The sequence below is a fragment of the Ovis canadensis genome, chromosome 8 (assembly GCF_042477335.2).
Source record: "Ovis canadensis isolate MfBH-ARS-UI-01 breed Bighorn chromosome 8, ARS-UI_OviCan_v2, whole genome shotgun sequence".
Taxonomy (NCBI): Eukaryota; Metazoa; Chordata; class Mammalia; order Artiodactyla; family Bovidae; genus Ovis; species Ovis canadensis.
In genome coordinates this window covers 960,495-1,030,327 of record NC_091252.1, presented here as the reverse complement: position 1 = coordinate 1,030,327, position 69,833 = coordinate 960,495, and the positions used below count along the sequence as shown (strand labels likewise).

Sequence of the window (69,833 nt, the reverse complement as noted above, 5' to 3'; positions counted from 1 at the left end):
AAGAAAAAGTCCTATGCTAATTAAGACTCTCAAAATACTCCAAAACTCTGCTGTTTATGGTTGAGAGGTAGTAAACAATCATGTGGCAGGAGTATGGATAATCCTCTCACACAAGCTAGTCTGTCAGCAGAGAGGTTTGACCTGAGACATCCTTGTCCCACCCAGAGCAGGGAATTAGTGGCAATTATTGACACAACAAATGAAAAACCCTTCACCAATATAATTCTTAACCAACACACTATACTAATAATTTCCAACTCCCCAAAAGAATTCGCCATTAATAAGTCTAAAACATCTCGTGCCTCTCAGGTTAGGAGGCTGCAGACAATCACATGTAGCCGGACAAACCTATACAGGTGGGCTAGATAACCTTCAGAGGAGTCCGTATGCTGAAACACTCTTATCACGCCCAGGAATTTTTGTTGCCTTGGAGCTGCACGTTTACTCCTTCTCCGAGAGAAACGGTTATGGGGGAGAGCCCCCCGTAAAGCCAGAGGTGTAGGAGAGAGCATAAAACAGACTCTGGTTTTGGGGTTAGATGCTCGGGAACACGGGGTTTCCAGAGGATTGATCACGCCTTTGCGTATGCAAGCCTCCTTCCTCATGAACTTGCCATGGGCGGAATTCCTCAGGCTGGCCCCCGGCACTTCACTTCCCTCTGACAGGGCTCTCCCTGCTGGAACCCTTGGCAGTGTGCACGACACCGGCCCCTGAGGCCTCCCCAAGGACGCCTGGGGCCTAGGTGCAAAGGCAAGGAAGAAGCGGAGCTGAGGCCAGGAAGGCGCCAGTGGCGTCTCCCAGCCTCGAGCACCCTGCTCCTTCCTGAGCAGGAAGCCTAGCAGTGAGGCAAGTCTGGGCAAGGCTTGCCCAGGGCAGAGCAGCCTCTCGCCTGCAACTCTGCCAGATCGGGCCTGTGAGAAGAGCTGGAGCTCTGCCGTCCTGGAGGCGCACTCGGCTCCAGCCAAGTAGGGCTTGCCTTGTCCCACCCAGAGCAGGGAATTAGTGGCAATTATTGACACAACAAATGAAAAACCCTTCACCAATATAATTCTTAACCAACACACTATACTAATAATTTCCAACTCCCCAAAAGAATTCGCCGCTTGGCTGCCTCTTCTTCCCTCGAGGAGGCTCGCCTCCCCGCCGGCTGTTCACTCGGCTTCCAGGCGGGGGCGTTCTGCTCCTCCTGCAGGTCTTGGTTCAGGGGCTGCTTGCACTGAGCTGGAGCTGTGGGCGGGAGCCCAGGCACGCAGGGGCAGGCCCCAAACAGCTGCACACGTCTCTGCTGGGGAGGAGAGGGCTAGGGAAGCAACGTGTGTGAGGCAGCTGCTGGGCGCCCAGGGAGACAGCCTCCGGGTGTGCGGGACTGCAGACCCCAGCCAGGGGACCTGGGAGGCTGGTGCACTCCGTGCGGTACTGAGTCTGGGCGGCCAAGCAACCGCTGGAGGAGCCCTGCACTTGCCCTTCCCTTCCCTTTCACAGAGCTCTCCCTGCCTGAGCCCATGGCAGTGTGCAAGCCACCGGCCCCTAAGCCCTCCACAACGACGCCTGGGGCCTAGGTGTAAAGGCAAGGCAGGAGCGGAGCTGATGCCTGGAAGGCGCCAGTGGCGTCTCCCAGCCTCGCGCAGCCTGCCTCTTCCTGGGCCGGAAGCCTAGCAGTGAGGCGAGTCTGGGCAAGGCTCGCCCAGAGCAGAGCAGCCTCACGCCAGCAACTCGGCCACATCGGGCCTCTGAGCAGAGCTGGAGCTCTGCCGTACTGGAGGCGCACTCGGCTCCAGCCAAGCAGGGCTTGAGCCGCACGCGGCTCGACTGCCTCTTCTTCCCTCGAGGAGGCTCGCCTACCCGCCGGCTGTTCACTCGGCTTCCAGGCGGGGGAGCACTACGCCTCCTGCAGGTCTTGTCTCAGGGGCTGCTTGCCCTGAGCTGGGGCTGTGGGAGGAAGCCCAGGCACACAGGGGCAGGCCCCAACCACCTGAACACGTCTCTGCTGGGGAGGAGAGCGCTAGAGAAGCAACGTGTGTGAGGCAGCTGCTGGGCACCCAGGGAGACAACCTCCGGGTGTGCGGGGCTGCAGACCCCAGCCAGGGGCCCATGGGGCCTGGTGCACTCCGCGCGGTACTGAGTCTGGGCGGCCAAGCAACCGCTGGAGGAGCCCTGCACTTGCCCTTCCCTTCCCTCTCACAGAGCTCTCCCTGCTGGAGCCCTTGGCAGTGTGCAAGCCACCGGCCCCTAAGCCCTTCACAAGGAGGCCTGGGGCCTAGGTGCAAAGGCAAGGCAGGAGCGGAGCTGATGCCTGGAAGGCGCCAGGGGCGAATCCCAGCCTCGCGCACCCTGCTCCTTCCTGGGCAGGAAGCCTAGCAGCAAGGCAAGTCTGGGCAAGGCTCGCTCAAGGCAGAGCAGCCTCGCGCCAGCAACTCTGCCACATGGAGCCTCTGAGCAGAGCTGGAGCTCTGCCATACAGGATGCGCGCTCGGTTCCAGCCAAGCAGGGCTTGAGCCGCACGCGGCTCGACTGCCTCTTCTTCCCTCGAGGAGGCTCGCCTCCCCGCCGGCTGTTCACTCGGCTTCCAGGCGGGGGCGCACTGCGCCTCCTGCAGGTCTTGGCTCAGGGGCTGCTTGACCTGAGCTGGGGCTGTGGGAGGAAGCCCAGGCACGCAGGGGCAGGCCCCAACCAGCTGCACACGTCTCTGCTGGGGAGGAGAGCGCTAGGGAAACTACGTGTTTGAGGCAGCTGCTGGGCGCCCAGGGAGACAGCCTCCGGGTGTGCGGGGCTTCAGACCCCAGCCAGGGGCCCTGGGAGGCTGGTGCACTCCATGCGGTACCTAGTCTGGGCGGCCAAGCAACCGCTGGAGGAGCCCTGCACTAGCCCTTCCCTTCCCTCTGACAGAGCTTTCACTGCCGGCGCCCTTGGCAGTGTGCAACCCACAAGCCCCTACGCCCTCCCCTAGGACCCCTGGGGCCTAGGTGCAAAGGCAAGGCAGGAGCGGAGCTGAGGCCAGGAAGGCGCCAGTGGCATCTCCCAGCCTCGCACAGGCGGCTCCTTCCTGGGGAGGGAGTCTAAAGTCAAGGCAAGTCTGGGCAAGCTTCGCCCACGACAGTGCAGCCTCGCGCCAGGAACTCTGCCATATGGGTCCTCTGAGCAGAGCTAGGGCTCTGCCTTACTGGAGGCGCACTTGGCTCCGGGCAAGCAAGGCTTTCAGCTTCACGGGGCTGGGCTGCCTCCTCTTCCCCGAGGAGGCTCGCTTCCCTGTTGGCTGTGCACTCGCCGATCAGGCTGGGGCACAGGGCTCCTCCAGCAGGTCTTGCCTCGGGGGCTGTTTCCACTGAGTTGGGGCTATGGGCTGGAACCCAGACAGGCAGTATCAGTCCCCAACCAACTGCACATGTCTCTGCTGGGGAGGAGGGTGCTAGGGAACCTACGTCTGTCATGCACTTGCTGGGCGCCCACGAAGTCAGCCTCCGGGTGTGCGGGGCTGCAGACCCCAGCCAGGGTCCCTGGGAACCTGGTGCTCTCCGTGCGGCGCTGAGTCTGGCAGGCCAAGCTAACGCTGGAGGAGCCCTGCAGGTGCCCGTCCCATCCGTCTGACAGAGTTCTCACTGCTGGAGCCCTTGGCAGTGTGCAAGGCACCGGCCCCTAAGCCCTCCCCTAGGACGCCTGGGGCCTAGGTGCAAAGGCAAGGCAGGAGCGGAGCTGACGCCAGAAAGGCGCCAGTGGCATCTCCCAACCTCGTGCAGCCTGCTCCTTCCTGGGCAGGAAGCCTAGCAGCGAGGCAAGTCTGGGCAAGGCGCGCCCAGAGCAGAGCAGCTTCGTGCCAGCAACTATGCCAGATCGGGCCTCTGAGCAGAGCTGGAGCTCTGCCGTCCTGGAGGCGCACTCGGGCCCAGCTAAGTAGGGCTAGAGCCGCACGCGGCTGGGCTGCCTCTTCTTCCCTCAAGGAGGCTCGCCTCCCGCCTGCTGTTCAGTCGGCTTCCAGGCGGGGGCGCTCTGCGCCTCCTGCAGGTCTTGGCTCAGGGGCTGCTTGCCCTGAGCTGGGGCTGGGGGCGGGAGCCCAGGCACGCAGGTGCAGGCCCCAACCAGCTGCACACGTCTCTGCTGGGGAGGAGAGCGCTAGGGAATCTACGTGTGTGAGGCAGCTGCTGGGCGCCCAGAGAGTCAGCCTCCGGGTGTGCGGGGCTGCAGACCCCAGCCAGGGGCCCTAGGAGCCTTGTGCACTCCGTGCGGCGCTGAATCTGGGCGGCCCAGCAACCGCTCGAGGATCCCTGCACTTGCCTTTCCCTTCCCTCTCACAGAGCTCTCCCTGCTGGAGCCCTGGCAGTGTGCATGTGACCGGCCCCTAAGCCCTCCCCAAGGACGCCTGGGGCCTAGGTGCAAAGGCAAGGCAGGAGCGGAGCTGAGGACATTAAGGCGCCAGTGGCGTCTCCCAGCCTCGCGCAGCCTGCTCCTTCCTGGGCAGGAAGCCTAGCAGCGAGGCAATTCTGTGCAAGGCTCGCCCATGGCAGAGAAGCCTTGCGCCAGGAACTCTGCCAGATCGGGCCTCTGAGCAGAGCTCGAGCTCTGCTGTACTGGAGGCTCACTTAGCTCCAGGCAAGCAGGGCTTTCAGCTTGACGGGGCTGGGCTGCCTATTCTTCCCCCGAGGGGCTCGCTTCCCTGCTTGCTGTGCACTCGCCGATCAGGTGGGAGCGCAGGGCTCCTCCAGCAGGTCTTGCCTCATGGGCTGCTTCCCCTGAGTTGGGGCTGTGGGCGGGAACCCAGACATGCAGTATCAGTCCCCAACCAACTGCACATGTCTCTGCTGGGGAGGAGAGTGCTAGGGAAGCTACGTCTGTCATGCACTTGCTGGGCGCCCACGGAGTCAGCCTCCGGTGTGGGAGTCTGCAGACCCCAGCCAGGGGCCCTGGGAGCCTGGTGCTCTCCGTGTGGCGATGAGTCTGGGCGGCCAAGCAACCGCTGGAGGAGCCCTGCAGGTGCCCTTCACTTCCGTCTGACAGAGCTCTCACTGCTGGAGCCCTTGGCAGTGTGCAACCCACAAGCCCCTAAGCACTCCCCAAGGAAGCCTGGGGCCTAGGTCCAAAGGCAAGGCAGGAGCGGAGCTGAGGCCAGGAAGGCGCCAGTGGCATCTCCCAGCCTTGCGCAGCCGGCTCCTTCCTGAGGAGGGAGCATAAAAGCAAGGCAAGTCTGGGCAAGGCTCGCCCATGGCAGAGAAGCCTCGCGCAAGGAACTCTGCCAGATAGGGCCTCTGAGCAGAGCTGGAGCTCTGCTGTACTGGAGGCACACTAGGCTCCAGCAAGCACGGCTTTCAGCTTGACGGGGCTGGGCTGCCTCCTCTTCCCCCTAGGAGGCTCGCTTCCCTGCTGGCTGTGCACTCGCCAATCAGACGGGGGAGCAGGGCTCCTCCAGCAGGTCTTGCCTCAGGGGCTGCTTCCCCTGAGTTGGGGCTGTGGGCGGGAACCCAGACACGCAGGATCAGGCCCGAACCACCGGCACATGTCTGTGCTGGGGAGGAGAGTGCTAGGGAACCTACGTCTGTCATGCACTTGCTGGGCGCCCAGGGAGTCAGCCTCCGGGTGTGCGGGGCTGCAGACCCCAGCCAGGGGCCCTGGGATCCTGGTTCTGTCCATGCTGCGCTGAGCCTTGGCGGCAAAGGAACCGCTGAAGGATCCCTGCACTTGCCCTTCCATTCCCTCTCACAGAGCTCTCCCTGCTGGAGCCCTGGCAGTGTGCATGTCCCCGGCCCCTAAGCCCTCCCCAAGGACGCCTGGGGCCTAGGTGCAAAGGCAAGGAAGGAGCGGAGCTGAGGCTAGGAAGGCGCCAGGGGTGTCACCCAGCCTCGCGCAGCCTGCTCCTTCCTGCGCAAGAAGCCTAGCAGAGAGGCAATTCTGGGCAAGGCTCGCCCATGGCAGAGAAGCCTTGCGCCAGGAACTCTGCCAGATCGGGCCTCTGAGCAGAGCTCGAGCTCTGCTGTACTGGAGGCACACTTGGCTAGGGCAAGAGGACTTTCAGCTTGAAGGGGCTGGGCTGCCTCCTCTTCCCCCGAGGAGGCTCGCTTCCCTGCTGGCTGTGCACTCGCCAATCAGACGGGGGAGCAGGGCTCCTCCAGCAGGTCTTGCCTCAGGGGCTGCTTCCCCTGAGTTGGGGCTGTGGGCGGGAACCCAGACACGCAGGATCAGGCCCAAACCACCGGCACATGTCTGTGCTGGGGAGGAGAGTGCTAGGGAACCTACGTCTGTCATGCACTTGCTGGGCGCCGAGGGAGTCAGCCTCCTGGTGTGCGGGGCTGCAGACCCCAGCCAGGGGCCCTGGGATCCTGGTTCTGTCCATGCGGCGCTGAGCCTTGGCGGCAAAGGAACCGCTGGAGGAGCCCTGCACTTGCTCTTCCCTACCCTCTGACAGAGCTCTCACTGCCTGGGCCATTGGCAGTGTGCAACCCACCAGCCCCTAAGCCCTGCCCAGGACGCCTGGGGCCTAGGTGCAAAGGAAAAGCAGGAGCGGAGCTGAGGCCAGGAAGGCGCCAGTGGCATCTCCCAGCCTCGCGCAGCCTGCTCCTTCCTGGGGAGGGTGCCTAAAAGCAAGGCAAGTCTGGGCAAGGCTCGCCCAGGGCAGAGCAGCCTCGCGCCAGGAACTCTGCCAGATCGGGCCTCTGAGCAGAGCTGGAGCCTGCTCTACTGGAGGCACACTTGGCTCGGGCAAGCAGGGCTTTCAGCTTGAAGGGGCTGGGCGGCCTCCTCTTCCCCCAAGGAGGCTCGCTTCCCTGCTGGCTGTGCACTCACCAATCAGGCGGGGTAGCAGGGCTCCTCCAGCAGGTCTTGCCTCAGGGGCTGCTTCCCTGAGTTGGGGCTGTGGGCGGGACCCAGACTTGCAGGATCAGGCCCCAACCACTGGCACATGTCTGTGCTGGGGAGGAGAGTGCTAGGGAACCTACGTCTGTCATGCACTTGCTGGGCGCCCACGGAGTCAGCCTCCAGGTGTGCGGGGCTGCAGACCCCAGCCAGGGGCCCTGGGAGCCTGGTGCTCTTCGTGAGGCGCTGAGTCTTGGCTGCCAAGCAACCACTGGAGGAGCCATGCAGGTGCCCTTCCCTTCCCTCTGACAGAGCTCTCACTGCCGGCGCCCTTGGCAGTGTGCAACCCACCAACCCCTAAGCCCTGCCCTAGGACCCCTGGGGCCTAGGTGCAAAGGCAAGGCAGGAGCGGAGCTGAGGCCAGGAAGGCGCCAGTGGCATCTCCCAGCCTCGCGCAGCCTGCTCCTTCCTGGGGAGGGTGCCTAAAAGCAAGGCAAGTCTGGGCAAGTCTCGCCCAGGGCAGAGCAGCCTCGCGACAGGAACTCTGCCAGATCGGGCCTCTTAGCAGAGCTAGAGCTCTGCCTTACAGGCGGCTCACTTGGCTCCGGGCAAGCAGGGCTTTCCGCTTGACGGGGCTGGGCTGCCTCCTCTTCCCCCGAGGGGGCTCGGTTCCCTGCTGGCTGTGCACTCGCCAATCAGACGGGGGAGCAGGGCTCCTCCAGCAGGTTTTGACTCAGGGGCTGAGTTCCCAGAGTTGGGGCTGTGGGCGGGAACCCAGACACGCAGGATCAGGCCGGAACCACCGGCACATGTCTCTGCTGGGCAGGAGAGTGCTAGGGAACCTACGTCTGTCATGCACTTGCTGGGCGCCCACGGAGTCAGCCTCAGGGTGTGCGGGGCTGCAGACCCCAGCCAGGGGCCCTGGCAGCTTGGTGCTCTCCGTGGGGCCCTGAGTCTGGGCGGCCAAGCAACCGCTGGAGGAGCCTTGCAGGTGCCCTTCCCTTCCCTCTGACAGAGCTCTCACTGCCGGCGCCCTTGGCAGTGTGCAACCCACAAGCCCCTACGCCCTCCCCTAGGACGCCTGGGGCCTAGGTGCAAAGGCAAGGCAGGAGCGGAGCTGAGGCCAGGAAGGCGCCAGTGGCATCTCCCAGCCTCGCGCAGCCGGCTCCTTCCTGAGGAGGGAGCATAAAAGCAAGGCAAGTCTGGGCAAGGCTCCCCCATGGCAGAGAAGCCTCGCGTCAGGAACTCTGCCAGATCGGGCCTCTGAGCAGAGCTGGAGCTCTGCTGTACTGGAGGCACACTTGGCTCCGGCAAGCAGGGCTTTCAGCTTGACGGGGCTGGGCTGCCTCCTCTTCCCCCTAGGAGGCTCGCTTCCATGCTGGCTGTGCACTCGCCAATCAGACGGGGGAGCAGGGCTCCTCCAGCAGGTCTTGCCTCAGGGGCTGCTTCCCCTGAGTTGGGGCTGTGGGCGGGAACCCAGACACGCAGAATCAGGCCCGAACCACCAGCACATGTCTGTGCTGGGGAGGAGAGTGCTAGGGAACCTACGTCTGTCATGCACTTGCTGGGCGCCGAGGGAGTCAGCCTCCAGGTGTGCGGGGCTGCAGACCCCAGCCAGGGGCCCTGGGAACCTGGTGCTCTTCGTGAGGCCCTGAGTCTGGGCGGCCAAGCACCCGCTGGAGGAGCCCTGCAGGTGCCCTTCCCTTCCCTCTGACAGAGCTCTCACTGCCTGCGCCCGTGGCAGTGTGCAACCCACCAGCCCCTAAGCCCTCCCCTAGGACGCCTGGGGCCTAGGTGCAAAGGCAATGCAGGAGCGGAGCTGAGGCCAGGAAGCCGCCAGTGGCATCTCCCAGCCTCGCCCAGCATGCCCCTTCCTGGGTAGGGTGCCTAAAAGCAAGGCAAGTATGGGCAAGTCTCGCCCAGGGCAGAGCAGCCTCGCACCAGGAACTCTGCCAGATCGGGCCTCTGAGCAGAGCTGGAGCCTGCTCTACTGGAGGCACACTTGGCTCGGGCAAGCAGGGCTTTCAGCTTGAAGGGTCTGGGAGGCCTCCTCTTCCCCTGAGGAGGCTCGCTTCCCTGCTGGCTCTGCACTCGCCAATCAGACGGGGGAGCAGGGCTCCTCCAGCAGGTCTTGCCTCAGGGGCTGCTTCCCTGAGTTGGGGCTGTGGGCGCGACCCAGACTTGCAGGATCAGGCCCCAACCACCCTCACATGTCTGTGCTGGGGAGGAGAGTGCTAGGGAACCTTCGTCTGTCATGCACTTGCTGGGCGCCCACGGAGTCAGCCTCCAGGTGTGCGGGGCTGCAGACCCCAGCCAGGGGCCCTGGGAGCCTGAGCTCTCCGTGTGGCGATGAGTCTGGGCGGCCCAGCAACCGCTCGAGGATCCCTGCACTTGCCCTTCCCTTCCCTCTCACAGAGCTCTCCCTGCTGGAGCCCTGGCAGTGTGCATGTCACCGGCCCCTAAGTCCTCCGCAAGGACGCCTGGGGCCTAGGTGCAAAGGCAAGGCAGGAGCAGAGCTGAGGACATTAAGGCGCCAGTGGCGTCTCCCAGCCTCGCGCAGCCTGCTCCTTCCTGGGGAGGGTGCCTAAAAGCAAGGCAAGTCTGGGCAAGTCTCGCCCATGGCAGAGCAGCCTCGCGACAGGAACTCTGCCAGATGGGGCTTCTGAGAAGACCTAGAGCTCTGCTGTACTGGAGGCTCACGTAGACCCTGGCAAGCAGAGCTTTCAGCTTGATGGAGCTGTGCTGCCTCCTCTTCCCCGAGGAGCCTCACTTCCCTGCTGGCTGTACACTCGCTGTTCAGGCGGGGGCACAGGGCTCCTCCAGCAGGTTTTGACTCAGGGGCTGTTTCCACTGAGTTGGTGTTGTGGGCGGGTACCCAGACATGCAGGAACAAGCCCGAACCACCTGCACATGTCTCTGCTGGGGAGGAAAGTGCTAGGGAACCTACGTCTGTCATGCACTTGCTGGGCGCCCACGGAGTCAGCCTCCGGATGTGCGCGGCTGCAGACCCCAGCCAGGGGCCCTGGGAGCCTGGTGCTCTTCGTGAGGCGCTGAGTCTGGGCGGCCAACAACCGCTGGAGGAGCCCTGCAGGTTTCCTTCACTTCTGTCTGACAGAGCTCTCACTGCTGGAGCCCTTGGCAGTGTGCAACCCACAAGCCCCTAAGCACTCCCCAAGGAAGCCTGGGGCCTAGGTGCAAAGGCAAGGCAGGAGTGGATCTGAGGCCAGGAATGCGCCAGTGGCATCTCCCAGCCTCGCGCAGCCTGCTCCTTCCTGGGGAGGGTGCCTAAAAGCAAGGGAAGTCTGGGCAAGGCTCGCCCATGGCAGAGAAGCCTTGCGCCAGGAACTCTGCCAGATCGGGCCTCTGAGCAGAGCTGGAGCTCTGCTGTTCTGGAGGCCCACTTGGCTCCGGCGAGCACGGCTTTCAGCTTGACGGGGCTGGGCTGCCTCCTCTTCCCCCGAGGAGGCTCGCTTCCCTGCTGGCTGTGCACTCGCCAATCAGACGGGGGAGCAGGGCTCCTCCAGCAGGTCTTGCCTCAGGGGCTGCTTCCCCTGAGTTGGGGCTGTGGGCGGGAACCCAGACACGCAGGATCAGGCCCGAACCACCGGCACATGTCTGTGCTGGGGAGGAGAGTGCTAGGGAACCTACGTCTGTCATGCACTTGCTGGGCGCCCACGGAATCAGCCTCCGGGTGTGAGGGGCTGCAGACCCCAGCCAGGGGCCCTGGGAGCCTGGTGGTCTCCGTGAGGCGCTGAGTCTGGTCGGCCAAGGAACCGCTGGAGGAGCGCTGCACTTGCCCTTCCCTTCCCTCTCACAGAGCTCTCACTGCTGGAGCCCTTGGCAGTGTGCAAGCCACCGGCCCCTAAGCCCTTGCCAAGGACTCCTGGGGCCAAGGTGCAAAGGCAAGGCAGGAGCGGAGCTGACACCAGGAAGGCGCCAGCGGCATCTCCCAGCCTCGTGCAGCCTGCTCCTTCCTGGGCAGGAAGCCTATCAGCGAGCCAAGTCTGGGCAAGGCTCGCCCAGAGCAGAGCATCCTCGTGCCAGCAACTATGCCAGATCGGGCCTCTGAGCAGAGCTGGAGCTCTGCCGTACTGGAGGCGCACTGGGGCCCAGCCAAGTAGGGCTAGAGCCACACGCGGCTGGGCTGCCTCTTCTTCCCTGGAGGAGGCTGGCCTCCCCCTGCTGTTCACTCGGCTTCCAGGCGGGGGCGCTCTGCCCCTCCTGCAGGTCTTGGCTCAGGGGCTGCTTGCCCTGAGCTGGGGCTGGGGGCGGGAGCCCAGGCAGAGGCACACTTCGCTCGGGCAAGCAGGGCTTTCAGCCTGAAGGGGCTGGGCAGCCTCCTCTTCCCCCGAGGAGGCTCGCTTCCCTGCTGGCTGTGCACTCGCCAATCAGGCGAGGTAGCTGGGCTCCTCCAGCAGGTCTTGCCTCAGGGGCTGCTTCCCTGAGTTGGGGCTGTGGGCGGGACCCAGACTTGCAGGATCAGGCCCGAACCACCGGCACATGTCTGTGCTGGGGAGGAGAGTGCTAGGGAATCTACGTCTGTCATGCACTTGCTGGGCGCCCACGGAGTCAGCCTCCAGGTGTGCGGGGCTGCAGACCCCAGCCAGGGGCCCTGGGAGCCTGGTGCTCTTCGTGAGCCGCTGAGTCTTGGCTGCCAAGCAACCGCTCGAGGATTCCTGCACTTACCTTTCCCTTCCCTCTCACAGAGCTCTCACTGCTGGAGCCCTTGGCAGTGTGCAATCCACCAGGCCCTAAGCAATCCCCAAGGACCCCTGGGGCCTAGGTTCAAAGGCAAGGGAGGAGCGGAGCTGAGCCCAGGAAGGCTCCAGTGGCTTCTCCCAGCCTTGCGCAGCATGCTCCTTCCTGGGGAGGTAGCGTAAAAGCAAGGCAAGTCTGGGCAAGGCTCGCCCATGGCAGAGAAGCCTCGCGCCAGGAACTCTGCCAGATCGGGCCGCTGATCAGAGCTGGAACTCTGCTGTACTGGAGGCACACTTGGCCTGGGCAAGCAGGGATTTCAGCTTGACGGGGCTGGGCTGCCTCCTCTTTCCCCGAGGTGGCTCGCTTCCCTCTTGGCTGTGCACTCGCCGATCAGGCGGGGGCGCAGGGCTCCTCCAGCAGGTCTTGCCTCAGGGGCTGCTTCCCCTGAGTTGGTGCTGTGGGTGGGAACCCAGACAGGCAGGATCAGACCCCAACCACTTGCAGATGTCTCTGCTGGGGAGGAGAGTGCTAGGGAACCTACGTCTGTCATGCACTTGCTGGGCGCCCACGGAGTCAGCCTCCGGGTGTGAGGGGCTGCAGACCCCAGCCAGGGGCCCTGGGAGCCTGGTGCTCTCCGTTAGGCGCTGAGCCTGGGCGGCCAAGCAACCGCTGGAGGAGCCCTGCACCTGCCCTTCCCTTCCGTCTGACAGAGCTCACACTGCTGGAGCCCTTGGCAGTGTGCAACCCACTGGCATCTAAGCCCTCCCCAAGGAGGCCTGGGGCTTTGGTGCAAAGGCAAGGCAGAAGAGGAACTGAGGCCAGGAAGGCGCCAGTGGCGTCTCCCAGCCTCGCGCAGCATGCTCCTTCCTGGGCAGGAAGCCTAGCAGCGATGCAAGTCTGGGCAAGGCTTGCCCAGGGCAGAGCAACCTCCCGCCAGTAACTCTGCTAGATCGGGCCCCTAACGAGAGCTGAATCTCTGTGGTACTGAAGTCGCACTGGGCTCCGCCCAAGCAGGGCTTGCAGCTGCTCGCGGCTGGGCTTCCTCACGCGGCTGGGCTGCCTTTCTTCCCTGGAGTAGGCTCTTTTCCCCGCATGCTGTTCACTTGGCTTCCGGGGGGGGGGGGGCACGCTCTGTTCCTGCTGCAGGTCTTGGCTCAGGGGCTGCTCCCCCTGAGCTGGGGCTGTGGGCGGGAGCCCAGACAGGCAGGGGCAGGCCCCAACCAGCTGCACACCCCCCTGCTGGGGAGCAGAGGGCTAGGGAAGCTACGTGTGTGAGGCAGCTGCTGGGCGCCCACGAGTCAGCCTCCCAGGCATTCTTCAAGCCTCAGCCCACCAGGGCAGGCTAATAAAGAACTATGGACCCTCTTAGCCCTCACTTTAACCTATAACCCTAATGGTAACGCCCCGAACTCTAAGAAGAGGGGGGTCCCCGAATTCTAACCTGAACCCGAACCCTAACAAGTGGGGGGGGGTTGCCCGAACCCTAACCCTAAGCTTAACAATAAACCTCTAAAATAAAAAAATTTTCTGGTCTAAGCCCTGGCTCTTGCAGTCCCCTGCCCCTTAAAAGCGAAAAGGTCAGACTAGAGACTTGAACTCCTGATTTAGAGGCCATAGTCTGCCTGCCTACTGGCCCGCCTAACCCCTATGCTACAGAGGCTTACTGCTTTCAGCAGGGCTCCCGAACCCTCTTCAAGCCTCGGCCCGCCAGGGCAGGCTAATAAAGAACTATGGGCCCTATTAGGGCTCACTTTAAGCTGTAACCCCAACACTAATGCTAACCCTAACCGTAACCCGAACCCTGACCCTGACATGAACCCTAACCCAAACCCGAACTCTTAGAAGAGGGGGGATCCCCAAATTCTAACCCTAACCCTGAACCCGAACCTGAACAAGTTGGGGGGTTGCCCGAACCCTAACCCTAAGCTAAACAATAAACCTCTAAAATAAAAATAAACGTTTCTGGTCTAAGTCCCGCCTGTTGCTGTCCCCCGCCCCCTAAGAGCAAAAGAGTTAAGCTGCAGACTTGAACTCCTGACTTACAGACCATCGTCTGCCTGCTCACCAGCGTACCCAACCGCTACGCTACAGAGGCTTGCTGTTCTGACAGAGCTCCCGGACCCTCTTCAAGCCTCTGCCCGCCAGGGTCTGGCTCTATAGACTATCATGGCTGTCCTAGGTCATCTTTGCTTTCTATAGTCATAGTTTTATCCCTAAATCATAGACAGATCAGCTGAGAAAAAGCTTGGATTGTCTCGGTGGGGTGGATTTGCTTGTCCTTGTGTTTCACCTGGAGGCAGTCGCGGTCCCGCGGGCCTGTCCTGGAAGGGGGCGTGGGGGTGGGGCGCACCGTGAGCGCGTCGGGGGCGGGGCGAGCCTGGGCGGCTGGTCAGGAGCGCGGCTCACGTGAGCGGGTCTGGGGCGGGATGAACATGGCGGCGCGTCGGGGGCCAGGCTTCCCAGTTGTGCTCTCAGGGCTCGCCATTGCAGCTGGGAATGCTCGTTTCGTGGGCTCCTGGGTCCCCGTCGATTGGCATCCAGCGAGTAGAGCGCAGGGCTGTGGGCCACAGGTAAGGGAACTCGGACTGGGTGGAGCAGGGAACCATGTATTCTGCCCTCTTTGTTTGCAGTCTCGGAGCCGACTAAAATGGCGGTCGCAGAAAAGCCTCGCCTTTGGGGCCAAGGGTTTTGCCGCTTTACCCCTTTGCATAAAGCTCAGACCCGCGCGGTTTTCCCAAGCAGCCTAGTGTGTTGCTTCCTACAGGCCTGGAGAGGATAACAGGCAGGAAGGCCAGGGGTCTCCAGCCAGAGAAAATAGACTGCAAGTGTCAGACGTTTTTTTCTCTGTCTTAAGAGGCAGGAGGAGACAAAAGAGTGCTGCATTTTTTTTTCTCCATCTTGATACAAATTTAAAAGGAGGTTTCTCTGAAAATTCTGTGTTGCCATGACCACTCCTGGCTCCACCTGAATTTAACTTTTCTCAAACCTGGAACTAAGCAATGCATTTTTCTTATGGAAATGTTTGTCTTAAGGTATGCTAATGTGCTATGTATTTACCCAAGGCTCTGTCTTCAGGTCACTTCCCCCTAAAGGCTCAGAAACGACTTGACAAACCAGTATGTTTTACTCATACCTTGTTCTCTTAATCTATGTGAATGAAACTATATATTTGCTTGGAAATCTGCCTTTCTTCAAGATTCATGTCCATCATTTTATGGCCTGGGATGACTCATCTGCTGCCAATGTTATCTCAATGCTTGCTGTGGGTGAGGGGCCTGGTGCCACTCTCTGAGACATTGTCTTTCTTTCATTAGCAGACTGCTAGTGGCTCTATAACATCTGGCTAAAGACTAGCAGGGGGTACTCTTTCTTCCCCCTTTTAATGTCTATGTCAGCAGCTCTCTCGATCTCTTTTATACTTTAATAAAACTTTTAAACAGAAAACCTCTGAGCCATCAAGCTTCTTCACTTGCCCTGGATTGAATTCTCTGGAGGCCGAGAATGCTGGCATCTTTTGTGGTTTAGCAGCCACGTTTCAGCCTTTTGTAATTCATATTGAATCTTCATTTCAGATTGAAGATGCCTTCCACGGTATTGCCAACTGAAGCCTTTTCATCACTATGGAGTATCTGTCCATGTCTTTAGGGTATTTTTCAGCAATCATGTATCATTTCCAGTGTGCCAGTCTTGTCATCCTCATTCTGTCCATAGCAAAGTCTTTTATTACTGTTGATATGATTGAAAGGGAATTGTTTGTTTAAATTCCCTTTCAGATTGTTATTTGCTGGTGTATACAGATAACACTGTGTCATCATTCATTTGTATCAGTTTGGACAGCTTGATAGTTGTCTTTAGTTTCTTTAATTTCTCATAATTTAAGATGACCCTGGCTCATATATTTACAGTCTCACCCCTAGTCTCAGTCATTTCTTCAAAGAACTGTCCCTTTATTAACATTACATTATTTTTGACTGTGCTGGGTCTTTATTGCTCGTTTGTCTAGTTGTAGTGAGCAGAGGCTACCCTCTAGTTGCTGTGCCATGGCTTCTCATTGCAGTGCTTTCTCTGTTTGCAGAACTTGGGCTCTGGAGCATGCAAACTTCAAGAGTTGTTCAAGGGCTTCGTTGTCCCTGGGTGTGTGGAATCTTCTACACAGGGATTGAACCCGTGTTCCCTGCATCGGTAGGCAGATTCTTTACCACTGGGCCATCAGAGATGTTTCCTGTTCCCTTTTATTAGAGAATGATATTTAAAACATACATGTAGGAGCTCAATATGCTCACCTTTGAACATATTCAGTTAAAGGTAATTTGTGATGTCTCCAACCTGATCCACCACGACATGGACATTGTAACGTTTCCTTTTGTTTATCTGTAACTTTGCCTTCCAATGGTAAGATACCTGGCTTCCACCGCTTGTCATACACAGAATTCAGTGCTTGTCCCATGTGGTTACTGAAAAAAAAAAACCTGTCAGATTGTCTTTCAAAGGGGGCTCTGCATGCATTGCACCAGTATCTTGAGTATGTTTTTCTATGATAGTTTACTATCAGTATACCCTCAGTGGCCTATTTCAGTCACTACCAATTATGAATGGGCTTGTTTGCTCTAGTGTTCTTGGACAATTTGAGTACAGTTTCTTTGTCAGATATGCATTTTTTTAGGAAAACAGTTTTATTGATTGTTGGCTGTGTTGCATCTTTGTGTGTGGGCTTTTCTCTAGTTTTGGTGAGCATGGGCCATAACTAGTGGTTTGCAGGCTTCTCACTGCAGTGTCTCCTCTTGTTGAGGGGCACAGGCTCACGGGCTTCAGTGGCTGCAGCATGTGAACTCGGCATCGTGGCTTCCAGGATCTAGAGCACAGGTTCGGCTGTTGTGGCACACAGACTCCATAGGATGTGGGATCTTCCCATCGTAGGGATCGCACATGCATCTCCAGCACTGGCAGGTGGATTCTTTACTATGGAACCACCAGGGCATATTTTAGATTCTAGTTTTCCACACATGTATCTAGTGAAAGAGGCCAGGATCAAGAGGCATGGCAGCTGGGAATCCTCAGCCCCAGCTCTGGTGTGCTATCCAAAGCTCTGGGGCCTTTGGTGAGCAGCTCAGCTTCCCTGGGACTGTTTCCTCCCATCAGAAATGCCCTGCTTTTGGACTGTAGCCCACCAAGCTCCTCTATCCCTGGGATTTCTGAGACCAGAGTACTGTAGGTGGTGCCATTTCCTTCTCTGCTGCTGCTGCTGCTGCTGCTGCGGCTGCGTCGCTTCAGTCGTGCCTGACTCTGCGCGACCCCATAGACAGCAGCCTACCAGGCTCCTCTGTCCCTGGGATTCTCCAGGCAAGAACACTGGAGTGGGTTGCCATGTCCTTCTCCAGTGCATGAAAGTGAAAAGTGAAAGTGAAGTCACTCAGTGAAGTCGTGTCCGTCTCTTAGTGACCCCGGGGTTGCAGCCTACCAGGCTTCTCTGTCCATGGGATTCTCCAGGCAATGGTACTGGAGCGGGCTGCCATTGCCATTTCCTTCTCTACAAGATAACGTTTTGAAGATATTTTCTCCTGGATATTGCTTTTGATGAAGGAAGGGGGATCCCTTCCCAGGGCTTGAGAGTGAGTTCTTGTCTGACACTGGGCAATGAGTTGTCTGAGGAGAGGAGTGCTGTCCAAGCGAGAGGCTTTATTGGGAAGGGCTGCCGGGGTGGAGGGCAGGAGGGTGAGGGAAACGGAGAGAACCACTCTGTCACGTGGCTCACAGTCTCAGGTTTTATGGTCATTGGGTTAATTTCTGGTTTGTCTCTTGCCAGGCATTCTGAATTGGGATCTCTCTTGGGGGCACACGCATCACTCAGCTGAGATGGATTCCAGCAATGTGGATCCTGGGAGGTTGGTAGGACCTCTGAACTGGAGCCTCCCATCACCTGACCTCTCCAGAATTCTGGTTGGTGGTAGCTTGTTCGTTCCTTGTTCCTTCCCAGGGCCTCCTGTTGTAAGATGACTCCTGCAAGTGTTTTCTTTTCTCTGTTGCCTGGCCAGGGTGGGTGGTCCGTGGTTCATTTAACAGTTTGTTTTTGGTTCTCTTGAGTAAGGTCCTCCACGGGGTAAATGTATGAAATGATAAAAGGCAATGTTTTAACTAATTTATATTCATAATTTGGTAAGTTGGCTTGTTTTGTGTATGTTAGACCTGATTACCAGACCAAAGGTCATGTAGAACTTTAGTAGTTTTCTAAAATTCTATAGTTTTTAAAAAGGAGTTACCTTGTTGCAAAGTTTGTGTTTATGTTCAGATTTTTTAAAAGTTATTTCTTTTTAGTTGATTGATCATTGCTTTACAATATTGGTTTGATTTGTCATACATCCACATTAGGTGTACCTATGTCCTCTTGCTCTTGAATCTCCCTCCCACCTCGCACGCATTCCCACCTCTCCAGGTTACTACTGAGCCCCAGTTTGAGTTCCCTGAATCATACAGCAAATTCCCATTGGTTGTCTATTTACAAATGTAGGTGTACCTGCATCCATGCTGCTCTCTCCATTCATCTCACCCTCTCCCTCTTGTTCCCCACCCTCGTCTGTAAGTCTGTTCTCTATGTCTGCACCTCCATTGCTGCTCTGTGAACAGACTCGTCAGTACCATCCTTCTAGATTCCATGTTTTTCTCTCTTTGACTGACTTCCCTCCCCTTTATTAGAACAAACTCAAATGTGTTCCTTTTTATGGCTGCATTCCATGCAGGCTCTGATTGTTCCTTAGCCATGTTTTGCGGAGGGTCATGGAGCTATTCTGCTCCATTTCAGTTTGGGCTTCCAGTCTGAGTGCTCGCAGCAGAGCTGCTTCTGGGTGAGCCCTCTGAGGTCTGTGAGCACCGGGCTGCCCGCTCTTCTCTTGTGGCCCGCAGGGGGCGCCAAAGGCCCCTCTGACCCGCGGGCGCAGGACGCTTTGCCTTTAGACTCTGCTCCGTGAGCAGCTGGCGGGAGCTTTGTCTCCTCAGGACCATCGGGGCTCAGGCTTCTGGATAACAGGGCTGCATCCAGGCTGAGAGGAGCAGGGTTGCCTCAGTGCCCACCAGCAGGGAGGCGCTGCAAGAGCGAAAAATGAGGATGGAGTAGACGTTTCCTGTGTCCAGCTGAGGGCTGACTGGAGGTCCATCTCAGAGGACTCAGGGGGAAAGAGCTCCGTGTGCAAAGCGGTGGGTTTTCAGTTAGATTTGCCTTAGATGATGTAGAGGATGAACACTGATGTTCTTCCGTGTAGGTGGCCATTTTCCTGTCACTGTTTCTTGAGAAGACTGTCCTTTCCTCTTCGCTCGTTCCTGGTTTGATTTTCAGGAACTGACCATGTACAGGTGGGTTCGTTTCTGGGCTCTCTATTCTCTCCTGGAGTCCATGTGTCTGTGTTCCTGCCAGTTCCTCACTGTGGTGGTCACTACAGCTCCGTGATGTAGTTTGAAGAGGGATAGGAAGATGCCTCCAGCTGTGTTCCTCTTTCTCAGAGTCTTTTTGGCCGTTTAAGGTCCTGTTCAACAGTAGCAGCCTAATATTAGGAATATTTCTATTTCTGTGAAAAATGCCATTGAATATTATTTTGTGATTGCAGTCCGTGTATTTGTTGATGACTTTGGTTGGAATGGACCTTTTAATTCCTCATTGTTCCAGTGCATGAGCGTGGAATAATTTTCTGTGTGTTTGTATTTTCTTTGGTTTCTTTATCAGTGCCTTCTAGTTTTCTGACTACTGGTTTTTTATGTTCTTGATTAAGTTTGTTGCTAGATGTTTTATTTAAGTGGGATTTTCTTAATATTTTTTTCTGATTGTTATTAGTGTATAGAAATGCAAGTGATTTTTGGACTGTAAAGGGTAGTATTTTATGATTGTAAATTAATCCAAAATGATTCAGCTTTACTGAATGTAGTCTAACAACTTTTTGTGAAGTGATGTGGAACATTTTATCTGTAAGATCTGTTTCTCCTGCAGTAGGTCATCCAGAGGACCCAAGACATGGTGGTTACTAATAGACTTCCCACACTACTTCTTCATTCCACGTGGACTCCTTCACGGGCAGTGAGCATCGCAGCTTCCCTTGAACTTCATCTGGGTAAGTCTTGGCCTGTATCAGAAAGTTTCCTGCCTGTCTGCTCTAAATTTCTTTTGTGGTATTGACATGGTTGTTTTGAAACCTAGTATACTTTCCAGTCATTTAAAATGTACAGAAAATGCCTAGCAATGGGAACAAGTGCTAGCATTTGCCACATCATCTAAAATACTCTATGTGTTTTATCCAAAATGGGTACCTTCTGCAGAACCAGCACATAATCTCCAAAATCAGGAAATCATATGGTACCTACATTATAATGTAATCCACTGCCCCACTTCCACTTTTAGCAATTGTTCAAGTGTATGAATATATCTTTTGTTTCCATCGTCATCCTTTTTTCTTTATTTAGAGTGTTACTGAGATTTTCAGTTATTTGGACAAACTTGATGGATTGAAAGCAGACATGGTGAATAAGGGTTCTGGGTGGCCTTTTCTATGTGGATTTCTTTTTCACTGAAGATGGTTTTAATATTTATTCATGTGGTAACATGTATGAATCCTGCATTCTTTCTCCCCCCCCCCATAGTAATTAAAAATAAATAATATGCCATTTACCATTTAGATATTTGTAAGCATACAGTGTTGTAGCAGACAACCTTTTCTTGTTTTGCAAACCAGTTTAATAATGTGCACCTTGTGCGTGCTTTGGAGAAACTCAGGAAACTGAGTCAGTGACTGAAATGGCCCAAGATATCACCTTAGATTCCATCTTCATCTGAAAACAAAACAGGCACTTTCTGGTGGTCCAGTGGCTGAGACTGGACACTCCCAAAGAAGGAGGCCCAGGTTCATTCCCTGATCCAAGAGCTAGATCTCCCATGCCACAAAGGAGAATTTGCATGTTGTAGCTAAATATCTGGCTTACCTCAATGAAGGTTGACCTGGCGCAGCCAAATTAAAAAAGAAACAAATATTTTACAGATACAACCAAAGGAAAGGAAGGGTATGGTTGTTGTGCAGATTTACGGCTTAGCTTTCCCTATCGATAGAAAAGAAAAAAGAGTTTCAAAAGACTGTGTCTCATCCTTCTATCTGGCATATAGAGAGGATTCCTTTGAAATGAGATTTCTCTGGTAAATGTGACTCACAGAAGAGCTGTCTTGAACTTGGGTTTCAGAGATGATCATGTGTCCTCTAAAAAAAAAAGTTAATTGGGTCCCACTAATTCTCATGCTGAGGTGGTATATTTTGTGGTAGCATTTGCTCCCCTTCACTTTGGATGTATCCCCATTTGTTTACACTGTCATCTACTGAAGACATCCTGATATTTGAAAGTTTTTAGTTATTACAAGTAGAGCTGTTGTATATAATCATGTGATACTTTTTGTCTGGACGTTTTCAAAGCTGTTTAGTAAGTGCTAGCCATATAGTATTCAGGTCACAGGTGAGCTTTGTTTAGCTGTGGAAAAATCCAGCTATGTTTCTCTGTGGCATGTGGGATCTTCTGGGGTAAGGGATCAAACTAGAGTGTCTTGCATTGTCAGGCAGATTCTTTACCACTGAGCCACCGGAGAAGTTGTGCCCTACCCCCGTTTTTTTTTTTTGAGTTTACTGGATCTAATAGGTGTGCAGTGCTACCTCACTGTTATTTTAGTTTGTAATTTCCTAATGATATGTGATTTTGAGTCTTTTTGATAGGCTTATTTGCTATCTTTATATTTTTGTAGGCCAGGTGTTTAGGTGTATACATTTTTTATGAGATTGTTCTAGATTTTTTGGTATATTTGGAGTACAATCCTTTATCAGATATGTATTTTATAAATATATTTTCCTGTGGCTTGTGTTTAAGTTTTGTGAATAAGGTTTTTCACAGTTTAAATGTCTAATTCTTTAAAGTTAATGTTATATATGTTTTATATCCTTTTTTGGATAGACTTTAGTGTGTTGTTGTTGTTGTTGTTAAATTTTATAAGCAGAAGTGAGGTACTGTAGATACAGTTTTAAGCTAAGCTGAGGTACCATAGATACAGTTTTGCCTTTTGTCTGTTAAGAAGTTTGAGTGAGTTTGGTGTACACTGTATATAACATTATGTCTACATTCATTTGACTGGATATAGCTTCCAATTATTTGTCTAATTGGTTTTGGAGATATCACGGGAAGTCAGTTTTTCCAAGGGAAACTGAGGTCCATGAAACATGAACTCTTTTCGATCGGTCGGAATCACTCTCTGCTATTTCTGACAGATTTGACTTGTTTGGATATCTCATATGAGTGGAATCACAGAACGTTTGTCTTTTCTTGGTCTGGTTTATTTCACATGATCTAATGACCATAAGGTTTGTCCACATTGTCGCATTGTCAGAATTACTGACTTTGAAGGGCCGAATCAGATTCCATTGTGTGCATACCACAGTTTGTTTATGGAATTGGCTGCCATGGACACTTAGATCACTTCTGTTTGTTTGCCAGTGTGAATCATGCTGTTGTGAGTATGACGGAAGAAGTATCCATTTTTTCAGCCCCCTTTCCCAATCCTTTTGGGTACATAGCTTGAATTGGAATCGAACTATGTATTTATTCCATGTGTTTGTTTTGGAGTCATTTCTGTAATGTCTTGCAGAGTGGCAGCACCATTTAATGTACTTTTTCGTATGGTGGAATACCGTTCAAGCTTCTGAATATACCTTGTGTTGCATATTCAGTCTCCCACCAACGGACACTTGAATGAGTTCTACCTTTGAGCTATTGTGAATGTCACTATGAGTATTTGTGTACCAGTTTTTGTTTGAATTATTAACAAGTACATTACTATATATAAAAGAAGCCACAAGGACCTACTGTACAGTTTAGGAAACTATTAAATATCTTATGATAATGTATAATGGAAGAGAATCTCAAAAGGAATATATGAAAAGCACATAGTAACCATGATATTTATTGTGCCAACACTATGAGTTATCATAGCACTACTCAACGTGTATTTATACATGTCAGTAAAATATTCACATCTGTAAGGATATTATAAAAAATTATATAAAAAATCAAGAATTCAAACAGAGATTAAATAAACTTCCTGTCATTGCTCATCATCATTTATACATTCATACTACCTGTAACACTCATTGTATAAGTGCTGGACTAGCAATTGATGTTCTCGTAAACCAAGAGATTGTGAAGGTGTAAGGAAATATAGCTTATTGAATTCCTTAATGAAGGATTATAGAACTCTATGTCCATGAAGTGAATGAAATTCCATTTTATTGAACCACATTCTTACTAGAGTGATGAGCTTCCACCCCACCCAACGTTAGTTCACAATGAAATCCTGCAGTCCTCTGGCCTCAATGTCTGCTTCCTGCTACCGAGAAAGAAAAGATGAGGAAGTCCTGACAAAACCGATGCTATTTTTCTTTTTCTGATTTGTATTTTATCGCAGGGCTTGGCAAAAAGAGGGCCCAACCTGTTTTTAGAGTTCCATCCCAAGGGTCCCTCTGGCATGTTCCCTATGTTGACAAAGTGCTGATTATTTTCAACAAAGGACAATGATCTGCACTTCACTATCTGTTGCTTGAGCTGGAATAGCGGGCATCCCTTGAAGTGCATTCCTTCATGCTGAAGTAGGCATCCCTGAAGCAATAGTATAAGAGGAACACATTTATCACGTAGACATCGCAGCCCATGCATTTGTAATAATTTTTCAGTTATACCCATCATCATCGGAGGAACTGACTTGTCCCAGTAACAACGAGAGTACCCAGTATAACAGTTCCTTGACTTATGAGTACTTCCTATGAGTACCCTTATGAGTACTTCTTCCAATGTTGTTTCTCCTACTTTGGTCATGAACAGTAGAAGCTGATGGCAGTGGTCCTTGAAATGTATGTCGATTCCTAGGTGGCACAGTTGATAAATAAAAAATCTGCCTACCAGTGCAGGAGGGGGAAGTGATGTGGGTTTGATCCCTGGTTCAGGAAGATAACAATTCATACACATGTTTTATGTGAACCAGTTTGATACTCATGAGTTTTTTCTTCTGTATACAGAAAAACAAATGCTGTTCAAGGACACTGAAAGAACCCTGATGTTGAAAATCAGATCTGTATTGTGAGCAATGCTTAGATATCCATGAGTCGAAGCATAGTATTATGCCTATCATCCTTGTATTTCTCTCAGTGAAATATGTTGAGGAAAACTCTTCATTCGTGGTCTAGATTCACGAAGAAGCTAAATAGCATTCATCCTTTACGTTGACAACTGTGAATTTAAATCTCCTGTGAATCCTATGTGACAACCACACATACCAACATGAGTTATCAGTATTATATCAATATTTTTAGTCCTATTGTATGTCAACTAAAAAAATCAGTATATAATTGTACATGAAGTCAAGACATAAAATCAGTGCAAATACAAAATGTTCCATCCTTTGAGAAAGGGAGAAAAACATCTCTGTGCTTAGCCTATTGCATTTTTATGTATTAGACCCTTAAGTAGTTTATTCACCACACCCTGTGAATGATTCACAAATCTTCAGAGAAGAAAGGATCATTTCTCTTGAACAATGAGTAGTTCAACTATTCTCAAAGCAAAGCCATAAGTGAGTCTTATTTTGGGTGAGACCATGAAAACTCAGCGTTTTCATTATGCTTGTGCTTATGATGGGAGGAGGTCTGAGAAAGCACTTCTGAAGGTTTATTCATACCAGTCGTTCTCATATGTATCGAGTCTTTAAAGGTCGAATCACCAAGGTGTTGCTTCTACACTTGTACTAGGCTGAGCAGCAACATTCCCTTTCTCCGTAAGTGCAGTAGACGTGTTCCCAACCTGTCTGTCTTCTGTCCTCTGGAGTATGCATTGCTTGAGCTCATCACAGCCTAGTAGATGGAAATCATCAGGATATTCTGGAAACCCTTTTTATTTCAGTCTGTTCAGGAGGTTACCACTGCTGCAAACCTCTGGATTTTACCAAGCGCTTTTAACAACCTCAGATGAAGGATATAAGTCAACACTGGTGACAGCCACGGGCTTCCATGGCCTATCCATGATTGTTGGCTTTGCTTTCATAATCATCCTGTTTCTTATACCAGCTAAACTGTCAGTGTATTTTTTAATTACCATTTTATCTTTGATGGTTTTTAGAGCTATTATGGATTTTCCTATATATCTTCACTTATCGGTGAGGGTCTTATGTTAGTAGTAGTTATGACAACTGACTTTCTGTCTGTTAGCTGTGGCAGAATAAAAAAAGAATGACCCACTGTATATTATTAATATTATGTATCAATATATTGTTAGTTTTATTGTTTGCAGTCATCCAATTCCAAGTTTCTGAAATAAACTTTCAGAAAAATCACATCCTTTTGAATGCCCATTTGACTGAATAGGAGCACGGAAATGTTCTTCCATAAAATTGTTTACAGTTTCCATTCCGTTTCTCCTGTTTGATGTAGATATTGGCCTTTGGTTCTATCAGTAGCTTTGCAAGTAAAAAAAAAAATTAATTAGAGCTCGTATGGTAATTTTACTGTTAGCAATAAGTTTAGCATAAAATGAACACAGAAGAGGTTACAGTAGACCAAATATGAAAGTCAGTTTAAAAGAAAACATAGTGTTGAATGTTTACAGTAGGAATATAGTTATGAAGTTCCTTTATTATTATTCTATCCTTTCCTTTTGTTTTGCAGGGGTGTTAATGTACAGATTCCAGTACTATGGCTAGAGCGAATAATAGTATCATTATTCTTGAGAGCAACTCTACTAAGTCTTCACGCTCATGTCACTCAAGGTTTTTTAATACCTATTATGTTAGTCGTGTTTGTAGTTTGTGAAGTCACATAAGTTGCATTCATTCAAGCAATAGTATCAAACAGCTATGGCATCAATTATAGATGTGAATCGATATCGAATGTGAATCCATTTCACTGTGACAAGTTATTATTGTAGATATTCTATTCATGCCAGTAACAAAGCTGTGCAGAAATAATACAATGTTTATTAAGAAAATAAGATTTACTAATTTGTTTTATTATTCTATTTCTTTTAAACAGATTTAATGACAACAGGCTCAACTTTTCATTCACTTGTATGACTATGAGCAGTTTGACCAAGTTGAAGAAGATGACTCGTTTGTAGTCTTCCTCATCAGCTCATTCCATCTACTGGCTTTAAAATCATTTAGTACAGAGCTCACCGTCTAGGTGTTCATCCAGTGTTTTGTTTGCTTATCATGCAGGATCATTTTAAAAGGAAAAGTATGTGTGTATGAGTTAGAGCTCTGATCCCAGGAGTCCATGTAGAAGCTTCCCCTGAGAAATGTATCGTTTTTGCACCAATGCTACTGAAATGTGTGAATGTGGTATACCACGCGTCCCAATAAGTGTAAACAGCGTCATAGGCTACTTATTTGAAATGACCAGTACTCATGACATTCCATTCAACTGAGGACTAAATATAGCCAACGTAGGCTGTGTTTGCCAAATAGACTTTGAAGTATTCTTCACACAGTCCTTCATCGATGCCAGTTTTCAGATCGAAGAAACCCTTGCTCCATGAAGTTTGTGAACACATATACTCATGTTTTGTTTGAGATTTTAAAGTCATTCTTCAGTTTTGTTGGAGGAATGGTTCTGTATATGCCCCGTGGATCCCCAAATCCACTGATGTTCATGTGTCTTGGGGCTTCCCAGGTGGTTCTAGTGGTAAAGAACATGCAGAACATACCCATGCAGGAGACATGGGAGGTATGGATTCCATCCCTGGGGCAGGAAGATCTCCTGAGGGAGAGCATGGCAACCCCCTCCAGTATCTTTGCCTAGAGAATCTCATGGAGAGAGGAGCCTGGTGGGGCCTAGTCCATATGATCCCAAGGAGTTGGACACAATGTAAGTGACTTCGCACAGCACATGATTCGTTGTCATAGCTAATATAATGGAGATGACATAAAAAGAAGCACCAGCGGGCGAAAGTCAATATCCATCACTTTTAAACTTTGGAATGTATTGTGATATTTTACATCCATATTTGTATGACTTGATAGTTGGAGAATCGATGCATGTGAAGGCCTGGTTGTGTTATATGTATGTTGAGGGAAGATATATTTTTATGTGGTTTGACATATAGGTCCCATTTCATTCGTAGACATATGCATACTCATCACTTATCATCATTTTTTTTTTTTGAAAAGACCATTGTTTGGAAAGGTTGTTGTCTAACCATGAAAGATGCTTGAATTCTTGGGCTCCTTAGAGGAAGAATTCAACCCGGGGCCAGTGATGAGGCTTGATCAGTCAGAGCTTTTGTGTCCCAACGTTTTATTAAAGTATAAAAGAGAGAAAGCTTCTGACATAGACATCAGAAGGGGGCAGAAAGAGTGCCCCCCTACTCATCTTTGGCTGGATGTTATCTAGCTACTAGCAGTCTACTCATTAGAGAAAGGAATGGCAGCAGACCCCTCACCCACAAGATATATGGAGATGACCGTGGCACCAGGTGAGTCATCCTGGGCCATAAAACGATTGATATGAGCAAATGGATAGCTTCATTCACATAGATCAGGAGAGCCATGTATGAGTAAAGCATATTGGTTTGTCAAGTCAGTTCTGAGCCTTTAGGCAGAACCTACTTGAAGATAGAGTCTAGGGTAAATACATAGTACATTCACATAGCTTAAGGCAAACCTTTCCATGAGAAAAATGCCTTGGTCAGCTCAAAGTATGAGAAAAGTGAAGTTCAGGCGGAACCAGGTGTCATTATAGCAACACAGAATTGTAAGAGAAAATCTCTGTTTAAATTTGTATCAAGAAGGGGAAAAAAGATAACAGCTTGTTTCCTCCTGCCTCGGAAGTGACAGATAACAACTGTCTGACACTTGCACCCCATTTCCTCCCTTTGGAGACCCCTGGCCTTCCTGGCTGTTACCCTCTCAGTTTCATTCATTGAGCGTTTTCTGCCTTGTGAAACATTGGGCATAGAAGTATGTGTTTATTTAGGGGTATTTCATCCAATTTCATTTAAATGCATATGTGAATTAGAAAGTTTGACATGCTGTTGCTTTGTATACCGATTGGGAAATGTGAGCCTCCAAGCTTAATTTAGTTTTTCATGTTCATTTTTCTTTTTAGGGGTACAAAGAAAAATAATATGACTGTTAAGATCAGCTTTCGTATTTTTTGCCAAATATGAATTGGGATCACATCGATCAGAGATGAGTCTGTGCATGAAAGCCCTAATAACTAATGCTAATTGACTTCACTACCATGGGATGTTTTCATATCTATTGAGGATTTACTTCATGTATTTCGATTTTAACTTTCTGTCTTACAGCCTTGTTTGTAGATCAAAGCTATTTGAAATTGTCATCTGGTTTCAAATGGCTTGTGAGGTTATTCATGAGTGGTTCATAAAACCGAATGGATTGTACGTAGCCATACTTTGTTGTCATTCTATGAATTTGAAGAATGTCTGAAGAATGTCTGCAGTTATGCCTTAAAGATTCATACAATTGATGTCCAATATTTATCTCAAAAGACTTGCTTTCAATTTGTAGTTTCCTATGCGTATGTCTTTCTTTATGGATTTGGGTAGAACTTGTATTGGAACACTGAAAAATCTGTGATATCAACCGTGCTGACCTTTCTGGTGGTCATCATTAAGATTTTCACGCTCTATGGATCCTAGTGGAAACAGGTGCTGTTCATCCTACTTTTGTGAAGATTGAACTCATCGTAGAAAGTGGAATTTGTTGAAATATTTATGGTATAAATAAATCTTGTCTCTATAATTACCCAGAGTCCTGGTGCGTATTTGATTGCTAAGTTATAAAATGTATGAGATAGATGTGATCCATCAATGGCGACTGGATAAGTGGTGGAGAGGTATTTTGGTGATGCAAGAGATTTAAATGATATGATCATAGTATTTATATCCCTTTTATGTGGATAATGGGTCTTGGATCCATGTTTGAAACCTTACAACCTCGTCTTTTGTTATGCATGGGAAGTGTCAAAAATGAAGAAGATGCGGGTAGGTACTTCAAGGGTAAGTATAGGGCTGAGGGCGTGACTATGATGTGGGTTAGGGTTAGGATGTGGATGGGGGTCCGGTTAGGGTAGGGTAAAGGTTAGAGTTCGTGGAGGAGCCCTCCAAACTTGTTAGGGTGAGGGGTGAGGTGTGAGGGTTCAGGATGAGGGTGAGGGTAAGGATTCAGGGTGAGGGTTAGGATTCAGGATGAGGGTGAGGATTCAGGGAGAGGGTGAGGGTGAGGGTTCAGGGAGAGGGTGAGGGTGAGGGTTCAGGGAGAGGGTGAGGGTGAGGGTTCAGGGAGAGGGTGAGGGTGAGGGTTCAGGGTGAGGGCGTGGGTGAGGGTAAGGGTTCGGGGTGAGGGTTCAGAGTGAGCGTTCAGGGTGAAGGTGTGGGCCTCACATCTGATACAGGATTGTACTCCAAATATACCCATCCCTTCCCTTGAACAGACCTCTCACTATGGGAGCCCTTGGCAGTGTGGAACCCACCGGCCCCTAAGGCCTCCCAAAGGACGCCTGGGGCCTAGGTGCAAAGGCAATACAGGAGTGGAGCTGAGGCCAGGAAGGCGCCAGTGGCGTCTCCCAACTTCGCAAAGGCTGCTCCTTCCTGGGTAGGAAGCCTAGCAGCGAGGCAAGTCTGGGCAAGGTTCGCCCAGGGCAGAGCAGCCTCGCACCAGGAACTCTGCCAGATCGGGCCTCTGAGCAGAGCTGGAGCTCTGCCATCCTGGAGGCGCACTCGACTCCGCCCAAGCAGGGCTTGCAGCCTAAGGCGGCTGGGCTGCTTCGTCTTCCCCCTAGGAAGCTCGATTCCCGCATGCTGTTCACTCGGCTTCCAGGCGCCGGCTCCCTGCCCCTCCTTACGGTCTAGGATCAGGGGCTGCTTCCCCTGAGCTGGGGCTGTGGGCAGGAGCCCAGACACACAGGTGCAGGACCCAACCACCTGCACACGTCTCTGCTGGAGAGGAGAGCGCTAGGGAACCTACGTGTGTGAGGCAGCTACTGGGCGCCCACGGAGTCAGACTCGAGGTGTGCGGGGCTCCAGAGCCCCGCCAGGGGTCCAAGGAGCCTGGTGCTCACCGTGCGGCGCTGAGTCTGGGCTGTCAAGCAACCGCTGGAGGAGACCTGCACTTGCCCTTCCCTTGCATCTGACAGAGCTCTCCCTGCTGGAGCCCTTGGCAGTGTGCAACCCACCGGCCCCTAAGACATCCCCAAGGACGCCTGGTGCAAAGGCAAGGCAGGAGCAGAGCTGAGGCCAGGAAGGCGACAGTGGCATCTCCCAGGCTCAAGGAGCCTGCTCCTTCCATGGCAGGAAGCCTAGCAGCCAGGCAAGTCAGGGCAAGGCTCGGCCAGGGCAGAGCAGCCTCAGACCAGGAACTCTGCCAGATCGGGCCTCTGAGCAGAGCTGGAGATCTGCCATACTGGAGGCGCGCTCAGATCCAGCCAAGCAGGGCTTGAGCCGCACGTGGCTGGGCTGCCTCTTCTTACCTCGAGGAGGCTTGCCACCTTGAATGCTCTTCCTTCGGCTTCCAGGCGCGGAAGCTCTGTGCCTCCTGCAGGTCTTGGCTCAGGGGCTGCTTGCCCTGAGCTGGGGCTGTGGGCGGGAGTCAAGACACGCAGGGGCATACCCCAAACTGCTGCACACTTCTCTGCTGGGGAAGAGAGTGCAAGGGAACGACATGTGAGAGGCAGCTGATCGGCACCCACGGAGTCAGCCTCCAGGTATGCCGGGATGGAGACCCCAGCCAGTGGCCCTGGGAGGTGCGTTTCTTCGTGCGGCGCTGAGTCTCGGCGACCAAGCAACCGCTGGAGGATCCCTGCACTTGCCCTTCCCTTCCCTCTCACAGAGCTCGCCCTGCCTGAGCTCTTGGCAGCATGCAAGCCACCGGCCCCTAAGCATTACCCACGGACGCCTGGGGTCTAGGTTCAAAGGCAAGGCAGATGAGGAGCTGAGGTCAGGAAGGCGCCAGTGGCGTCTCCCAGGCTCACGCAGCCTGCTCCTTCCTGGGCAGGAAGCCTAGCAGTGAGGCAAGTCTGGGCAAGGCTCGCCCAGGGCAGAGCAGCCTCGCGCCAGCAACTCTGCCAGATCGGGCCTCTGAGCAGAGCTGGAGCCCTGCCGTCCTGGAGGCCCACTCGGCTCCAGCCAAGTAGGGCTTGAATCAAAGGGGGCTGGGCTGCCTCTTCTTCCCTCGAGGAGGCTCGCCTCCCCGCCAGCTGTTCACTCGGCTTCCAGGTGGGGGCGCTCTGCGCCTCCTGCAGGTCTTGGCTCAGGGGCTGCTTGCCCTGAGCTGGGGCTGTGGGCGGGAGCCCAGGCACGCAGGGGCAGGCCCCAACCAGCTGCACACGTCTCTGCTAGGGAGGAGAGCGCTAGGGAAGCTACGTGTGTGAGTCAGCTGCTGGGTGCCCAGGGAGTCAGCCTCCGGGTGTGCGGGGCTGCAGACCCCAGCCAGGGGCCCTGGGAGCCTGGTGCACTCCGTGCGGCGCTGAGTCTGGGCGGCCAAGCAACCGCTGGAGGAGCCCTGCACTAGCCCTTCTCTTCCCTCGCACAGAGCTCTTCCGGCTTGAGCCCGTGGCAGTGTGCAACCACTGGCCCCTAAGCCCTCCCAATGGACGCCTGGGGCCTAGGTGCAAGGGCAAGGCAGGAGCGGAGCTGAGGCCAGGAAGGGGCCAGTGGCGTCTCCCAGCCTCGCGCAGCCGGCTCCTTCCTGGGCAGGAAGCCTAGCAGCGAGGCAAGTCTGGGCAAGGCTCGCCGAGGGCAGAGCAGCCTCGCGCCAGCAACTCTGCCAGATCGGGCCTCTGAGCAGAGCTGGAGCTCTGCCGTCCTGGAGGCGCACTCGGCTCCAGCCAAGTAGGGCTTGAGCCAAACGAGGCTGGGCTGCCTCTTCTTCCCTCGAGGAGGCTCGGCTCCCCGCCAGCTGTTCACTCGGCTTCCAGGTGGGGGCGCTCTGCGCCTTCTGCAGGTCTTGGCTCAGGGGCTGCTTGCCCTGAGCTGGGGCTGTGGGCGGGAGCCCAGGCACGCAGGGGCAGGCCCCAACCAGCTGCACACGTTTCTGCTGGGGAGGAGAGCGCTAGGGAAGCTACGTGTGTGAGGCAGCTGCTGGACTCCCAGGGAGTCAGCCTCCGGGTGTGCGGGGCTGCAGACCCCAGCCAGGGGCCCTGGGAGCCTGGTGCACTCCGTGCGGCGTTGAGTCTGGGCAGCCAAGCAACCGCTGGAGGAGCCCTGCTCTAGCCCTTCCTTTCCCTGGCACAGAGCACTTCCTGCTGGAGCCCTTGGCAGTGTGCAAGCCACCGGCCCCTAAGCCTTCCCCAAGGAAGCCTGGGGCCTAGGTGCAAAGGCAAGGCAGGAGCGGAGCTGAGGCCAGGAAGGAGCCAGTGGCGTCTCCCAGCCTCGCTCAGCCGGCTCCTTCCTGGGCAGGAAGCCTAGCAGCGAGGCAAGTCTGGGCAAGGCTTGCCCAGGGTAGAGCAGCCTCGCGCCAGCAACTCTGCCAGATCGGTGCTCTCAGCAGAGCTCGAGCTTTGCCGTCCTGGAGGCGCACTCGGCTCCAGCCAAGTAGGGCTTGAGACAAACGACGCTGGGCTGCCTCTTCTTCCCTCGAGGGCGCTCGCCTCCCCGCCAGCTGTTCACTCGGCTTCCAGGTGGGGGCGCTCAGCGACTCGTGCAAGTCTTGGCTCAGGGGCTGCTTGCCCTGAACTGGGGCTGTGGGCGGGAGCCCAGCCACGCAGGGGCAGGCCCCAACCAGCTGCACACGTCTCTGCTGGGGAGGAGAGCGCTAGGGAAGCTACGTGTGTGAGGAAGCTGCTGGGCGCCCAGTGAGTCAGCCTCCGGGTGTGCGGGGCTGCAGACCCCAGCCAGGGGTCCTGGGAGGCTGCTGCACTCCGTTCGGCGCTGAGTCTGGGCGGCCAAGCAACCGCTGGAGGTGCCCTGCACTTGCCTTTCCTTCCCTCTCACAGAGCTCTCCCTGCTGGAACCCTTGGCAGTGTGCAAGCCACCGGCTCCTAAGCCCTCCCTAAGGACGCCTGGGGCCTAGGTGCAAAGGCAAGGTAGGAGGGGAAATGAGGCCAGGAAGGCGCCAGTGGCGTCTCCCAGCCTCGCGCAGCCTGCTTCTTCCGCGCAGGAAGCCTTGCAGCGAGGCAAATCTGGGCAAGGCTCGCCCAGGGCAGTGCAGCCTCGCGCCAGCAACTCTGCCAGATCGGGGCTCTGAGCAGAGCTGGAGCTCTGCCGTTCTGGAGGCGCACTCGGCTCCAGCCAAGTAGGGCTTGAGCCAAACGAGGCTGGGCTGCCTCTTCTTCCCTCGAGGAGTATCACCTACCTCCCAGCTGTTCACTCGGCTTCCAGGTGGGGGCGCTCTGCTCCTCCTGCAGGTCTTGGGTCAGGGGCTGCTTGCCCTGAGCTGAGGCTGTGGGCGGGAGCCCAGGCACGCAGGGGCAGGCCCCAACCAGCTGCACACGTCTCTGCTGGGGAGGAGAGCGCTAGGGAAGCTACGTGTGAGAGGCAGCTGCTGGGCGCCCAGGGAGTCAGCCTCCGGGTGTGCGGGGCTGCAGACCCCAGCCAGGGGCCATGGGAGCCTGGTGCACTCCGTGCAGCGCTGAGTCTGGGCGGCCAAGCAACCGCTGGAGGAGCCCTGCACTAACCCTTCCCTTCCCTCGCACAGAGCTCTTCCTGCTGGAGCCCTAGCCACGGGCCCCTAAGCCCTCCCCAAGGACGCCTGGGGCCTAGGTGCAAAGGCGAGGAAGGAGAGGAGCTGAGGCGAGGAAGGAGCCGGTGGCGTCTCCCAGCCTCGCGCAGCCTGCTCCTTCCGGGGCAGGAAGCCTAGCAGCGAGGCAAGTCTGGGCAAGGCTCGCCCAGGGCAGAGCAGCCTCGTGCCAGCAACTCTGCCAGATCGGGGCTCTGAGCAGAGCTGGAGCTCTGCCGTCCTGGAGGCGCACTCGGCTCCAGCCAAGTAGGGCTTGAGCCAAACGAGGCTGGGCTGCCTCTTCTTCCCTCGAGTAGGCTCGGCTCCCCGCCAGTTGTTCACTCGGCTTCCAGGTGGGGGCGCTCTGCGCCTCCTGCAGGTCTTGGCTCAGGGGCTGCTTGCCCTGAGCTGGGGCTGTGGGCGGGAGCCCAGGCACGCAGGGGCAGGCCCCAACCAGCTGCACACGTCTCTGCTGGAGAGGAGAGCGCTAGGGAAGCTACGTGTGTGAGGCAGCTGCTGGGCGCCCAGGGAGTCAGCGTCCGGGTGTGCGGGGCTGCAGACCCCAGCCAGGGGCCCTGGGAGCCTGGTGCACTCAGTGCGGGGCTGAGTCTGGGCGGTCAAGAAACCGCTGGAGGAGCCCAGCACTAACCCTTCCCTTCCCTCGCACAGAGTTCTTCCTGCTGGAGCCCTTGGCAGTGTGCAAGCCACCGGCCCCTAAGCCCTCCCAATGGACGCCTGGGAACTAGGTGCAAGGGCCAGGCAGGAGCGGAGCTGAGGCCAGGAAGGCGCCAGTGGCGGCTCCCAGCCTCGCGCAGCCGGCTCCTTCCTGGGCAGGAAGCCTAGCAGTGAGGCAAGTCTGGGCAAGGCTCGCCCAGGCCAGAGCATCCTCGCGCCTGCAACTCTGCCAGATCGGGGCTCTGAGCAGAGCTGGAGCTCTGCCGTTCTGGAGGCGCACTCGGCTCCAGCCAAGTAGGGCTTGAGCCAAACGAGGCTGGGCTGCCTCTTCTTCCCTCAAGGAGGCTCACCTACCCGCCAGCTGTTCACTCGGCTTCCAGGTGGGGGCGCTCTGCGCCTCCTTCAGTTCTTGGCTCAGGGGCTGCTTGCCCTGAGCTGGGGCTGTGGGCGGGAGCCCAGGCACGCAGGGGCAGGCCCCAACCAGCTGCACACGTCTCTGCTGGGGAGGAGAGCGCTAGGGAAGCTACGTGTGAGAGGCAGCTGCTGGGCGCCCAGGGAGTCAGCCTCCGGGTGTGCAGGGCTGCAGACCCCAGCCAGGGGCCATGGGAGCCTGGTGCACTCCGTGCAGCGCTGAGTCTGGGAGGCCAAGCAACCGCTGGAGGAGCCCTGCACTAACCCTTCCCTTCCTTCGCACAGAGCTCTTCCTGCTGGAGCCCTAGCCACGGGCCCCTAAGCCCTCCCCAAGGACGCCTGGGGCCTAGGTGCAAAGGCGAGGCAGGAGCGGAGCTGAGGCGAGGAAGGAGCCGGTGGCGTCTCCCAGCCTCGCGCAGCCGGCTCCTTCCTGGGCAGGAAGCCTAGCAGCGAGGCAAGTCTGGGCAAGGCTCGCCCAGGGCAGAGCAGCCTCGCGCCATCAACTCTGCCAGATCGGGGCTCTGAGCAGAGCTGGAGCTCTGCCGTCCTGGAGGCGCACTCGGCTCCAGCCAAGTAGGGCTTGAGCCAAAGGAGGCTGGGCTGCCTCTTCTTCCCTCGAGGGGGCTCGCCTCCCCGCCAGCTGTTCACTCGGCTTCCAGGTGGGGGCGCTCAGCGACTCGTGCAGGTCTTGGCTCAGGGGCTACTTGCCCTGAGCTGGGGCTGTGGGCGGGATCCCAGGCACGCAGGGGCAGGCCCCAACCAGCTGCACACGTCTCTGCTGGGGAGGAGAACGCTAGGGAATCTACGTGTGAGAGGCAGCTGCTGGGCGCCCAGGGAGTCAGCCTCAGGGTGTGCGGGGCTGCAGACCCCAGCCAGGGACCCTGGGAGCCTTTTGCACTCCGTGCGGCGATGAGTCTGGGCAGCCCAGCAACCGCTGGATGAGCCCTGCACTAGCCCTTCCCTTCCCTCGCACAGAGCTCTTCCTACTGGAGCCCTTGGCAGTGTGCAAGCCACCGGCCCCAAAGCCCTCCCAAAGGACGCCTGGGGCCTAGGAGGCCAGGAAGGCGCCAGTGGCGTCTCCCAGCCTCGCGCAGCCGGCTCCTTCCTGGGCAGGAAGCCTAGCAGCGAGGCAAGTCTGGGCAAGGCTCGCCCAGGGCAGAGCAGTCTCGCGCCAGCAACTCTGCCAGATCGGGCCTCTGAGCAGAGCTGGAGCTCTGCCGTCCTGGAGGCGCACTCGGCTCCAGCCAAGTAGGGCTTGAGCCAAACGAGGCTGGGCTGCCTCTTCTTCCCTCGAGGAGGCTCGGCTCCCCTCCAGCTGTTCACTCGGCTTCCAGGTGGGGGCGCTCTGCGCCTCCTGCAGGTCTTGGCTCAGGGGCTGCTTGCCCTGAGCTGGGGCTGTGGGCGGGAGCCCAGGCACGCAGGGGCAGGCCCCAACCAGCTGCACACGTCTCTGCTGGGGAGGAGAGCGCTAGGGAAGCTACGTGTGTGAGTCAGCTGCTGGGCGCCCAGGGAGTCAGCCTCCATGTGGGCGGGGATGCAGACCCCAGCCAGGGTCCCTGGCAGCCTGGTGCACTCCCTGCGGCGCTGAGTCTGGGCGGCCAAGCAACCGCTGGAGGAGCCCTGCACTAGCCCTTCTCTTCCCTCGCACAGAGCTCTTCTGGCTTGAGCCCTTGGCAGTGTGCAAGCCACTGGCCCCTAAGCCCTCCCAATGGACGCCTGGGGCCTAGGTGCAAGGGCAAGGCAGGAGCGGAGCTGAGGCCAGGAAGGCGCCAGTGGCGTCTCCCAGCCTCGCGCAGCCGGCTCCTTCCTGGGCAGGAAGCCTAGCAGCGAGGCAAGTCTGGGCAATGTTCGGCCAGGGCACAGCAGCCTCGCGCCAGCAACTCTGCCAGATCGGGCCTCTGAGCAGAGCTGGAGCTCTGCCGTCCTGGAGGCGCACTCGGCTCCAGCCAAGCAGGGCTTGAGCCAAACGAGGCTGGGCTGCCTCTTCTTCCCTCAAGGAGGCTCACCTCCCCGCCAGCTGTTCACTCGGCTTCCAGGTGGGGGCGCTCTGCGCCTCCTGCAGGTCTTGGCTCAGGGGCTACTTGCCCTGAGCTGGGGCTGTGGGCGTGAGCCCAGGGACGCAGGGGCAGGCCCCAACCAGCTGCACACGTCTCTGCTGGGGAGGAGAGCGCTAGGGAAGCTACGTGTGTGAGGCAGCTGCTGGGCGCCCAGGGAGTCAGCCTCCGGGTGTGCGGGGCTGCAGACAAAAGCCACGGGCCCTGGGAGGCTGGTACACTCCGTTCGGCGCTGAGTCTGTGCGGCCAAGCAACCGCTGGAGGTGCCCTACACTTGCCTTTCTTTCCCTCTCACAGAGCTCTCCCTGCTGGAACCCTTGGCAGTGTGCAAGCCACCGGTCCCTAAGCCCTCCCTAAGGATGCCTGGGGCCTAGGTGCAAAGGCAAGGCAGGACCAGAGCTGAGGCCAGGAAGGGGCAAATGGCGTCTCCCAGCCTCGCGCAGCCTGCTTCTTCCGGGCAGGAAGCCTAGCAGCCGGGCAAGTCTGGGCAAGGCTCGCCGAGGGCAGAGCAGCCTCGCGCGAGCAACTCTGCCAGATCGGGCCTCTGAGCAGAGCTGGAGCTCTGCCGTCCTGGAGGCGCACTCGGCTCCATCCAAGTAGGGCTTGAGCCAAACGAGGCTGGGCTGCCTCTTCTTCCCTCGAGGGGGCTCGCCTCCCCGCCAGCTGTTCACTAGGCTTCCAGGTGGGGGGGCTCAGCGACTCGTGCAGGTCTTCGCTCAGGGGCTGCTTGCCCTGATCTGGGGCTGTGGGCGGGAGCCCAGGCACGCAGGGGCAGGCCCCAACCAGCTGCACACGTCTCTGCTGGGGAGCAGAGCGCTAGGGAATCTTCGTGTGTGAGGCAGCTGCTGGGCGCCCAGGGAGTCAGCCTCCGGGTGTGCGGGGCTGAAGACCCCAGCCAGCGGCCCAGGGAGCCTGGTGCACTCCGTGCGGCACTGAGTCTGGGCGGCCAAGCAACCGCTGGAGGAGCCCAGCACTAACCCTTCCCTTCCCTCGCACAGAGCTCTTCCTGCTGGAGCCCTTGGCATGTGCAAGCCACCGGCCCCTAAGCCCTCCCAAAGGACGCCTGGGGCCTAGGTCCAAAGGTGAGGCAGGAGCGGAGCTGAGGCCAGGAAGGCGCCAGTGGCGTCTCCCAGCCTCGCGCAGCCTGCTCCTTCCTGGGCAGGAAGCCTAGCAGCCAGGCAAGTCTGGGCAAGGCTCGCCCAGGGCAGAGCAGCCTCGCGCCAGCATCTCTGCCAGATCGGGCCTCTGAGCAGAGCTGGAGCTCTGCCGTTCTGGAGGCGCACTCGGCTCCAGCCAAGTAGGGCTTGAGCCAAACGAGGCTGGGCTGCCTCTTCTTCCCTCGAGGAGGCTCGCCTCCCCGCCAGCTCTTCACTCGGCTTCCAGGTGGGGGCGCTCTTCGCCTCTTGCAGGTCTTGGCTCAGTGGCTGCTTGCCCTGAGCTGGGCCTGTGGGCCGGAGCCCAGGCACGCAGGGGCATTCCCCCAACCAGCTGCACACGTCTCTGCTGGGGAGGAGAGCGCTAGGGAAGCCAAGTGTGTAAGGCAGCTGCTAGGCGCCCAGGGAATCAGCCTCCAGGTGTGCGGGGCTGCAGACCCCAGCCAGGGGCCCTGGGAGCCTGGTGCACTCCGTGCGGCGCTGAGTCTGGGCGGCCAAGCAACTGCTGGAGGAGCCCTGCACTTGCCCTTCCCTTCCCTCTCACAGAGCTCTCCCTGCTGGAGCCCTTGACAGTGTGCAAGCCACCGGCCCTTAAGCCCTTCCCAAGGACGCCTGGGGCCTAGGTGCAAAGGCAAGGCAGGAGCGGAGCTAAGGCCAGAAAGGCGCCAGTAGCGTCTCCCAGCTTCTCGCAGCCTGCTTTTACTGCTGGAACCCTTGCCTCTGCGGCACTCAGTAGCCCCTAATCGCGACTCCAATCCCGGAACTCCACCCTGACCTCAAAACCCTATATCCCAAACCTGTAAACTGAATGCCTAGCTCGAATCCCCAAACAATGAACCTGAAACCTGATACCTTAACCCTAACCCGACCTCAAACCAAAACACCTACCCCTTAATACCAAACCCAAACTCCAATCTCCAAACCGCAACCCCAAACCGCAAACCTCTAACCCCGAAGCCGAACCCCAAACCCCAAGCCCCTAATCAGAACAAGAACCCCCAAACTCCGAACCCCAAACCCCTAACTCGAACACCATACCATGAACCCCAACCCATTTCCCGAATCCAAATCTCTAACCCCAAGCACCGAACTCCCAACCTGAACCCGAATCCCCTAACCCAATCCCCTACCTGAACCCTTTACCATAACCCGAAAACGAAACACCAAACCCCTAACCCATAACCTGAACTGCGACCCCCTACCCTAAAACAGAAGCCCCTGTCACTAACCCCTAACCAGAACAGCGAACCCCTTAACCGAACCTCAAAGGCCGAACCCCAAACCCCTAACCCGATCCGTGAACCCCTAACTCGTACCCGAACCCCTAACCCGAGCCCCAAACCCAAACCCCGACCCCCAAACCCCATACCACAAACCCCGAACCATGTAGCCCAAACCCCGAATCCATAACTCAAACCCCGAACCCCAAATCTGGAACCCGAACCCCCAACCCCAAACCGCTAACACGAACCCCACACCCAGACCGCACACCCCTAATGCCTTACCGGAAACGCAAACCCATAAAGTGAACCCCAAACCCTGAACCCAAACCCCTAACCCGTACCCCACACCCCACACCCCCAACCCAAACCCCAAACCCCTAACCCAAACTGCGAACACCTAACCCGAATTCTAAACCCCGAAACCCAAACCCCAAAACCCAACCCTCAAACCCAAACTCCAAACCCCTGATCCGAACCCCAAACCCCAAACCCCTAGCCGGAACCCCAAACCTCAAACCCCAAACCGCACACCCCAAACCCCTAAGCCGAACCCCGAACTCCCAACCCCTAACTCCTAACCTGAACAGCAAAACTCGAAACTGCACCTCACACCCCCATCCCCAAACCCTGAACCCAAACCCCCGAAGCCCAAACCCCAAACCTCAAATCTTGACCCCCGATCCACAAATCTCACTTACTGAACCTCTAATCGGAACCCCCAACCCCAATCCTCGAATCCCAATTCCCGAACCCCAAACCCAAACCCCAAACCCCTAATCCGTAACCCAAACTGCAAACCCAAAAACCGAACCCCAAACCCCCAACCCACAACCCTGAACCCAAACCCCAAACCCATAACTGGAACCCCAAACCACGAACCCCTGACCCAAATCCCAGACTCCAAACCCCAAATCCCTAACCCCTAACCAAATCCGCGAACCCCTATCCCAAACCGCGAACCCCAAACCCCAACCCTCAACCCCTAACCTGAAACGCGAACCCCAAACCTCGAACTCCAAACCCCAAACCCGAACCCCGAACCCCTAACCAGAACCCCAAACCCAAACCGCGAACCCCAAAACCCAAACCCATAACCCGAATCCCAAACCCAAAACCCCTAACCCGAATCCCAAACCTCCAACCCAAACCGCGAACCCCAAACCCCAAACCCTTCACCCTAACCTCAAACCCAAACCCGAACTGTGAACCCCTAACCCAATCCGAGAGCCCCTAACCTGATCCCCAAACCCCAAACCCAAACCTCAAACCACAAACCCAAACCGCGAACCCCAAACCCTTTACCTGAACCTCAAACCCCAAACCCAAACTGCGAACCCCGAACCTGAACTGAGAACCCATAACCTGATCCCCAAATCTGAAACGCGAACCCCTAACCCGAACCCCAAACCCCAAACCCAAACCGCGAACCCCTAACCCGAACCCCAAACCCCTAAGCTGAACCTTGAACCCCTAATCGGAACCCCAAACTTCAAACTAGAACCGCGAACCCCTAACCCCAAACGCTGAACCCCAAACCACAAACACGAACCCTGAACCCGAACCCTAAGTAGAGAGGGGATTCCCCGCACCCGAACTCTGAACCTGAACCCTAACAAGTTGGGGGGATGCCAGAACCCTAAACCTAACCCTAACAATAAAACTCTAACATAAACATAAACTTTTCTGGCCTAAGCCCCGCCCCTTGCTGTCCCTCACCCCCTAAAAGCAAACGAGGCAAAACTGGGACTTGAATGCCTGACCTACAGAGCCAAGTTGGATGTTTAACTGGTTGTCAGCCTAACCGCTTCGCTAGAGAGGATTACTGGGTTTTGTTTTGCTCCCAGGCGCTCTTCAAGCCTCACCCCGCCACTGCAGGCTAATAAAGAACTATGGACCCTATTAGCGCTCACTTTACCTGTAACCCTAGAGTTAATGCCAACCCTAACCGTAACCCGAACCCTGACCCTGACATGAACCCTAACCCAAACCCGAACTCTAAGAAGAGGGGGGTCCCCGAATTCTAACCTGAACCCGAACCCTAACAAGTGGGGGGGGGGGTTGCCCGAACCCTAACCCTAAGCTTAACAATAAACCTCTAAAATAAAAAAATTTTCTGGTCTAAGCCCTGGCTCTTGCAGTCCCCTGCCCCTTAAAAGCGAAAAGGTCAGACTGGAGACTTGAACTCCTGATTTACAGGCCATAGTCTGCCCGCCTACTGGCCCGCCTAACCCCTATGATACAGAGGCTTGCTGCTTTCAGCAGGGCTCCCGAACCCTCTTCAAGCCTCGGCCCGCCAGGGCAGGCTAATAAAGAACTATGGGCCCTATTAGGGCTCACTTTAAGCTGTAACCCCAACACTAATGCTAACCCTAACCGTAACCCGAACCCTGACCCTGACATGAACCCTAACCCAAACCCGAACTCTTAGAAGAGGGGGGATCCCCAAATTCTAACCCTAACCCTGAACCCGAACCTGAACAAGTTGGGGGGTTGCCCGAACCCTAACCCTAAGCTAAACAATAAACCTCTAAAATAAAAATAAACGTTTTTGGTCTAAGTCCCGCCTGTTGCTGTCCCCCGCCCCCTAAGAGCAAAAGAGTTAAGCTGCAGACTTGAACTCCTGACTTACAGACCATCGTCTGCCTGCTCACCAGTGCACCTAACCGCTACGCTACAGAGGCTTGCTGTTCTGACAGAGCTCCCGGACCCTCTTCAAGCCTCTGCCCGCCAGGGTCTGGCTCTATAGACTATCATGGCTGTCCTAGGTCATCTTTGCTTTCTATAGTCATAGTTTTATCCCTAAATCATAGACAGATCAGCTGAGAAAAAGCTTGGATTGTCTCGGTGGGGTGGATTTGCTTGTCCTTGTGTTTCACCTGGAGGCAGTCGCGGTCCCGCGGGCCTGTCCTGGAAGGGGGCGTGGGGGTGGGGCGCACCGTGAGCGCGTCGGGGGCGGGGCGAGCCTGGGCTGCTGGTCAGGAGCGCGGCTCACGTGAGCGGGTCTGGGGCGGGATGAACATGGCGGCGCGTCGGGGGCCAGGGCTCTCAGGGCTCGCCATTGCAGCTGGGAATGCTCGTTTCGTGGGCTCCTGGGTCCCCGTCGATTGGCATCCAGCGAGCAGAGCGCAGGGCTGTGGGCCACAGGTAAGGGAACTCGGACTGGGCGGAGCAGGGAACCATGTATTCTGCCCTCTTTGTTTGCAGTCTCGGAGCCGACTAAAATGGCGGTCGCAGAAAAGCCTCGCCTTTGAGGTCAAGGGTTTTACTGCTTTACCCCTTTGCATAAAGCTCAGACCCGCGCGGTTTTCCCAAGCAGCCTAGTGTATTGCTTCCTACAGGCCTGGAGAGGATAACAGGCAGGAAGGCCAGGGGTCTCCAGACAGAGAAAATAGACTGCAAGTGTCAGACGTTTTTTTCTCTCTCTTAAGAGGCCGGAGGAGACAAAAGAGTGCTGCATTTTTTTTTCTCCATGTTGATACAAATTTAAAAGGTTTCTCAGAAATTTCTGTGTTGCCATGACCACTCCTGGCTCCACCTGAATTTAACTTTCCTCAAACCTTGAACTAAGCAATGCATTTTTCTTATGGAAATGTTTGTCTTAAGGTATGCTAATGTACTATGTATTTACCCAAGGCTCTGTCTTCAGGTCAGTTTCCCCTAAAGGCTCAGAAAAAACTTGACAAACCAGTATGTTTTACTCATACCTTGTTCTCTTAATCTATGTGAATGAAACTATATATTTGCTTGGAAATCTGCCTTTCTTCAAGATTCATGTCCATCATTTTATGGCCTGGGATGACTCATCTGCTGCCAATGTTATCTCAATGCATGCTGTGGGTGAGGGGCCTGGTGCCATTCTCTGACACATTGTCTTTCTTTCATTAGCAGACTGCTAGTGGCTCTATAACATCTGGCTAAAGACTAGCAGGGGGTACTCTTCCCCCTTTTACTGTCTACGTCAGCAGCTCTCTCGATCTCTTTTATATTTTAATAAAACTTTTTAACAGAAAACCTCTGAGCCATCAAGCTTCGTCACTTGCCCTGGATTGAATTCTCCTCTGGAGTCCAAGAATGCTGGCATCTTTTGTGGTTTAGCAACCACCTTTCAGCCTTTTGAAATTCATATTGAATCTTCATTTCAGATTGAAGATGCATTCCATGGTATTGCCAACTGAAGCCTTTTCATCGCTATGGCATATCTGTCCATGTCTTTAGGGTATTTTTCAGCAATCATGTATCATTTCCAGTGTGCCAGTCTTGTTATCCTCATTCTGTCCATAGCAAAGTCTTTTATTAATGTTGACATGACTGAAAGGGAATCGTTTGTTTAAATTCCTTTTCAGATTGTTATTTGCTGGTGTATACAGATAACACTGTGTCATCATTCATTTGTATCAGTTTGGACAGCTTGATAGTTGTCTTTAGTTTCTTTAATTTCTCATAATTTAAGATGACCCTGTCTCATATATTTACAGTCTCACCCCTAGTCTCAGTCATTTCTTCAAAGAACTGTCCTTTTTTTAAACATTACATTATTTTTGACTGTGCTGGGTCTTTATTGCTCGTTTGTCTAGTTGTAGTGAGCAGAGGCTACCCTCTAGTTGCTGTGCCATGGCTTCTCATTGCAGTGCTTTCTCTGTTTGCAGAACTTGGGCTCTGGAGCATGCAAACTTCAAGAGCTGTTCAAGGGCTTCATTGCCCCTGGGCGTGTGGAATCTCCTACACAGGAATTGAACCCGTGTTCCCTGCATCGGTAGGCAGATTCTTTACCACCGGGCCATTGGAGATGTTTCCTGTTCCCTTTTATTAGAGAATGATATTTAAAACATACATGTAGGAGCTCAATATGCTCAGCTGACAATACATGGATATATATATATATATATATACATGTATTCCAGCTCACCTTTGAACATATTCAGTTAAAGGTAATTTGTGATGTCTCCAACCTGATCCACCACGACATGGACATTGTAACGTTTCCTTTTGTTTATCTGTAACTTTGCATTCCAATGGTAAGATACCTGGCTTCCACCGCTTGTCATACACAGAATTCAGTGCTTGTCCCACGTGGTTACTGAAAAAAAAACTGTCAGATTGTCTTTCAAAGGGGGCTCTGCATGCATTGCACCAGTATCTTGAGTATGTTTTTGTATGATAGTTTACTATCAGTATACCCTCAGTGGCCAGGTGTCTATTTCAGTCGCTACCAATTATGAATGGGCTTGTTTGCTCTAGTGTTCTTGGACAATTCGAATACAGTTTCTTTGTCAGATATGCATTGTTTTAGGAAAACAGTTTTATTGATTGTTGGCTGTGTTGCCTCTTTGTGTGTGGGCTTTTCTCTAGTTTTGGTGAGCATGGGCCATAACTAGTGGTTTGCAGGCTTCTCACTGCAGTGTCTCCTCTTGTTGAGGGGCACAGGCTCACGGGCTTCAGTGGCTGCAGCATGTGAACTCGGCATCGTGGCTTCCAGGATCTAGAGCACAGGCTCGCTCGGCTGTTGTGGCACACGGGCTCCATAGGATGTGGGATCTTCCCATCCTAGGGATCGCACATGCATCTCCAGCACCGGGGGGTGGATTCTTTACTATGGAACCACCAGGGCATATTTTAGACTAGTTTTCCACACATGTATCTAGTGAAAGAGGCCAGGATCAAGAGGCATGGCAGCTGGGAATCCTCAGCCCCAGCTCTGGTGTGCTATCCAAAGCTCTGGGGCCTTTGGTGAGCAGCTCAGCTTCCCTGGGACTGTTTCCTCCCATCAGAAATGCCCTGCTTTTGGACTGTAGCCCACCAAGCTCCTCTGTCCCTGGGATTTCTGAGACCAGAGTACTGCAGGTGGTGCCATTTCCTTCTCTGCTGCTGCTGCTGCTGCTGCTGCTGCTGCTGCTGCTGCTGCTGCTGCTGCGTCGCTTCAGTCGTGCCTGACTCTGCGCGATCCCATAGACAGCAGCCTACCAGGCTCCTCTGTCCCTGGGATTCTCCAGGCAAGAACACTGGAGTGGGTTGCCATGTCCTTCTCCAGTGCATGAAAGTGAAAAGTGAAAGTGAAGCCACTCAGTGAAGTCGTGTCCGTCTCTTAGTGACCCCGGGGTTGCAGCCTACCAGGCTCCTCTGTCCGTGGGATTCTCCAGGCAATGGTACTGGAGTGGGCTGCCATTGCCTTCTCTGATTTCCTTCTCTGCAAGATAGCGTTTTGAAGATATTTTCTCCTGGATATTGCTTTTGATGAAGGAAGGGGGATCCCTTTCAGGGCTTGAGAGTGAGTTCTTGTCTGACACTGGGCAATGAGTTGTCTGAGGAGAGGAGTGCTGTCCAAGCGAGAGGCTTTATTGGGAAGGGCTGCCAGGGTGGAGGGCAGGAGGGTGAGGGAAACGGAGAGAACCACTCTGTCACGTGGCTCACAGTCTCAGGTTTTATGGTCATCGGGCTCATTTCTGGTTTGTCTCTTGCCAGGCATTCTGAATTGGGATCCTTCTTGGGGGCACACGCATCACTCAGCTGAGATGGATTCCAGCGAAGTGGATCCTGGGAGGTTGGTAGGACCTCTGAACTGGAGCCTCCCATCTCCTGACCTCTCCAGAATTCTGGTTGGTGGTAGCTTGTTCGTTCCTTGTTCCTTCCCAGGACCTCCTGTTGTAAGATGATTCCTGCAAGTGTTTTCTTTTCTCTGTTGCCTGGCCAGGGTGGGTGGTCCGTGGTTCATTTAACAGTTTGTTTTTGGTTCTCTCGAGTAAGGTCCTCCACAGGGTAAATGTATGAAATGATAAAAGGCAATGTTTTAAATAATTTATATTCATAATTTGGTAAGTTGGCTTGTTTTGTGTATGTTAGACCTGATCACCAGACCAACGGTCATGTAGAACTTTTGCAGTTTTCTAAAATTCTATAGTTTTTTAAATGGAGTTACCTTGTTGCAAAGTTTGTGTTTATGTTCATATTTTTTTAAAGTTATTTCTTTTAGTTGATTGATCATTGCTTTACAATATTGGTTTGATTTGTCATACATCCACATGAATTAACCATAGGTGTACCTATGTCCTCTTGCTCTTGAATCTCCCTCCCACCTCGCACGCATTCCCACCTCTCCAGGTTACTACTGAGCCCCAGTTTGAGTTCCCTGAATCATACAGCAAATTCCCATTGGTTGTCTATTTACAAATGTAGGTGTACCTGCATCCATGCTGCTCTCTCCATTCATCTCACCCTCTCCCTCTTGTTCCCCACCCTCGTCTGTAAGTCTGTTCTCTATGTCTGCACCTCCATTGCTGCTCTGTGAACAGACTCGTCAGTACCATCCTTCTAGATTCCATGTTTTTCTCTCTTTGACTGACTTCCCTCCCCTTTATTAGAACAAACTCAAATGTGTTCCTTTTTATGGCTGCATTCCATGCAGGCTCTGATTGTTCCTTAGCCATGTTTTGCGGAGGGTCATGGAGCTATTCTGCTCCATTTCAGTTTGGGCTTCCAGTCTGAGTGCTCGCAGCAGAGCTGCTTCTGGGTGAGCCCTCTGAGGTCTGTGAGCACCGGGCTGCCCGCTCTTCTCTTGTGGCCCGCAGGGGGCGCCAAAGGCCCCTCTGACCCGCGGGCGCAGGACGCTTTGCCTTTAGACTCTGCTCCGTGAGCAGCTGGCGGGAGCTTTGTCTCCTCAGGACCATCGGGGCTCAGGCTTCTGGATAACAGGGCTGCATCCAGGCTGAGAGGAGCAGGGTTGCCTCAGTGCCCACCAGCAGGGAGGCGCTGCAAGAGCGAAAAATGAGGATGGAGTAGACGTTTCCTGTGTCCAGCTGAGGGCTGACTGGAGGTCCATCTCAGAGGACTCAGGGGGAAAGAGCTCCGTGTGCAAAGCGGTGGGTTTTCAGTTAGATTTGCCTTAGATGATGTAGAGGATGAACACTGATGTTCTTCCGTGTAGGTGGCCATTTTCCTGTCACTGTTTCTTGAGAAGACTGTCCTTTCCTCTTCGCTCGTTCCTGGTTTGATTTTCAGGAACTGACCATGTACAGGTGGGTTCGTTTCTGGGCTCTCTATTCTCTCCTGGAGTCCATGTGTCTGTGTTCCTGCCAGTTCCTCACTGTGGTGGTCACTACAGCTCCGTGATGTAGTTTGAAGAGGGATAGGAAGATGCCTCCAGCTGTGTTCCTCTTTCTCAGAGTCTTTTTGGCCGTTTAAGGTCCTGTTCAACAGTAGCAGCCTAATATTAGGAATATTTCTATTTCTGTGAAAAATGCCATTGAATATTATTTTGTGATTGCAGTCCGTGTATTTGTTGATGACTTTGGTTGGAATGGACCTTTTAATTCCTCATTGTTCCAGTGCATGAGCGTGGAATAATTTTCTGTGTGTTTGTATTTTCTTTGGTTTCTTTATCAGTGCCTTCTAGTTTTCTGACTACTGGTTTTTTATGTTCTTGATTAAGTTTGTTGCTAGATGTTTTATTTAAGTGGGATTTTCTTAATATTTTTTTCTGATTGTTATTAGTGTATAGAAATGCAAGTGATTTTTGGACTGTAAAGGGTAGTATTTTATGATTGTAAATTAATCCAAAATGATTCAGCTTTACTGAATGTAGTCTAACAACTTTTTGTGAAGTGATGTGGAACATTTTATCTGTAAGATCTGTTTCTCCTGCAGTAGGTCATCCAGAGGACCCAAGACATGGTGGTTACTAATAGACTTCCCACACTACTTCTTCATTCCACGTGGACTCCTTCACGGGCAGTGAGCATCGCAGCTTCCCTTGAACTTCATCTGGGTAAGTCTTGGCCTGTATCAGAAAGTTTCCTGCCTGTCTGCTCTAAATTTCTTTTGTGGTATTGACATGGTTGTTTTGAAACCTAGTATACTTTCCAGTCATTTAAAATGTACAGAAAATGCCTAGCAATGGGAACAAGTGCTAGCATTTGCCACATCATCTAAAATACTCTATGTGTTTTATCCAAAATGGGTACCTTCTGCAGAACCAGCACATAATCTCCAAAATCAGGAAATCATATGGTACCTACATTATAATGTAATCCACTGCCCCACTTCCACTTTTAGCAATTGTTCAAGTGTATGAATATATCTTTTGTTTCCATCGTCATCCTTTTTTCTTTATTTAGAGTGTTACTGAGATTTTCAGTTATTTGGACAAACTTGATGGATTGAAAGCAGACATGGTGAATAAGGGTTCTGGGTGGCCTTTTCTATGTGGATTTCTTTTTCACTGAAGATGGTTTTAATATTTATTCATGTGGTAACATGTATGAATCCTGCATTCTTTCTCCCCCCCCCCCATAGTAATTAAAAATAAATAATATGCCATTTACCATTTAGATATTTGTAAGCATACAGTGTTGTAGCAGACAACCTTTTCTTGTTTTGCAAACCAGTTTAATAATGTGCACCTTGTGCGTGCTTTGGAGAAACTCAGGAAACTGAGTCAGTGACTGAAATGGCCCAAGATATCACCTTAGATTCCATCTTCATCTGAAAACAAAACAGGCACTTTCTGGTGGTCCAGTGGCTGAGACTGGACACTCCCAAAGAAGGAGGCCCAGGTTCATTCCCTGATCCAAGAGCTAGATCTCCCATGCCACAAAGGAGAATTTGCATGTTGTAGCTAAATATCTGGCTTACCTCAATGAAGGTTGACCTGGCGCAGCCAAATTAAAAAAGAAACAAATATTTTACAGATACAACCAAAGGAAAGGAAGGGTATGGTTGTTGTGCAGATTTACGGCTTAGCTTTCCCTATCGATAGAAAAGAAAAAAGAGTTTCAAAAGACTGTGTCTCATCCTTCTATCTGGCATATAGAGAGGATTCCTTTGAAATGAGATTTCTCTGGTAAATGTGACTCACAGAAGAGCTGTCTTGAACTTGGGTTTCAGAGATGATCATGTGTCCTCTAAAAAAAAAAGTTAATTGGGTCCCACTAATTCTCATGCTGAGGTGGTATATTTTGTGGTAGCATTTGCTCCCCTTCACTTTGGATGTATCCCCATTTGTTTACACTGTCATCTACTGAAGACATCCTGATATTTGAAAGTTTTTAGTTATTACAAGTAGAGCTGTTGTATATAATCATGTGATACTTTTTGTCTGGACGTTTTCAAAGCTGTTTAGTAAGTGCTAGCCATATAGTATTCAGGTCACAGGTGAGCTTTGTTTAGCTGTGGAAAAATCCAGCTATGTTTCTCTGTGGCATGTGGGATCTTCTGGGGTAAGGGATCAAACTAGAGTGTCTTGCATTGTCAGGCAGATTCTTTACCACTGAGCCACCGGAGAAGTTGTGCCCTACCCCCGTTTTTTTTTTTTGAGTTTACTGGATCTAATAGGTGTGCAGTGCTACCTCACTGTTATTTTAGTTTGTAATTTCCTAATGATATGTGATTTTGAGTCTTTTTGATAGGCTTATTTGCTATCTTTATATTTTTGTAGGCCAGGTGTTTAGGTGTATACATTTTTTATGAGATTGTTCTAGATTTTTTGGTATATTTGGAGTACAATCCTTTATCAGATATGTATTTTATAAATATATTTTCCTGTGGCTTGTGTTTAAGTTTTGTGAATAAGGTTTTTCACAGTTTAAATGTCTAATTCTTTAAAGTTAATGTTATATATGTTTTATATCCTTTTTTGGATAGACTTTAGTGTGTTGTTGTTGTTGTTGTTAAATTTTATAAGCAGAAGTGAGGTACTGTAGATACAGTTTTAAGCTAAGCTGAGGTACCATAGATACAGTTTTGCCTTTTGTCTGTTAAGAAGTTTGAGTGAGTTTGGTGTACACTGTATATAACATTATGTCTACATTCATTTGACTGGATATAGCTTCCAATTATTTGTCTAATTGGTTTTGGAGATATCACGGGAAGTCAGTTTTTCCAAGGGAAACTGAGGTCCATGAAACATGAACTCTTTTCGATCGGTCGGAATCACTCTCTGCTATTTCTGACAGATTTGACTTGTTTGGATATCTCATATGAGTGGAATCACAGAACGTTTGTCTTTTCTTGGTCTGGTTTATTTCACATGATCTAATGACCATAAGGTTTGTCCACATTGTCGCATTGTCAGAATTACTGACTTTGAAGGGCCGAATCAGATTCCATTGTGTGTATACCACAGTTTGTTTATGGAATTGGCTGCCATGGACACTTAGATCACTTCTGTTTGTTTGCCAGTGTGAATCATGCTGTTGTGAGTATGACGGAAGAAGTATCCATTTTTTCAGCCCCCTTTCCCAATCCTTTTGGGTACATAGCTTGAATTGGAATCGAACTATGTATTTATTCCATGTGTTTGTTTTGGAGTCATTTCTGTAATGTCTTGCAGAGTGGCAGCACCATTTAATGTACTTTTTCGTATGGTGGAATACCGTTCAAGCTTCTGAATATACCTTGTGTTGCATATTCAGTCTCCCACCAACGGACACTTGAATGAGTTCTACCTTTGAGCTATTGTGAATGTCACTATGAGTATTTGTGTACCAGTTTTTGTTTGAATTATTAACAAGTACATTACTATATATAAAAGAAGCCACAAGGACCTACTGTACAGTTTAGGAAACTATTAAATATCTTATGATAATGTATAATGGAAGAGAATCTCAAAAGGAATATATGAAAAGCACATAGTAACCATGATATTTATTGTGCCAACACTATGAGTTATCATAGCACTACTCAACGTGTATTTATACATGTCAGTAAAATATTCACATCTGTAAGGATATTATAAAAAATTATATAAAAAATCAAGAATTCAAACAGAGATTAAATAAACTTCCTGTCATTGCTCATCATCATTTATACATTCATACTACCTGTAACACTCATTGTATAAGTGCTGGACTAGCAATTGATGTTCTCGTAAACCAAGAGATTGTGAAGGTGTAAGGAAATATAGCTTATTGAATTCCTTAATGAAGGATTATAGAACTCTATGTCCATGAAGTGAATGAAATTCCATTTTATTGAACCACATTCTTACTAGAGTGATGAGCTTCCACCCCACCCAACGTTAGTTCACAATGAAATCCTGCAGTCCTCTGGCCTCAATGTCTGCTTCCTGCTACCGAGAAAGAAAAGATGAGGAAGTCCTGACAAAACCGATGCTATTTTTCTTTTTCTGATTTGTATTTTATCGCAGGGCTTGGCAAAAAGAGGGCCCAACCTGTTTTTAGAGTTCCATCCCAAGGGTCCCTCTGGCATGTTCCCTATGTTGACAAAGTGCTGATTATTTTCAACAAAGGACAATGATCTGCACTTCACTATCTGTTGCTTGAGCTGGAATAGCGGGCATCCCTTGAAGTGCATTCCTTCATGCTGAAGTAGGCATCCCTGAAGCAATAGTATAAGAGGAACACATTTATCACGTAGACATCGCAGCCCATGCATTTGTAATAATTTTTCAGTTATACCCATCATCATCGGAGGAACTGACTTGTCCCAGTAACAACGAGAGTACCCAGTATAACAGTTCCTTGACTTATGAGTACTTCCTATGAGTACCCTTATGAGTACTTCTTCCAATGTTGTTTCTCCTACTTTGGTCATGAACAGTAGAAGCTGATGGCAGTGGTCCTTGAAATGTATGTCGATTCCTAGGTGGCACAGTTGATAAATAAAAAATCTGCCTACCAGTGCAGGAGGGGGAAGTGATGTGGGTTTGATCCCTGGTTCAGGAAGATAACAATTCATACACATGTTTTATGTGAACCAGTTTGATACTCATGAGTTTTTTCTTCTGTATACAGAAAAACAAATGCTGTTCAAGGACACTGAAAGAACCCTGATGTTGAAAATCAGATCTGTATTGTGAGCAATGCTTAGATATCCATGAGTCGAAGCATAGTATTATGCCTATCATCCTTGTATTTCTCTCAGTGAAATATGTTGAGGAAAACTCTTCATTCGTGGTCTAGATTCACGAAGAAGCTAAATAGCATTCATCCTTTACGTTGACAACTGTGAATTTAAATCTCCTGTGAATCCTATGTGACAACCACACATACCAACATGAGTTATCAGTATTATATCAATATTTTTAGTCCTATTGTATGTCAACTAAAAAAATCAGTATATAATTGTACATGAAGTCAAGACATAAAATCAGTGCAAATACAAAATGTTCCATCCTTTGAGAAAGGGAGAAAAACATCTCTGTGCTTAGCCTATTGCATTTTTATGTATTAGACCCTTAAGTAGTTTATTCACCACACCCTGTGAATGATTCACAAATCTTCAGAGAAGAAAGGATCATTTCTCTTGAACAATGAGTAGTTCAACTATTCTCAAAGCAAAGCCATAAGTGAGTCTTATTTTGGGTGAGACCATGAAAACTCAGCGTTTTCATTATGCTTGTGCTTATGATGGGAGGAGGTCTGAGAAAGCACTTCTGAAGGTTTATTCATACCAGTCGTTCTCATATGTATCGAGTCTTTAAAGGTCGAATCACCAAGGTGTTGCTTCTACACTTGTACTAGGCTGAGCAGCAACATTCCCTTTCTCCGTAAGTGCAGTAGACGTGTTCCCAACCTGTCTGTCTTCTGTCCTCTGGAGTATGCATTGCTTGAGCTCATCACAGCCTAGTAGATGGAAATCATCAGGATATTCTGGAAACCCTTTTTATTTCAGTCTGTTCAGGAGGTTACCACTGCTGCAAACCTCTGGATTTTACCAAGCGCTTTTAACAACCTCAGATGAAGGATATAAGTCAACACTGGTGACAGCCACGGGCTTCCATGGCCTATCCATGATTGTTGGCTTTGCTTTCATAATCATCCTGTTTCTTATACCAGCTAAACTGTCAGTGTATTTTTTAATTACCATTTTATCTTTGATGGTTTTTAGAGCTATTATGGATTTTCCTATATATCTTCACTTATCGGTGAGGGTCTTATGTTAGTAGTAGTTATGACAACTGACTTTCTGTCTGTTAGCTGTGGCAGAATAAAAAAAGAATGACCCACTGTATATTATTAATATTATGTATCAATATATTGTTAGTTTTATTGTTTGCAGTCATCCAATTCCAAGTTTCTGAAATAAACTTTCAGAAAAATCACATCCTTTTGAATGCCCATTTGACTGAATAGGAGCACGGAAATGTTCTTCCATAAAATTGTTTACAGTTTCCATTCCGTTTCTCCTGTTTGATGTAGATATTGGCCTTTGGTTCTATCAGTAGCTTTGCAAGTAAAAAAAAAAATTAATTAGAGCTCGTATGGTAATTTTACTGTTAGCAATAAGTTTAGCATAAAATGAACACAGAAGAGGTTACAGTAGACCAAATATGAAAGTCAGTTTAAAAGAAAACATAGTGTTGAATGTTTACAGTAGGAATATAGTTATGAAGTTCCTTTATTATTATTCTATCCTTTCCTTTTGTTTTGCAGGGGTGTTAATGTACAGATTCCAGTACTATGGCTAGAGCGAATAATAGTATCATTATTCTTGAGAGCAACTCTACTAAGTCTTCACGCTCATGTCACTCAAGGTTTTTTAATACCTATTATGTTAGTCGTGTTTGTAGTTTGTGAAGTCACATAAGTTGCATTCATTCAAGCAATAGTATCAAACAGCTATGGCATCAATTATAGATGTGAATCGATATCGAATGTGAATCCATTTCACTGTGACAAGTTATTATTGTAGATATTCTATTCATGCCAGTAACAAAGCTGTGCAGAAATAATACAATGTTTATTAAGAAAATAAGATTTACTAATTTGTTTTATTATTCTATTTCTTTTAAACAGATTTAATGACAACAGGCTCAACTTTTCATTCACTTGTATGACTATGAGCAGTTTGACCAAGTTGAAGAAGATGACTCGTTTGTAGTCTTCCTCATCAGCTCATTCCATCTACTGGCTTTAAAATCATTTAGTACAGAGCTCACCGTCTAGGTGTTCATCCAGTGTTTTGTTTGCTTATCATGCAGGATCATTTTAAAAGGAAAAGTATGTGTGTATGAGTTAGAGCTCTGATCCCAGGAGTCCATGTAGAAGCTTCCCCTGAGAAATGTATCGTTTTTGCACCAATGCTACTGAAATGTGTGAATGTGGTATACCACGCGTCCCAATAAGTGTAAACAGCGTCATAGGCTACTTATTTGAAATGACCAGTACTCATGACATTCCATTCAACTGAGGACTAAATATAGCCAACGTAGGCTGTGTTTGCCAAATAGACTTTGAAGTATTCTTCACACAGTCCTTCATCGATGCCAGTTTTCAGATCGAAGAAACCCTTGCTCCATGAAGTTTGTGAACACATATACTCATGTTTTGTTTGAGATTTTAAAGTCATTCTTCAGTTTTGTTGGAGGAATGGTTCTGTATATGCCCCGTGGATCCCCAAATCCACTGATGTTCATGTGTCTTGGGGCTTCCCAGGTGGTTCTAGTGGTAAAGAACATGCAGAACATACCCATGCAGGAGACATGGGAGGTATGGATTCCATCCCTGGGGCAGGAAGATCTCCTGAGGGAGAGCATGGCAACCCCCTCCAGTATCTTTGCCTAGAGAATCTCATGGAGAGAGGAGCCTGGTGGGGCCTAGTCCATATGATCCCAAGGAGTTGGACACAATGTAAGTGACTTCGCACAGCACATGATTCGTTGTCATAGCTAATATAATGGAGATGACATAAAAAGAAGCACCAGCGGGCGAAAGTCAATATCCATCACTTTTAAACTTTGGAATGTATTGTGATATTTTACATCCATATTTGTATGACTTGATAGTTGGAGAATCGATGCATGTGAAGGCCTGGTTGTGTTATATGTATGTTGAGGGAAGATATATTTTTATGTGGTTTGACATATAGGTCCCATTTCATTCGTAGACATATGCATACTCATCACTTATCATCATTTTTTTTTTTTGAAAAGACCATTGTTTGGAAAGGTTGTTGTCTAACCATGAAAGATGCTTGAATTCTTGGGCTCCTTAGAGGAAGAATTCAACCCGGGGCCAGTGATGAGGCTTGATCAGTCAGAGCTTTTGTGTCCCAACGTTTTATTAAAGTATAAAAGAGAGAAAGCTTCTGACATAGACATCAGAAGGGGGCAGAAAGAGTGCCCCCCTACTCATCTTTGGCTGGATGTTATCTAGCTACTAGCAGTCTACTCATTAGAGAAAGGAATGGCAGCAGACCCCTCACCCACAAGATATATGGAGATGACCGTGGCACCAGGTGAGTCATCCTGGGCCATAAAACGATTGATATGAGCAAATGGATAGCTTCATTCACATAGATCAGGAGAGCCATGTATGAGTAAAGCATATTGGTTTGTCAAGTCAGTTCTGAGCCTTTAGGCAGAACCTACTTGAAGATAGAGTCTAGGGTAAATACATAGTACATTCACATAGCTTAAGGCAAACCTTTCCATGAGAAAAATGCCTTGGTCAGCTCAAAGTATGAGAAAAGTGAAGTTCAGGCGGAACCAGGTGTCATTATAGCAACACAGAATTGTAAGAGAAAATCTCTGTTTAAATTTGTATCAAGAAGGGGAAAAAAGATAACAGCTTGTTTCCTCCTGCCTCGGAAGTGACAGATAACAACTGTCTGACACTTGCACCCCATTTCCTCCCTTTGGAGACCCCTGGCCTTCCTGGCTGTTACCCTCTCAGTTTCATTCATTGAGCGTTTTCTGCCTTGTGAAACATTGGGCATAGAAGTATGTGTTTATTTAGGGGTATTTCATCCAATTTCATTTAAATGCATATGTGAATTAGAAAGTTTGACATGCTGTTGCTTTGTATACCGATTGGGAAATGTGAGCCTCCAAGCTTAATTTAGTTTTTCATGTTCATTTTTCTTTTTAGGGGTACAAAGAAAAATAATATGACTGTTAAGATCAGCTTTCGTATTTTTTGCCAAATATGAATTGGGATCACATCGATCAGAGATGAGTCTGTGCATGAAAGCCCTAATAACTAATGCTAATTGACTTCACTACCATGGGATGTTTTCATATCTATTGAGGATTTACTTCATGTATTTCGATTTTAACTTTCTGTCTTACAGCCTTGTTTGTAGATCAAAGCTATTTGAAATTGTCATCTGGTTTCAAATGGCTTGTGAGGTTATTCATGAGTGGTTCATAAAACCGAATGGATTGTACGTAGCCATACTTTGTTGTCATTCTATGAATTTGAAGAATGTCTGAAGAATGTCTGCAGTTATGCCTTAAAGATTCATACAATTGATGTCCAATATTTATCTCAAAAGACTTGCTTTCAATTTGTAGTTTCCTATGCGTATGTCTTTCTTTATGGATTTGGGTAGAACTTGTATTGGAACACTGAAAAATCTGTGATATCAACCGTGCTGACCTTTCTGGTGGTCATCATTAAGATTTTCACGCTCTATGGATCCTAGTGGAAACAGGTGCTGTTCATCCTACTTTTGTGAAGATTGAACTCATCGTAGAAAGTGGAATTTGTTGAAATATTTATGGTATAAATAAATCTTGTCTCTATAATTACCCAGAGTCCTGGTGCGTATTTGATTGCTAAGTTATAAAATGTATGAGATAGATGTGATCCATCAATGGCGACTGGATAAGTGGTGGAGAGGTATTTTGGTGATGCAAGAGATTTAAATGATATGATCATAGTATTTATATCCCTTTTATGTGGATAATGGGTCTTGGATCCATGTTTGAAACCTTACAACCTCGTCTTTTGTTATGCATGGGAAGTGTCAAAAATGAAGAAGATGCGGGTAGGTACTTCAAGGGTAAGTATAGGGCTGAGGGCGTGACTATGATGTGGGTTAGGGTTAGGATGTGGATGGGGGTCCGGTTAGGGTAGGGTAAAGGTTAGAGTTCGTGGAGGAGCCCTCCAAACTTGTTAGGGTGAGGGGTGAGGTGTGAGGGTTCAGGATGAGGGTGAGGGTAAGGATTCAGGGTGAGGGTTAGGATTCAGGATGAGGGTGAGGATTCAGGGAGAGGGTGAGGGTGAGGGTTCAGGGAGAGGGTGAGGGTGAGGGTTCAGGGAGAGGGTGAGGGTGAGGGTTCAGGGAGAGGGTGAGGGTGAGGGTTCAGGGTGAGGGCGTGGGTGAGGGTAAGGGTTCGGGGTGAGGGTTCAGAGTGAGCGTTCAGGGTGAAGGTGTGGGCCTCACATCTGATACAGGATTGTACTCCAAATATACCCATCCCTTCCCTTGAACAGACCTCTCACTATGGGAGCCCTTGGCAGTGTGGAACCCACCGGCCCCTAAGGCCTCCCAAAGGACGCCTGGGGCCTAGGTGCAAAGGCAATACAGGAGTGGAGCTGAGGCCAGGAAGGCGCCAGTGGCGTCTCCCAACTTCGCAAAGGCTGCTCCTTCCTGGGTAGGAAGCCTAGCAGCGAGGCAAGTCTGGGCAAGGTTCGCCCAGGGCAGAGCAGCCTCGCACCAGGAACTCTGCCAGATCGGGCCTCTGAGCAGAGCTGGAGCTCTGCCATCCTGGAGGCGCACTCGACTCCGCCCAAGCAGGGCTTGCAGCCTAAGGCGGCTGGGCTGCTTCGTCTTCCCCCTAGGAAGCTCGATTCCCGCATGCTGTTCACTCGGCTTCCAGGCGCCGGCTCCCTGCCCCTCCTTACGGTCTAGGATCAGGGGCTGCTTCCCCTGAGCTGGGGCTGTGGGCAGGAGCCCAGACACACAGGTGCAGGACCCAACCACCTGCACACGTCTCTGCTGGAGAGGAGAGCGCTAGGGAACCTACGTGTGTGAGGCAGCTACTGGGCGCCCACGGAGTCAGACTCGAGGTGTGCGGGGCTCCAGAGCCCCGCCAGGGGTCCAAGGAGCCTGGTGCTCACCGTGCGGCGCTGAGTCTGGGCTGTCAAGCAACCGCTGGAGGAGACCTGCACTTGCCCTTCCCTTGCATCTGACAGAGCTCTCCCTGCTGGAGCCCTTGGCAGTGTGCAACCCACCGGCCCCTAAGACATCCCCAAGGACGCCTGGTGCAAAGGCAAGGCAGGAGCAGAGCTGAGGCCAGGAAGGCGACAGTGGCATCTCCCAGGCTCAAGGAGCCTGCTCCTTCCATGGCAGGAAGCCTAGCAGCCAGGCAAGTCAGGGCAAGGCTCGGCCAGGGCAGAGCAGCCTCAGACCAGGAACTCTGCCAGATCGGGCCTCTGAGCAGAGCTGGAGATCTGCCATACTGGAGGCGCGCTCAGATCCAGCCAAGCAGGGCTTGAGCCGCACGTGGCTGGGCTGCCTCTTCTTACCTCGAGGAGGCTTGCCACCTTGAATGCTCTTCCTTCGGCTTCCAGGCGCGGAAGCTCTGTGCCTCCTGCAGGTCTTGGCTCAGGGGCTGCTTGCCCTGAGCTGGGGCTGTGGGCGGGAGTCAAGACACGCAGGGGCATACCCCAAACTGCTGCACACTTCTCTGCTGGGGAAGAGAGTGCAAGGGAACGACATGTGAGAGGCAGCTGATCGGCACCCACGGAGTCAGCCTCCAGGTATGCCGGGATGGAGACCCCAGCCAGTGGCCCTGGGAGGTGCGTTTCTTCGTGCGGCGCTGAGTCTCGGCGACCAAGCAACCGCTGGAGGATCCCTGCACTTGCCCTTCCCTTCCCTCTCACAGAGCTCGCCCTGCCTGAGCTCTTGGCAGCATGCAAGCCACCGGCCCCTAAGCATTACCCACGGACGCCTGGGGTCTAAGTTCAAAGGCAAGGCAGATGAGGAGCTGAGGTCAGGAAGGCGCCAGTGGCGTCTCCCAGGCTCACGCAGCCTGCTCCTTCCTGGGCAGGAAGCCTAGCAGTGAGGCAAGTCTGGGCAAGGCTCGCCCAGGGCAGAGCAGCCTCGCGCCAGCAACTCTGCCAGATCGGGCCTCTGAGCAGAGCTGGAGCCCTGCCGTCCTGGAGGCCCACTCGGCTCCAGCCAAGTAGGGCTTGAATCAAAGGGGGCTGGGCTGCCTCTTCTTCCCTCGAGGAGGCTCGCCTCCCCGCCAGCTGTTCACTCGGCTTCCAGGTGGGGGCGCTCTGCGCCTCCTGCAGGTCTTGGCTCAGGGGCTGCTTGCCCTGAGCTGGGGCTGTGGGCGGGAGCCCAGGCACGCAGGGGCAGGCCCCAACCAGCTGCACACGTCTCTGCTAGGGAGGAGAGCGCTAGGGAAGCTACGTGTGTGAGTCAGCTGCTGGGTGCCCAGGGAGTCAGCCTCCGGGTGTGCGGGGCTGCAGACCCCAGCCAGGGGCCCTGGGAGCCTGGTGCACTCCGTGCGGCGCTGAGTCTGGGCGGCCAAGCAACCGCTGGAGGAGCCCTGCACTAGCCCTTCTCTTCCCTCGCACAGAGCTCTTCCGGCTTGAGCCCGTGGCAGTGTGCAACCACTGGCCCCTAAGCCCTCCCAATGGACGCCTGGGGCCTAGGTGCAAGGGCAAGGCAGGAGCGGAGCTGAGGCCAGGAAGGGGCCAGTGGCGTCTCCCAGCCTCGCGCAGCCGGCTCCTTCCTGGGCAGGAAGCCTAGCAGCGAGGCAAGTCTGGGCAAGGCTCGCCGAGGGCAGAGCAGCCTCGCGCCAGCAACTCTGCCAGATCGGGCCTCTGAGCAGAGCTGGAGCTCTGCCGTCCTGGAGGCGCACTCGGCTCCAGCCAAGTAGGGCTTGAGCCAAACGAGGCTGGGCTGCCTCTTCTTCCCTCGAGGAGGCTCGGCTCCCCGCCAGCTGTTCACTCGGCTTCCAGGTGGGGTCGCTCTGCGCCTTCTGCAGGTCTTGGCTCAGGGGCTGCTTGCCCTGAGCTGGGGCTGTGGGCGGGAGCCCAGGCACGCAGGGGCAGGCCCCAACCAGCTGCACACGTTTCTGCTGGGGAGGAGAGCGCTAGGGAAGCTACGTGTGTGAGGCAGCTGCTGGACTCCCAGGGAGTCAGCCTCCGGGTGTGCGGGGCTGCAGACCCCAGCCAGGGGCCCTGGGAGCCTGGTGCACTCCGTGCGGCGTTGAGTCTGGGCAGCCAAGCAACCGCTGGAGGAGCCCTGCTCTAGCCCTTCCTTTCCCTGGCACAGAGCACTTCCTGCTGGAGCCCTTGGCAGTGTGCAAGCCACCGGCCCCTAAGCCTTCCCCAAGGAAGCCTGGGGCCTAGGTGCAAAGGCAAGGCAGGAGCGGAGCTGAGGCCAGGAAGGAGCCAGTGGCGTCTCCCAGCCTCGCTCAGCCGGCTCCTTCCTGGGCAGGAAGCCTAGCAGCGAGGCAAGTCTGGGCAAGGCTTGCCCAGGGTAGAGCAGCCTCGCGCCAGCAACTCTGCCAGATCGGTGCTCTCAGCAGAGCTCGAGCTTTGCCGTCCTGGAGGCGCACTCGGCTCCAGCCAAGTAGGGCTTGAGACAAACGACGCTGGGCTGCCTCTTCTTCCCTCGAGGGCGCTCGCCTCCCCGCCAGCTGTTCACTCGGCTTCCAGGTGGGGGCGCTCAGCGACTCGTGCAAGTCTTGGCTCAGGGGCTGCTTGCCCTGAACTGGGGCTGTGGGCGGGAGCCCAGCCACGCAGGGGCAGGCCCCAACCAGCTGCACACGTCTCTGCTGGGGAGGAGAGCGCTAGGGAAGCTACGTGTGTGAGGAAGCTGCTGGGCGCCCAGTGAGTCAGCCTCCGGGTGTGCGGGGCTGCAGACCCCAGCCAGGGGTCCTGGGAGGCTGCTGCACTCCGTTCGGCGCTGAGTCTGGGCGGCCAAGCAACCGCTGGAGGTGCCCTGCACTTGCCTTTCCTTCCCTCTCACAGAGCTCTCCCTGCTGGAACCCTTGGCAGTGTGCAAGCCACCGGCTCCTAAGCCCTCCCTAAGGACGCCTGGGGCCTAGGTGCAAAGGCAAGGTAGGAGGGGAAATGAGGCCAGGAAGGCGCCAGTGGCGTCTCCCAGCCTCGCGCAGCCTGCTTCTTCCGCGCAGGAAGCCTTGCAGCGAGGCAAATCTGGGCAAGGCTCGCCCAGGGCAGTGCAGCCTCGCGCCAGCAACTCTGCCAGATCGGGGCTCTGAGCAGAGCTGGAGCTCTGCCGTTCTGGAGGCGCACTCGGCTCCAGCCAAGTAGGGCTTGAGCCAAACGAGGCTGGGCTGCCTCTTCTTCCCTCGAGGAGTATCACCTACCTCCCAGCTGTTCACTCGGCTTCCAGGTGGGGGCGCTCTGCTCCTCCTGCAGGTCTTGGGTCAGGGGCTGCTTGCCCTGAGCTGAGGCTGTGGGCGGGAGCCCAGGCACGCAGGGGCAGGCCCCAACCAGCTGCACACGTCTCTGCTGGGGAGGAGAGCGCTAGGGAAGCTACGTGTGAGAGGCAGCTGCTGGGCGCCCAGGGAGTCAGCCTCCGGGTGTGCGGGGCTGCAGACCCCAGCCAGGGGCCATGGGAGCCTGGTGCACTCCGTGCAGCGCTGAGTCTGGGCGGCCAAGCAACCGCTGGAGGAGCCCTGCACTAACCCTTCCCTTCCCTCGCACAGAGCTCTTCCTGCTGGAGCCCTAGCCACGGGCCCCTAAGCCCTCCCCAAGGACGCCTGGGGCCTAGGTGCAAAGGCGAGGAAGGAGAGGAGCTGAGGCGAGGAAGGAGCCGGTGGCGTCTCCCAGCCTCGCGCAGCCTGCTCCTTCCGGGGCAGGAAGCCTAGCAGCGAGGCAAGTCTGGGCAAGGCTCGCCCAGGGCAGAGCAGCCTCGTGCCAGCAACTCTGCCAGATCGGGGCTCTGAGCAGAGCTGGAGCTCTGCCGTCCTGGAGGCGCACTCGGCTCCAGCCAAGTAGGGCTTGAGCCAAACGAGGCTGGGCTGCCTCTTCTTCCCTCGAGTAGGCTCGGCTCCCCGCCAGTTGTTCACTCGGCTTCCAGGTGGGGGCGCTCTGCGCCTCCTGCAGGTCTTGGCTCAGGGGCTGCTTGCCCTGAGCTGGGGCTGTGGGCGGGAGCCCAGGCACGCAGGGGCAGGCCCCAACCAGCTGCACACGTCTCTGCTGGAGAGGAGAGCGCTAGGGAAGCTACGTGTGTGAGGCAGCTGCTGGGCGCCCAGGGAGTCAGCGTCCGGGTGTGCGGGGCTGCAGACCCCAGCCAGGGGCCCTGGGAGCCTGGTGCACTCAATGCGGGGCTGAGTCTGGGCGGTCAAGAAACCGCTGGAGGAGCCCAGCACTAACCCTTCCCTTCCCTCGCACAGAGTTCTTCCTGCTGGAGCCCTTGGCAGTGTGCAAGCCACCGGCCCCTAAGCCCTCCCAATGGACGCCTGGGAACTAGGTGCAAGGGCCAGGCAGGAGCGGAGCTGAGGCCAGGAAGGCGCCAGTGGCGGCTCCCAGCCTCGCGCAGCCGGCTCCTTCCTGGGCAGGAAGCCTAGCAGTGAGGCAAGTCTGGGCAAGGCTCGCCCAGGCCAGAGCATCCTCGCGCCTGCAACTCTGCCAGATCGGGGCTCTGAGCAGAGCTGGAGCTCTGCCGTTCTGGAGGCGCACTCGGCTCCAGCCAAGTAGGGCTTGAGCCAAACGAGGCTGGGCTGCCTCTTCTTCCCTCAAGGAGGCTCACCTACCCGCCAGCTGTTCACTCGGCTTCCAGGTGGGGGCGCTCTGCGCCTCCTTCAGTTCTTGGCTCAGGGGCTGCTTGCCCTGAGCTGGGGCTGTGGGCGGGAGCCCAGCCACGCAGGGGCAGGCCCCAACCAGCTGCACACGTCTCTGCTGGGGAGGAGAGCGCTAGGGAAGCTACGTGTGAGAGGCAGCTGCTGGGCGCCCAGGGAGTCAGCCTCCGGGTGTGCAGGGCTGCAGACCCCAGCCAGGGGCCATGGGAGCCTGGTGCACTCCGTGCAGCGCTGAGTCTGGGAGGCCAAGCAACCGCTGGAGGAGCCCTGCACTAACCCTTCCCTTCCTTCGCACAGAGCTCTTCCTGCTGGAGCCCTAGCCACGGGCCCCTAAGCCCTCCCCAAGGACGCCTGGGGCCTAGGTGCAAAGGCGAGGCAGGAGCGGAGCTGAGGCGAGGAAGGAGCCGGTGGCGTCTCCCAGCCTCGCGCAGCCGGCTCCTTCCTGGGCAGGAAGCCTAGCAGCGAGGCAAGTCTGGGCAAGGCTCGCCCAGGGCAGAGCAGCCTCGCGCCATCAACTCTGCCAGATCGGGGCTCTGAGCAGAGCTGGAGCTCTGCCGTCCTGGAGGCGCACTCGGCTCCAGCCAAGTAGGGCTTGAGCCAAAGGAGGCTGGGCTGCCTCTTCTTCCCTCGAGGGGGCTCGCCTCCCCGCCAGCTGTTCACTCGGCTTCCAGGTGGGGGCGCTCAGCGACTCGTGCAGGTCTTGGCTCAGGGGCTACTTGCCCTGAGCTGGGGCTGTGGGCGGGATCCCAGGCACGCAGGGGCAGGCCCCAACCAGCTGCACACGTCTCTGCTGGGGAGGAGAACGCTAGGGAATCTACGTGTGAGAGGCAGCTGCTGGGCGCCCAGGGAGTCAGCCTCAGGGTGTGCGGGGCTGCAGACCCCAGCCAGGGACCCTGGGAGCCTTTTGCACTCCGTGCGGCGATGAGTCTGGGCAGCCCAGCAACCGCTGGATGAGCCCTGCACTAGCCCTTCCCTTCCCTCGCACAGAGCTCTTCCTACTGGAGCCCTTGGCAGTGTGCAAGCCACCGGCCCCAAAGCCCTCCCAAAGGACGCCTGGGGCCTAGGAGGCCAGGAAGGCGCCAGTGGCGTCTCCCAGCCTCGCGCAGCCGGCTCCTTCCTGGGCAGGAAGCCTAGCAGCGAGGCAAGTCTGGGCAAGGCTCGCCCAGGGCAGAGCAGTCTCGCGCCAGCAACTCTGCCAGATCGGGCCTCTGAGCAGAGCTGGAGCTCTGCCGTCCTGGAGGCGCACTCGGCTCCAGCCAAGTAGGGCTTGAGCCAAACGAGGCTGGGCTGCCTCTTCTTCCCTCGAGGAGGCTCGGCTCCCCTCCAGCTGTTCACTCGGCTTCCAGGTGGGGGCGCTCTGCGCCTCCTGCAGGTCTTGGCTCAGGGGCTGCTTGCCCTGAGCTGGGGCTGTGGGCGGGAGCCCAGGCACGCAGGGGCAGGCCCCAACCAGCTGCACACGTCTCTGCTGGGGAGGAGAGCGCTAGGGAAGCTACGTGTGTGAGTCAGCTGCTGGGCGCCCAGGGAGTCAGCCTCCATGTGGGCGGGGATGCAGACCCCAGCCAGGGTCCCTGGCAGCCTGGTGCACTCCCTGCGGCGCTGAGTCTGGGCGGCCAAGCAACCGCTGGAGGAGCCCTGCACTAGCCCTTCTCTTCCCTCGCACAGAGCTCTTCTGGCTTGAGCCCTTGGCAGTGTGCAAGCCACTGGCCCCTAAGCCCTCCCAATGGACGCCTGGGGCCTAGGTGCAAGGGCAAGGCAGGAGCGGAGCTGAGGCCAGGAAGGCGCCAGTGGCGTCTCCCAGCCTCGCGCAGCCGGCTCCTTCCTGGGCAGGAAGCCTAGCAGCGAGGCAAGTCTGGGCAATGTTCGGCCAGGGCACAGCAGCCTCGCGCCAGAAACTCTGCCAGATCGGGCCTCTGAGCAGAGCTGGAGCTCTGCCGTCCTGGAGGCGCACTCGGCTCCAGCCAAGCAGGGCTTGAGCCAAACGAGGCTGGGCTGCCTCTTCTTCCCTCAAGGAGGCTCACCTCCCCGCCAGCTGTTCACTCGGCTTCCAGGTGGGGGCGCTCTGCGCCTCCTGCAGGTCTTGGCTCAGGGGCTACTTGCCCTGAGCTGGGGCTGTGGGCGTGAGCCCAGGGACGCAGGGGCAGGCCCCAACCAGCTGCACACGTCTCTGCTGGGGAGGAGAGCGCTAGGGAAGCTACGTGTGTGAGGCAGCTGCTGGGCGCCCAGGGAGTCAGCCTCCGGGTGTGCGGGGCTGCAGACAAAAGCCACGGGCCCTGGGAGGCTGGTACACTCCGTTCGGCGCTGAGTCTGTGCGGCCAAGCAACCGCTGGAGGTGCCCTACACTTGCCTTTCTTTCCCTCTCACAGAGCTCTCCCTGCTGGAACCCTTGGCAGTGTGCAAGCCACCGGTCCCTAAGCCCTCCCTAAGGATGCCTGGGGCCTAGGTGCAAAGGCAAGGCAGGACCAGAGCTGAGGCCAGGAAGGGGCAAATGGCGTCTCCCAGCCTCGCGCAGCCTGCTTCTTCCGGGCAGGAAGCCTAGCAGCCGGGCAAGTCTGGGCAAGGCTCGCCGAGGGCAGAGCAGCCTCGCGCGAGCAACTCTGCCAGATCGGGCCTCTGAGCAGAGCTGGAGCTCTGCCGTCCTGGAGGCGCACTCGGCTCCATCCAAGTAGGGCTTGAGCCAAACGAGGCTGGGCTGCCTCTTCTTCCCTCGAGGGGGCTCGCCTCCCCGCCAGCTGTTCACTAGGCTTCCAGGTGGGGGGGCTCAGCGACTCGTGCAGGTCTTCGCTCAGGGGCTGCTTGCCCTGATCTGGGGCTGTGGGCGGGAGCCCAGGCACGCAGGGGCAGGCCCCAACCAGCTGCACACGTCTCTGCTGGGGAGCAGAGCGCTAGGGAATCTTCGTGTGTGAGGCAGCTGCTGGGCGCCCAGGGAGTCAGCCTCCGGGTGTGCGGGGCTGAAGACCCCAGCCAGCGGCCCAGGGAGCCTGGTGCACTCCGTGCGGCACTGAGTCTGGGCGGCCAAGCAACCGCTGGAGGAGCCCAGCACTAACCCTTCCCTTCCCTCGCACAGAGCTCTTCCTGCTGGAGCCCTTGGCATGTGCAAGCCACCGGCCCCTAAGCCCTCCCAAAGGACGCCTGGGGCCTAGGTCCAAAGGTGAGGCAGGAGCGGAGCTGAGGCCAGGAAGGCGCCAGTGGCGTCTCCCAGCCTCGCGCAGCCTGCTCCTTCCTGGGCAGGAAGCCTAGCAGCCAGGCAAGTCTGGGCAAGGCTCGCCCAGGGCAGAGCAGCCTCGCGCCAGCATCTCTGCCAGATCGGGCCTCTGAGCAGAGCTGGAGCTCTGCCGTTCTGGAGGCGCACTCGGCTCCAGCCAAGTAGGGCTTGAGCCAAACGAGGCTGGGCTGCCTCTTCTTCCCTCGAGGAGGCTCGCCTCCCCGCCAGCTCTTCACTCGGCTTCCAGGTGGGGGCGCTCTTCGCCTCTTGCAGGTCTTGGCTCAGTGGCTGCTTGCCCTGAGCTGGGCCTGTGGGCCGGAGCCCAGGCACGCAGGGGCATTCCCCCAACCAGCTGCACACGTCTCTGCTGGGGAGGAGAGCGCTAGGGAAGCCAAGTGTGTAAGGCAGCTGCTAGGCGCCCAGGGAATCAGCCTCCAGGTGTGCGGGGCTGCAGACCCCAGCCAGGGGCCCTGGGAGCCTGGTGCACTCCGTGCGGCGCTGAGTCTGGGCGGCCAAGCAACTGCTGGAGGAGCCCTGCACTTGCCCTTCCCTTCCCTCTCACAGAGCTCTCCCTGCTGGAGCCCTTGACAGTGTGCAAGCCACCGGCCCTTAAGCCCTTCCCAAGGACGCCTGGGGCCTAGGTGCAAAGGCAAGGCAGGAGCGGAGCTAAGGCCAGAAAGGCGCCAGTAGCGTCTCCCAGCTTCTCGCAGCCTGCTTTTACTGCTGGAACCCTTGCCTCTGCGGCACTCAGTAGCCCCTAATCGCGACTCCAATCCCGGAACTCCACCCTGACCTCAAAACCCTATATCCCAAACCTGTAAACTGAATGCCTAGCTCGAATCCCCAAACAATGAACCTGAAACCTGATACCTTAACCCTAACCCGACCTCAAACCAAAACACCTACCCCTTAATACCAAACCCAAACTCCAATCTCCAAACCGCAACCCCAAACCGCAAACCTCTAACCCCGAAGCCGAACCCCAAACCCCAAGCCCCTAATCAGAACAAGAACCCCCAAACTCCGAACCCCAAACCCCTAACTCGAACACCATACCATGAACCCCAACCCATTTCCCGAATCCAAATCTCTAACCCCAAGCACCGAACTCCCAACCTGAACCCGAATCCCCTAACCCAATCCCCTACCTGAACCCTTTACCATAACCCGAAAACGAAACACCAAACCCCTAACCCATAACCTGAACTGCGACCCCCTACCCTAAAACAGAAGCCCCTGTCACTAACCCCTAACCAGAACAGCGAACCCCTTAACCGAACCTCAAAGGCCGAACCCCAAACCCCTAACCCGATCCGTGAACCCCTAACTCGTACCCGAACCCCTAACCCGAGCCCCAAACCCAAACCCCGACCCCCAAACCCCATACCACAAACCCCGAACCATGTAGCCCAAACCCCGAATCCATAACTCAAACCCCGAACCCCAAATCTGGAACCCGAACCCCCAACCCCAAACCGCTAACACGAACCCCACACCCAGACCGCACACCCCTAATGCCTTACCGGAAACGCAAACCCATAAAGTGAACCCCAAACCCTGAACCCAAACCCCTAACCCGTACCCCACACCCCACACCCCCAACCCAAACCCCAAACCCCTAACCCAAACTGCGAACACCTAACCCGAATTCTAAACCCCGAAACCCAAACCCCAAAACCCAACCCTCAAACCCAAACTCCAAACCCCTGATCCGAACCCCAAACCCCAAACCCCTAGCCGGAACCCCAAACCTCAAACCCCAAACCGCACACCCCAAACCCCTAAGCCGAACCCCGAACTCCCAACCCCTAACTCCTAACCTGAACAGCAAAACTCGAAACTGCACCTCACACCCCCATCCCCAAACCCTGAACCCAAACCCCCGAAGCCCAAACCCCAAACCTCAAATCTTGACCCCCGATCCACAAATCTCACTTACTGAACCTCTAATCGGAACCCCCAACCCCAATCCTCGAATCCCAATTCCCGAACCCCAAACCCAAACCCCAAACCCCTAATCCGTAACCCAAACTGCAAACCCAAAAACCGAACCCCAAACCCCCAACCCACACCCCTGAACCCAAACCCCAAACCCATAACTGGAACCCCAAACCACGAACCCCTGACCCAAATCCCAGACTCCAAACCCCAAATCCCTAACCCCTAACCAAATCCGCGAACCCCTATCCCAAACCGCGAACCCCAAACCCCAACCCTCAACCCCTAACCTGAAACGCGAACCCCAAACCTCGAACTCCAAACCCCAAACCCGAACCCCGAACCCCTAACCAGAACCCCAAACCCAAACCGCGAACCCCAAAACCCAAACCCATAACCCGAATCCCAAACCCAAAACCCCTAACCCGAATCCCAAACCTCCAACCCAAACCGCGAACCCCAAACCCCAAACCCTTCACCCTAACCTCAAACCCAAACCCGAACTGTGAACCCCTAACCCAATCCGAGAGCCCCTAACCTGATCCCCAAACCCCAAACCCAAACCTCAAACCACAAACCCAAACCGCGAACCCCAAACCCTTTACCTGAACCTCAAACCCCAAACCCAAACTGCGAACCCCGAACCTGAACTGAGAACCCATAACCTGATCCCCAAATCTGAAACGCGAACCCCTAACCCGAACCCCAAACCCCAAACCCAAACCGCGAACCCCTAACCCGAACCCCAAACCCCTAAGCTGAACCTTGAACCCCTAATCGGAACCCCAAACTTCAAACTAGAACCGCGAACCCCTAACCCCAAACGCTGAACCCCAAACCACAAACACGAACCCTGAACCCGAACCCTAAGTAGAGAGGGGATTCCCCGCACCCGAACTCTGAACCTGAACCCTAACAAGTTGGGGGGATGCCAGAACCCTAAACCTAACCCTAACAATAAAACTCTAACATAAACATAAACTTTTCTGGCCTAAGCCCCGCCCCTTGCTGTCCCTCACCCCCTAAAAGCAAACGAGGCAAAACTGGGACTTGAATGCCTGACCTACAGAGCCAAGTTGGATGTTTAACTGGTTGTCAGCCTAACCGCTTCGCTAGAGAGGATTACTGGGTTTTGTTTTGCTCCCAGGCGCTCTTCAAGCCTCACCCCGCCACTGCAGGCTAATAAAGAACTATGGACCCTATTAGCGCTCACTTTACCTGTAACCCTAGAGTTAATGCCAACCCTAACCGTAACCCGAACCCTGACCCTGACATGAACCCTAACCCAAACCCGAACTCTAAGAAGAGGGGGGTCCCCGAATTCTAACCTGAACCCGAACCCTAACAAGTGGGGGGGGGGGGTTGCCCGAACCCTAACCCTAAGCTTAACAATAAACCTCTAAAATAAAAAAATTTTCTGGTCTAAGCCCTGGCTCTTGCAGTCCCCTGCCCCTTAAAAGCGAAAAGGTCAGACTGGAGACTTGAACTCCTGATTTACAGGCCATAGTCTGCCCGCCTACTGGCCCGCCTAACCCCTATGATACAGAGGCTTGCTGCTTTCAGCAGGGCTCCCGAACCCTCTTCAAGCCTCGGCCCGCCAGGGCAGGCTAATAAAGAACTATGGGCCCTATTAGGGCTCACTTTAAGCTGTAACCCCAACACTAATGCTAACCCTAACCGTAACCCGAACCCTGACCCTGACATGAACCCTAACCCAAACCCGAACTCTTAGAAGAGGGGGGATCCCCAAATTCTAACCCTAACCCTGAACCCGAACCTGAACAAGTTGGGGGGTTGCCCGAACCCTAACCCTAAGCTAAACAATAAACCTCTAAAATAAAAATAAACGTTTTTGGTCTAAGTCCCGCCTGTTGCTGTCCCCCGCCCCCTAAGAGCAAAAGAGTTAAGCTGCAGACTTGAACTCCTGACTTACAGACCATCGTCTGCCTGCTCACCAGTGCACCTAACCGCTACGCTACAGAGGCTTGCTGTTCTGACAGAGCTCCCGGACCCTCTTCAAGCCTCTGCCCGCCAGGGTCTGGCTCTATAGACTATCATGGCTGTCCTAGGTCATCTTTGCTTTCTATAGTCATAGTTTTATCCCTAAATCATAGACAGATCAGCTGAGAAAAAGCTTGGATTGTCTCGGTGGGGTGGATTTGCTTGTCCTTGTGTTTCACCTGGAGGCAGTCGCGGTCCCGCGGGCCTGTCCTGGAAGGGGGCGTGGGGGTGGGGCGCACCGTGAGCGCGTCGGGGGCGGGGCGAGCCTGGGCTGCTGGTCAGGAGCGCGGCTCACGTGAGCGGGTCTGGGGCGGGATGAACATGGCGGCGCGTCGGGGGCCAGGGCTCTCAGGGCTCGCCATTGCAGCTGGGAATGCTCGTTTCGTGGGCTCCTGGGTCCCCGTCGATTGGCATCCAGCGAGCAGAGCGCAGGGCTGTGGGCCACAGGTAAGGGAACTCGGACTGGGCGGAGCAGGGAACCATGTATTCTGCCCTCTTTGTTTGCAGTCTCG

General features: G+C 53.7%; 3 long non-coding RNA genes across 3 annotated transcripts in view; all 3 read left to right on the top strand.

Moving 5' to 3' along the window:
* Positions 1–13,848: 13,848 nt before the first annotated feature.
* Positions 13,849–28,298, top strand: LOC138445196 (uncharacterized). Its single transcript, XR_011258746.1, has 4 exons — positions 13,849–14,045; positions 17,279–17,412; positions 19,448–19,568; positions 25,557–28,298. It is a non-coding gene; the product is annotated as an uncharacterized lncRNA (long non-coding RNA).
* Positions 28,299–41,708: 13,410 nt separating this feature from the next.
* On the top strand, positions 41,709–56,205 carry LOC138445195 (uncharacterized). Its single transcript, XR_011258745.1, has 4 exons — positions 41,709–41,860; positions 45,176–45,309; positions 47,354–47,474; positions 53,464–56,205. It is a non-coding gene; the product is annotated as an uncharacterized lncRNA (long non-coding RNA).
* A 13,411-nt stretch (positions 56,206–69,616) lies between these two features.
* The window catches only part of LOC138445194 (uncharacterized), a 14,495-nt gene continuing 14,278 nt past the window's right edge, over positions 69,617–69,833 (top strand). Inside the window, exon 1 of the long non-coding RNA XR_011258744.1 lies at positions 69,617–69,768. This is a non-coding gene — a long non-coding RNA (uncharacterized lncRNA). The remainder of the gene's footprint in view (positions 69,769–69,833) is intronic.